Source organism: Coloeus monedula (genome assembly GCF_965178545.1).
Source record: "Coloeus monedula genome assembly, chromosome: 2".
NCBI lineage: Eukaryota > Metazoa > Chordata > Aves > Passeriformes > Corvidae > Coloeus > Coloeus monedula.
Genome location: NC_138782.1, coordinates 79,911,855 through 79,983,943, shown reverse-complemented (window position 1 = coordinate 79,983,943; position 72,089 = coordinate 79,911,855). Strand labels below are relative to the sequence as shown.

At 38.2% G+C, this 72,089-nt stretch overlaps 2 protein-coding genes across 2 annotated transcripts; both read left to right on the top strand.

Annotated features, from left to right (window-relative positions):
* Window positions 1-21,522: 21,522 nt before the first annotated feature.
* Window positions 21,523-42,896, top strand: UFL1 (UFM1 specific ligase 1). Its single transcript, XM_082276841.1, has 19 exons — window positions 21,523-21,628; window positions 22,317-22,462; window positions 23,339-23,367; window positions 24,123-24,220; window positions 25,045-25,159; window positions 25,426-25,556; window positions 26,196-26,254; window positions 29,535-29,681; window positions 30,764-30,939; window positions 31,280-31,459; window positions 31,817-31,937; window positions 34,152-34,274; window positions 35,985-36,105; window positions 36,935-37,098; window positions 38,205-38,335; window positions 38,476-38,556; window positions 39,314-39,399; window positions 39,822-40,002; window positions 40,704-42,896. Exons 1-19 carry the CDS (start codon window positions 21,552-21,554, stop codon window positions 40,914-40,916), a joined length of 2,379 nt encoding a protein of 792 aa, XP_082132967.1. The 5' UTR covers window positions 21,523-21,551; the 3' UTR covers window positions 40,917-42,896.
* Window positions 42,897-45,545: 2,649 nt separating this feature from the next.
* On the top strand, window positions 45,546-67,904 carry FHL5 (four and a half LIM domains 5). The gene is made up of 6 exons (XM_082302818.1): window positions 45,546-46,199; window positions 58,292-58,473; window positions 60,631-60,805; window positions 63,013-63,182; window positions 66,297-66,483; window positions 67,685-67,904. Exons 2-6 carry the CDS (start codon window positions 58,315-58,317, stop codon window positions 67,834-67,836), a joined length of 843 nt encoding a protein of 280 aa, XP_082158944.1. The 5' UTR covers window positions 45,546-46,199; window positions 58,292-58,314; the 3' UTR covers window positions 67,837-67,904.
* The last annotated feature ends 4,185 nt before the right edge of the window (window positions 67,905-72,089 follow it).

Sequence of the window (72,089 nt, the reverse complement as noted above, 5' to 3'; positions counted from 1 at the left end):
TGAAAAAAAAACCAAGACTGTCAAAAGAATTGTTCCCTCCAGACGTGCTCATCCCTGCTGTGGCACTGGGTGTTGAGCTGGGGTTCAGCCAAGGAGAAAGCTCAGCTAAGGAAGAGAGTTAGGGTCAGGAAGAGAGACCTAAAGCTGGAAGTGGGGTGGCATTGCAAAGGGGCTGCCCAGAAAGGTGTAGGTTTCTTTCTGCAGCCTATATCTGTCTTGTGGCAGCCTGTTTGAAGCTCTCCAACTGGATTTCTGTGGTTATTTTTCTTGACTCCTAAGAATCCCAAGTGATAAGGTGACTGTTCCAGCCTCAGTTCCTGCTTCTATCAGAGGCTCCAGATTCTTTAGAGGAAAATTCAAGTCTCAGCTGCTCCTTCTCTTGGAAGATTTTTCAGTGTCCTAAACACAGCTATCCAATAGTTTATTGCAATTTTATTCCTAAATATAATCCCAAACATAAAATAAATCTAGGCAGTTTCTTTCTTCATTTTACCCAGAAAAGAATTTACTCCAAGGGGAAATCAAGCCTACAGGGTTTTTTTTTTTTTATCAGACAGCCCTTCTTCTGCACCACTCAAGCTGTAGCTCTAGGCTTTTCCTCTCAATCATTAGGGCTGTAAAAGGAAGTGAGTGGTGCAAAAATAATTGTTTCCTTAGGAATTTTTCATCTTCACTGCATTTTTTTTATGAGGCTCATTTCAGGGTTTGGGTTAGGGTTATTTTTGACTGAAAGTCCACAGCTAAGTTTGGTCCCATCTGGACAGCAGCTGACAAAGAAACCCATGGGCAGACTCTCCTTGGAAGAACACTGAATCTTTGCATGGAACACTGTTTTTGATTTATGCATCAGTCAAGCATTTATGTTAGTGCCAGAGGAGGTTTAGAGACAAAGTGAAATCTGAAATGAAGTTATAGTGAGGCTGCAATGTATCCTCCATTGTTCAGTAAGAGCTGATACTACAACTGGAGAATTGCATCATATTTATCTAATTGTTTATCGGAATGGAGAGAGTTTCCTCTCCTATGCTCATGCTAGGCTTAGGGAACTCTGTTAATGTTAGGTTTGTTGAGGAGAAGAATTAGCCCAGAACTTCAGGGAGACTAAGTCAGAAAAGGGCTGACAGAGGGAATTGTGAGTTCCAAAATAAGTATTCTTTTGGCCAGTTTTCAGTATAGACAAAGTCCATCTGGTCTTTTGTGCCACTCACATGACATGTAGGATTTGGTGTTAGGGCTTTGGTTACTATTGTGAGAAAGAGAAATAATCAAATGACACTGTGAAGATGTCTTTTACAGTTAAGTAAAGACTTACACATAAATTTTTTTTTAGGAATATTGATTCTTTTTAGTTGGAGTATTAGCCCTGTCAAACTACAGTTATTGCCTAAGGCTAGAGCTGCAAGAAAGAAATTTCAGAACTGCCACTGGCAGGGGGGCTGGTAATGGATAGCCAAAAAACCTGAAATTCTCCCATGAGGAAATTTTTGTCATGACTGGGCTGGCATGCTTTTTTTCTGAGGTTCCCCTTGCAGTAGAATTTTGTTGAAAGAGACAGAGGAATTTGTTTGAACATGTAAGACATTTCCATTTTAACTCGCCTTAAATAACCAACAGAGTAATGGCGGATTCATGTCCTTTACAGGGTACCACGAGTAAGGATTCATTGTGCTAACCACAGACTTGCAGAGTAGGCATATATTCACTTAGGCTAAATGCAAAAATTGTGGTGAGAAAGTTACAAGGTCCTTTGTAAAGGGATGGCCTTTTTCTCCCCCATTTTCCAACATAAAGCAACAAACACCTTAATTTTGTTAGCATTATTTTGACAGTGAAAAACCTCCATGTTCCTGTTTTGTATGATACTGTTTTTTGAGTATGTCGCATTACATGCATGTTCACACACAAGTCTGCTCCAGAGTCCTCTGTCGAGATCTGTAACAGTTTAAAAGCCTTAGAATCATGAGTAGTGGTTAGAAGGGACTGAATTTGTTTTCAGTGACTTTTGAGGAAATAAAAAAATTCTATAGAATTATTCTACATAATTATTTAATTGTATTATTTCACTTACACTCAGCATCACAGTATCTATGTGTTTATGTTTGCTATATGTTAAAGCAAAGCATCAAACCAACAGCTTTATGTAAATCCAATGTAAATCTAGCACACATGACATAGCTTATATTTGAGAGAACATAAATATAACTTTTCTGTTGCTTCTGGCTGCATGGATAATTTTCCATAAACAAATTGTGGATGACTGAACAATGCTAGCCTGAACGTGCCTGTTTAGGAGATTTTTGTAACAAACCCCTTCTTTTTCAGGAAGATGCTTATGCCTTAGGCTCTCTGCAGTAAGAACCAGAATTTAATTTTCATAACTTGAGGGAGCTCAGATTCTGTTTTTCAGTTTAGTTCACGAAGAGGAAGAGAGACCAGCATCTAAATACGACCATAAATATTGTTGCATCCATATCGGGACCTGATTGAGACCTACCTCACCTTCTTGTCTAGGTATGAGCAAATCAGTGTAAGTGAAACAAGGAGTCTCTCTGAAAAGCTCTGACATAAATAAGAATGGTTATGGCAGCAATGGTTATGGGAATAATCCGAACAGTATTGCAGTGACAGCTCATATTTGGTTTGCTTCTTTAGACTGCTTTCCATGAAGCTGACCCAGTTTATATCTATGTTGTTTTTGCTTTATGAGCAGAGCATTCATTAATCAAGTCAGAATTCAGACCACTGTTTTGCCTTCTGCATCAGGCATTACTCAAAATTCTCTTTCACATTCTGCAGTACAATCTTTAGAATTTCAGGGCCATATTTTGAGTAAAGTATAGGAGCTTGTATACAAAATGAGTGCTGTTTTGTGTGATATTTTATTGAGTCTCCCCATTTAACCTATTTTCATTACTATTTAAATATATGCATATACAAAAATCTTAACATCCTTATATTCAGTCCTGCATATATCCAAAGGAAAGCATAATATATATGCACTGCACTCCATGTATAAAATAAGTCCTATAGAACTGCACAGTATCACTGGTCATATCACTAATTATTACAATGAAATTATTACAGAATAAGAAAAGAAGACAAAGCAGCACTCAGCTAGATGATACTAAAAAGTTCTTCAGATTGTTTTCTTGTTGTCTAGAGCATAAGACTGAGGCAAATGTAGATATGTGGTGATGCCTTAAAGATCTAGAAATAAAACAACACACTTTTGAGACAACATTAGTATAGGAGGTAATATAAAAGCTGCTCTTTAATGGAGGCCTCCAGGGAAAGGTATGGAAGAATGTCCACCCCACACAGGGTGAATAAAGTTTTGTAAGTTTAGCAAATTAGTATAATTGACAACAATTCACAATTAGAAGCACAGGTCATGAGGGAATTCCCCCTTCTGCTTAAACCCTTTTATGGAACCCTCCCCTTGGTACTAGCTGTACTTTGTTTATGAGAAAGTGTCTGGGGAGAGTAGGCCATCCTTGCTTCCCAGAGAATTTAGTCTTGGACCCCCAGGGCTTGGAGCCTCTGGAGAATGTATTTTGTCTTTCTGCCTATCAGGGGAGGAAAAGTACAGGAGTTAGCTAGGAACTACACAACAATACAACAATAGTCTACAGAGCTACAAATATATATAAAGAAAATATAAAAGCAAAAATCATTTCAGCATCAGTGGTACCTTCTGTTCTGACTGCACAGGAATTCTGAGGATTCTAGTCTGTAAATGTATGCATACCCAGCCAAGTGCTAATCACAGAAGCAAGAATATCACAAGGAAAGTCTAAACACATGTTAACAGCTGGAAAAAAAGTATCTGCACCATTTTTTTCACGTTCTTGTCTGTTTGCTGTTAATGAGAAGTACAGATACCTTCTGAGACAAATGACATTTTTAAGGATAAATAGGAATTTCAACAGCTGCTATATTTCATCTTTTGTAGGTTATAGAAAGTAACTTTCTATTTACATAGATGTGGATACAGGTGAGGAGGAGTGTTAGCTGAGAGCAAGCAAAGGTTAATTGATTTTGCTTACATATCAAGCTCACCCCCTTCTCAGTGCCCATTCTGGAACACATAGCAAGTTAATTTAATCCTCTGTTTTAATTATGTGTCTGTATGTGTGTTTACACACATAGGTAAGGGCTTGGACAGGTGACCTAGCTACTCATCTTTGGTTCTGTTTTTCCCTGAGTAACAGTAGTGCTATGCTGTACTGTAACTTCAGATCATTACAAAATAAAACTATTTTGGGACTGTGCTCATTGCACTCAGGGATCCAATTGGTCAGGCCTAAGGCGGTATCTGTACAAATGCTCTAAAGAAATGATTTAATCACTATGAAGTGTCACGGGAAACAGCTGAAAAGAGATTTGCCCAGGTAGTGAGAGTGGTCAAGCTCATACTATATCAGGGCACAGGCTTGTCTATGTACTTGCCCTATGGCAATGGGGCTCTAATTAGAGCTGTAGCTGCTGGATTAAAAGAGATGCTGTTATACTTAAACTCCTGTTACAAGCAAAAGGGAACATAACATATAAATGAAGCTAAGAATGTATTTTTATTCCATGTAAAGTTTTACTAGTCTAACAGTCGGAGTTAGATAATTAATTGTCATGGTCCTCAGCACATCAATAAATTTTAATTGCTTTGACCTCCATCAATGCCCATTGGTCCAGGAGATGCAGTTAAGCTCCTTGCCGGAATTATGCTGTAGTATGTTAGTGCTCAGCTAACTTGGTTTTGCTGGTTGCTTTGTGTATCTCAGATCATCCTTAGACTGCAGTAATATTCACCATCCCTATGCTCCTGTTGGAATGAATGCTGTCCCTCTGCACATTGTTATTCCCAGCTTGAGTATTATTTTTTGTGGTGAAAAATACTCCAGTAGCTATGCTCCCAGCCTGGGCTTTTATAACCCTGATAAGGAATCATCTGTTACAGCATAAGCAGCTGATGAAGAGCCAAGACACAGAGGCACACCTTACCTTCTATGGCAGCAGCAAAAATGCACATTTTCTACCCAAACATTGTCCTTTGTGTTTCAAACTGTAATGGCTCAGCACCCCATGCTGCTCTCCATCTGTGCTTCAAGCTACAGTAAAGAACTGAACTATCATGGAAGCTCTGATAACATGCTGGTATGAATTCTTTCAACACCTGTACCTTAAGTACATTACTAAGTAATGTAATAAAGAGCAGGAAGAAAAAAAAATAAGTGCTTTAAGGAAGACTATTCTACAATGGTTATCAACTGATATGTTTGAAATTAGCAGTTTAGCAAAAACATCTAATATTCACTCACAGATGCTGCCACCTAGAGTCTAGCATTATGACACTGAACACAAGGATTACAGAGTAGCTTTCAGGCAGGAATATTCAATTTGTGTGGAGGTGGAGGTGTTGGTTTCTGGGAGAGTATGTAGCAGGAAAAGGTGAAAGAATAGTCAAGCAAGCAGAAGGCAATCTTAAACTTGAATTTTGAAAGTAGCTTCCTTCTGAAATGGTCAAAATCAGATCTTACACTGAAAGGTGGAATGATGGAACTTAGCATGGGAAAACAAATTGGAGCTGCTATCCTATCCATTTATCAGAATACTTAAAAACTAGGTTTATTTCCAGTTCAATTTCCAGGTCTGAAAAATAATGGTCAGCAGAATAAGAGATGTTCTAGTTGAGCAACCTTGCCTTCAATTTTGATGAAAAAGCCTGCCAGTTCTCAAAAAGTCATAAAGAAAGCATATCTAAGCTTCTCTCTCTCTCCATCAGTAAAATATTGCAGAAGACAAAATATCCCCATGAGGCAGCCTAACTGGAAATCCAAGGCAGCCTGGAAAATGAGCTATCCTGCTATGCTTTAGAAATTGCAAATAGCAGCAACCCAGTTTCTCAGCTAACCTGAAGGACCTGGCAGCATTTGCTACAAGATGCCTAATTCCATGCCTGGACTCTCACACTGTGTGTAATTTGTTTAGAAATGAGCTACAAACCTGGATCTCAATTTGCTCAACAGGATATGGTTTGATTAAATGTGTCTGGATGCATTTGTAATGGGATTATAGATTTCAATTAGGAGTAAGCAACAATCATTACAAAGCAATACTTTGTCATGCATACTTTAGCAAGCAGAACTGGGACAAGAAATAGGACTATGATGGAAAAGTCTCTTGTGTCTTTCTCCCCTCCACAACATTGTTACTGCTCCTTCACACTCTAATACCATTTCTTCTCAAGTTCATGTTATGTTTCTTTCCTTTCTTTTTGCTGGCCTGTTATCAAATTGATGGTTTCTAGTTCCACTGATCTCTGAATATGGTCATATTCGCAGTAACAGGCTGATCTGCAATTCTTCTGCCTGCTAGTGAATGACAGTGAATAGATCTTCACTATATTTGATTGCTGATCCAGAAGGCTTAAGCCAATGTTTCCATGCTGTTGGTAAGGGTACAGCTTGACTGAGCTAAATCAGCACTGCCTTACCTTGTGTCTGTGCTGCATGGTGGTGAGCAGGCTTGAGAAGACAGTGTCTGTTCAGTGAGCCCCACGATCCTCCCAGCTGGAGGCAGCTGAAAGAGAGCCAACACCCAACACCTCCTGCTCAATATTTGAGTGAGCCTCACTTACACCTGCTTTGTCAGGCTGCATCTGAAAGAGTCCTACTGCAGAGCCATGCACACAAGGATTCTCTCTTCTCCAGGAAGCACTAGAGCTAAGACTGGTTTGGCCCCTTTGTGTAAAATTAAGGGTTTACAACGTGGTTTGTGGTCAGTTCTCTTCTAATGAGTGGATTCGTACCTCTGCTGCCTACAGTAGAGACTACTGTCATAGAGACATGTAACTAAGTACAACTTACAACCATGCACCTACATTTTCCTTCCACCAAACATGAAGTGGAAGTGCTGTCTACTCTCCAGACTATGTCCTGGAAGACTAAGTCCTAAAGTCCTGTCCAGGAAAAACTATTACCTGATATGGGCTAAAATCATGCTAGAAAGAGAGCTAACAGTGCTGGACTTCACTTGGATCTGGGCCCTGGACTTGAATAGTCTTGTGTCCTCAAAAAGCAGGAACTCAAGACTGTTTGTTAACTATGGTTTAAGTGCCCATATCCTCCTGTGAAAAAATAAGAATGCTGAATGGCAAAAGTGAAAACAAGACAAAGTAGCTTATTCTCCCTGGCTCCCTCTAAGGGCATTGTTACTGAAATAAAAAATATCACTTACAATAGGCAAGAGAGTAAGGTTCTAATGTGTTTTACAAGCATGCCATCAGGAAATCCATTCAGTCCCATACAATATCATAGAATCACAGAATCATAGACTGGTTTGGGTTGAAAGGGGACCTTGAAGATCATCTAGTTACAACCTCCCTGCCATGGGCAGGGACACCTTCAACTAGACCAGGTTGCTCAGAATCCCATCCAATCCAGCCTTGAACACCTCTGGGGATGGGGCATCCACAACTTCCCTAGGCAACCTGTTCCAGTGCTTCATCACCCTCTCAGTAAAGAATTTTTCCCAATATCTAATCTAAACCTACTCTCTTTCAATTTGAAGCTATTCCCCCTTGTCCTGCCACTACATGCCCTTCTAAATCTTGCCCCATCTTTCCTTTCTGTGTAGAGCTACCTTTTCTCCTTATCTATCATTGTGGTGGTTTGTGATGTCTGTTATTACATAGACATCTGGCCTGTTAATGTTATGATCTGACAATCGATTGCACATGCTCAGATTTTATTCCAACCTACAGAACCAGTCTGCATCATTTTGCACTGTACTGGAAACCCCGTTTGCATACACTGCTGGTGCACTGGCACAAACTGTGTGGAAATGACTCACCGGCAATGCAATACTTATAATTTTGCCAAATGGGGCAATGTATTGGCAATTTTGTTGCATCTGCCTTACTATTCAGGCCAACTTTCTCTTCTGCAAGGGAAAGCAAACAGTCTTCCAGACCAGATGAATTTAAAAGGAAATATGACAAATTCTGCCCATTCATTCCATTCACACATTTCTGTTCACTAGTTACTATTTTATTTATATCCTTTAGCATAGTGAAGAGCTGGTGCCTCTTAGTATTAGTGTTCTGGAGAGCTATAACCAACCCATGGAACTGAGGACACTGCTAAAGTCAAACCCCATTTATACAAGAATGGCACAAAAATATGCAGTTGCTTAGCCTGATCACCTAGTTTCTTGTTAATCCTTTATTTGATGGAATTTAATTCTTTGAAATGTACAGAAAAAATAAGTAGAATACAAGCTGGAGTTTAGAGTATAGATAGAGAAATGGAAAACCAACTGAGGAAAGAAGAACGAGAGAAAGTGAGAAACACAGGTAGCAATTCCACAGCCTCACAGCAGACTCACATGAGGAACTATCATTAAGTGTGGCAGAAAGGAGCTGACAATATCCTACAGACATATCTGATTACTTCAGCTAATGAGAGAATGGGAAGACAAATTCCGGATGACTGGCAGTGACCTGAGATTAACTTATCCTGAAAATCAGTCCATAGGGGAAACAAATTTTAAAGTTATAGGTATAAACTGAAAAAAAGCACCCACCTTGATGCCATTTTCCAGGACCACAAAGCACATGATGTTAGAGGTACATTAGACACAACTGTCAAAGGTCATAAGCAAAACAAGTCTTACTTAAATATAGGGTTATTAGACCAGACAATATCACTGAAGATACTTCCTTCAGAAGGTATTTCCCTTATGTCTGAAATTGAAACCTGACCTGCAGATCCTCCATTCTCCCCAACTTCCTAACCCCTGTCTGCTTCCTGCTGGTCACCTATGGAAACCCTCCAGGAGAAGGATGTCAAGAGCTCACAGATCAGGAGCCACACTGAGTATCTAATACGTAGTGTGGCCAATTACTTCAGGGCAAATCAGACAACCAGCAGATTGAAAAAGAATGCCTTAAATGGTCTGTGTGATTCTTCCATTCAATTTCAGCTAAGCTATCTGACTTAGCACTGCTATACCATCAGGGAAAAATGAGAGGCAGCAGAGCCCATATTCACTTTTCATTCTCTCATGAGCCCCACAAACCCATATTTCCTAAGGTTTTAATTTATATTGGAATACTGCTTATAACAGTCCTTTTCTCCAGAGTTGAAACTAATAAACAGGGAAGTACAAATATGGTGGGATTAAGACAGGTATAGGATCAATATGCAAAATCCAAAAGGTAGCTTGCCTGGGAGAATGAAATGCCAGCACTCATGAGCAGTGATAAATTCTTTTCTCAACACAGACAAGAATTAATGCTTTAAATTAGAATACATTTAAGTTTTAGGTGAGGGGTTTAGGAGGACTTTAGGGGCTCAGGTTTTTTGTTTGCTTGTTTAGAGAAAATGGAAAGTATTTCCAAGACTGTATATTGGAAGAAATATTAATTTCCCTTCATCTTACAGGATCAGAGAAAAAAGTGTCAGGTCTGTGTTCTCAGTAACCCTTGTCTGCTTCCACTGAGCAATGCCAGAGCTGCTGTATTCCATGTGGCAGTATAATGAAGTTCATTGGAACCTCAGATGGCTCATATTTATTTCAGCACATAATTTTTAGTGCTGTTCTAGATAACAGTTTTGATCTGTAATTCCCTAGGTGGTTAAAAGCCACCAGTGTTCTCTCTCATATTTTTTACCAGCAGCTTAAATCTACTAAACCAACAGCCACTGTGGGGTGTTTGCTGGATGCACGGCTGGGGTTGTTCAGCAGTCACCCTTTGCAACCTACCCGTGATTCAATGAAGCTAAAAGACATCTGACTTTCAGCTAACAGAGTGAGGCAGAGAGCATTTTTCAAGGGATTGGAAGGCAATCTCAGCAGGACTGCAGGCACACAAATGAAAACATTACTGTGTTTTCTTTGGAAAGACAATGAATACGTTACATAGTGAGGACATTCCATGGGCATACACTCCTCCACCCTACCCACAAAGGAAGGGCTCCACTGCCCAAATGGCTAGAAAAGCAGAGGCAAATACTATTCTGGGCTTCCTGAGCCATAATTATCCCTTCCTTATTAGCCCTCAATAAGTTGACACCTGTAAGACTGTACTTAATGTGGACACACCTGTTCACACGTAAACAACATAAAGGACTGTTTTCTTAGCATGTCCTTATTAAAGCATTTTAATTGCTCTTTACCTAACATATCAGCTACTTGCAAACACTACGAGATTTTAGCACATTTATTCTTTCCTTATATTCATATCTGTTTCGATTTTTTATTCAACTGAGAGCTGAAGAACGGGAGAACAATGTTAGTGCCCTCTGGGCTTGCCATAAGGAGAACTGAGATGATCAGTAAAAAATTCCCAGTAAGCACTCTGTCAAGAACTCAAGTATATAAAAAAGGATGACCAACTTTCTGCTGTAGGTCAGCTGAGACTCTTCAACACTCACAGCTTTACTACTGCTGACTGCAGTCCAAACAGGGAACAAAAAGCCCTTGCATGCAAGCATCTCTTGGCTAACAGTAGACTGCATGATCCATAACAATTCAGTCCCGCTGGGAAGTGTTTAGTGTTAAGCTCAGCTACTCAAACTCATTGGCATTTATTTTACAGGTTTCTTCTGTGCAAAATCCAAGAATAAAATAGTGGGACTTATTTGTAAATCATCCAAGATGTTATCAGCTCAATGGTTATAAACATTACTTTGATTTCTATGCACTCTGCTTTCCAGTCTTTTAAAAGTTACTGCCCCAGCTACCTGCAAGCTGCATTTTTGTCATGAAACCTACACACTCACAGCCCATTGCAGAAAAAACAGAGGTTTATAAAAGCATATTTAATCCATTGGCACAGATATTTTCTTTCATTAGGTATCTCACACTTCATACCACAAGTTTTTTTACTACATGGAACTAGAATGACTCAAGAAAGGTCTAGATCCCTGCTTTCATTAGATAAAACTTGTTGCAAGGACAGGATGAAAGGTTTTAAAAAGTCACAGGTGATTTCTGAGATTGGAAAGCTGCAGCAAATAGATTTAAGTTCATTATATGGCACTTGGATTAAAATATCAGATTCTGACTACACAAATAAGATTCTGTAAATCCATTTCACTTTTTTCTTCATTTTTTAAAACTCCATTCCCACAAGATGATTTTTGCCTCCATATTATGGTGGATTGACCCTGGCTGGATGCTGGGTGCCCATTGAGCAACTCTGTCACCCTGCTCTGCAGGTGGACAGGGTAATTTAACAAAAGGTTCATAGGTCAAGATAAGGACAGGGAGAGATCACTCAGAAATTACCATCATGGGCAAAACAGTGTTGACTTGGGGAAATTAGTTTAATTTATTACCAAACAAATCAGAGTAGGATAATGAGAAATAAAGAGAAATAGTAAAACACCTTCCACCTACACACCCCTTTTTCCTGGTCTTTAATCCCAAGTCCTCTTTCTCCTCTCCCCCAGTGGCTAGGTAGGACAGGAAATAGGGGCTGTGGTCAGTCCATCACAGGTTGTCTCTGCTGCTCCTTCCTCCTCCAGGGAGAATTCCTCACACTCTTTCCCTGCTCCAGCATGGGGTCCCTCCCATGAGAGACAGTCCTTTATGAACTGCCATGAAAACTAGCGTATTACTCCGACTTTAATTCCATGAGTTTAATTTTTATTCTTGATGAATATCAACCTCCATAGCTTCAACCTTCATAGCTCCTGAGAACACATAAGGAGTGAACCAAAAAAGCTGTAAAACAAGAAGGCAAATAGAGAACTCAAAAAATATTCCTTTAACAAAAAATAAATTTTAAAATATAGACAGAAAGGTAAAACTCATCATTTTGGAGTTAAGATCAGGTTCTGCTGAGCATTAGGGACAGCCATTGCTCACCCAGTTACCAAGGTAGTTAAGTGCCAAGTCTCTGTGGCTCCATCTTGCAGCACTCCAGGTTACTGCTCTCCTGAAATGCCAGTTAAAAAGCAAACAGGAGCCAGGCGCAGGCATCTCCCACTCTTGTGCAAGACCCTTCCCCAGCAGGTTCCTTCTTGAAAAACTAAACATGCCCCCCACGAACCTCATGGCCACAGCTCACATAGCTGTGTGTAACACCATTACTGCCACACGCTCGACCTGCCCATGCCAACCTCACAGTAAACTAAAGTAATATCACAAGTAGATATTGGATAGCAATTAAATAGATATTTCTAAATTTTACCTGGGGTGACAGTCTCAGTGAGTGCTGAATAACTAAATGCATCACACATTTTCTTTGTCTAAAATGTAGTTAAGCTGTTCTAAGCAGCTTTGTTATGGATTCTCATGGCTGAGTAATGGGCAAACTTGAACAATTTCCTGTGATACTGTTTTAGAGGCAACACCAAAAGACCACTAGAAACATCTACCATCTGTAAGCTAAATCTGAGTGTTCAGTGTCAGCGCAGTTTTGATGAAAACTCGAGACCTTGTTAGCACATTCACAGCAGTCCACATTCCAATTACAAAAGGGAAGATTAGTATCATCAACTTCAGTCAACTCAAAGTTGACTACTTCAAAATGAGTAACCTTAAGCCCTATATGTACGAAGAGAATGAATGAGGCACCTCCAGAAGGTAATTCATCTCACCCTAAATCTGGTGTTTTAGAAAAGATGAATCACTCCCTGCAGACAATTCATTTCACTGACTCCAAACTCAGTGTTTAAACTTAAACAGCTTCCAAGATTGTAAGTCAGATAGGATAAAGGTTGCATAAAACATCTATTATTTGAACTCTATTATCAGATATCTACATAGGCATTTTCTTTGGGAATATATGTCCAGAAACACCTAGAAAAGCAGGCTTCATAACAACAGGCAGATTCTGAGTGCAAATCTTTCAGAACTTAAAACAGTCATTACATAGCCTGCAGTTACTAATATCTAAAGACATGATATAGTGTAGCACTATATATGAGCCTTCAGTAAAAAAATCCATGACTTTTCAGAATTCTGCTAATAACTTTTCAAATATCCTGTCTGAAATGAACAAACTGAAATTTCCAAGGAGAGGAGCTGTTGACAAGGCTACAGTAGTTAGCAAAACTAAACAAAGCAGAAACTTAATTCAAAGAGCCCAAATTATTTGTGGATTTACTATTTAAAATGTATCATCATGCTTGGAATTCTGCATACACAATATTAGACATGGTAATTCTCCCGTTTTCTTATGCAACAAATGCCAGAAGTATTTATACCGTAAGTATGCGTCATAAGAGAGGGAATAAGCAAAACAAAAAAGCACAGAGGTGTTACAGAAGTAGCGAGGGAGTTGGCTCATGAACACCTCAGACTGAAGTTGTTAACTTCTCATGGTCAATTAACTGGTGTTAGCCTTTCTGCTAAAAGGTTGATCACCCCCAGCCTTTTTTCCTCTGCAGGAACTGGAAATTTCACCTCTGATCACAGTACTTTGGGGCTATCTTAGGAAAGGTTTTTCTTCTCTTTCTAAAATGAAGATAATGGCTGGGATTCCACACGAGGTTAAGAAAGCTGGAAAGTAAGTGCAGACATCCAGTGCATATAAAATGCTTTCAGCTATTCAAAACACCCGCATAGGGCTGGTAAACATGACACAATGCTTGAGGAAGACACATATTTCTACAGGGGTTGTGAGAGAGCAGAAGAAATGTCCTACAAAACATAAATGACACTAGAGATCTACATACATGAGGCTGAATCCTTCCCAAAGGCAGGTGCCTACAATCATGCTGCTTCCTTAGGATCTCATTACAACTAATCAAGATCTAACCAGCATAATCCAAGGAGACTAAAAAGCACCATCTTACTGAGTAGATATTGACAGCTTGATTTCATTGCCCATCAGTAGACACCTAGTATTATTTCTGATGTCATCAGGTGTTCAAGACTCATGGCTCCCAAACATGACAGAGGACTTGGGGAAGACCAGTGTCCTTCTGGAGTGGTGGCTAAAGATCGGCAGAGTAGCTCTTTAATATCTCAAACAGCACTCAATATCTGCACAACCACCTCTCGTAGTTGGTCACCTGAAGCTTCCTCTGGGCTCCACTGACTATATTGACTAGGTGTTCATTTTAGTTGACTAAGCATATGAACCTAATACCATTTGAGGTGTTTAAAATCTTCCATACGACTTTCAGAAATGCGAAGGACTCTTTCAGGCCTTTTGTTATACTTATCAGATCCACACAGGTGACAAGCGTTAATCTCAGACTGAATCCCAAGCAAGATTTCTTATCTATATTTAAAGTTAACTAGAAGGTTGTTAGAAGAGATTAAAAAAAGAAAAGCAAAAACCAAAAAGCATAAAATGCTCAGGAACTTTCAGTTGAGGGCAGTAATCAAGAAGACTATTCTATTACTAGTAAGACCAAAATTATGGGAGCCAATGTTACGCACAGAGTTTCAAACGCACATCAATGTAACTGCTGGCTCCTGCTTAGACAACAGTCTAAAAACTAAAATCTCTAAAACCCATCCTTAAAACTGAGGAATGTTGGTTTGCTACCAATTAGTAGCAAACACCAATTTGTAGCATCACAGCTGTTTAGGTACTCTTCCCAAACTGAGCCTCCATTTTTGTATGTGATATATATGTAACCAACAAAAGGGCAAACTTCTGCCCTAGGAACCTGCAATCTAATAACAAGACAAGACATAGCAGATGGAGACCTGTTGCAATAGAGGAAGCACAGTGAAACCATGACACGTCTTTACGTGTGAAGCGCTCTCTACATACCAGCAATCTGTTAAATTCTGTAAGAAAACAAAACCTCTATGAAAACTTCCTATGTGCCAAACTGATACAAAAGCTTTTTCACTATTTGAAAGTAAATTTTAAAATCCCATCTAAGAAACAGAGTTAAACAGATTATTTTTTTAAATTGTAGATTGTATCTCAATTGTACAAGAAAATCCACTAATCTTGACATCACTTCCCAATCTGTAGTAAAGGGATAAGTAAGATGAATTCATGAACTCTATGATTTTTCTCCCCTTATACTTCTTGGCTTTTAATTCTCCTACTACTCACCAGCAGCCATTTCTCCGTGTCCTTTCATTAGACTGACATTAAAAGATGGTGACCTTTGTATGAAAAAAATGTTGAGACAATGTGCCATGTGGAGACAACAGAAGAGGAAAATCTCTACAAACTAATTTTCTGAGATTTAAAGTCTACATCAGTCCTGAAAAAAAGAAATGCAATAATAAATACATTGTGCAGAATGCCAAAAACTAAGGTATATTTTTTCCCCTAAATATTTGACTCCTTAGTTTCAGTGGTTATCATTGGAGCACTTAGGAAGACTTTTTTACTCAAACTTAATTTCTGCAGGTGCACAGGAAGATCTTTTTCCCCACCTCAAACCTAATACTTGCAGATGCACATTTAGCAGAGATTTTAATTTTTTTTTTCCTGTGTTGTTTCCAGTAGAAGGATGAATTTGCTTCCCAGCATGCATTGGTATTTCATAAAGATCCATCTAAAAGATACTGGATTTTTTTTATCCTAGCACATCTGTGCTATTTACAGTGTGTGCAACACAAAGGCACCCTCAAACAAAACAACACAGAACTGAATTAATTAATATGTTGAGCTAAAATAGAGTTGTTCTGCTTGAGCATGGCTATTATTTCAGAGGTTTGGTGCTGCTCTAAGTTGAAACAAACAGGAAAAGAAATAAAAAATTCACTCTTTGAAGGTTTTCTCTGAAAATATTTCTACTTCTTCGAGTCTTTTTAATTAGTTTTCTAGAAAGATGTTAAAATTAACTTTTTCAAATAATTTTATTTTTCAGTTCACAAAAGAAAAGCTGAAGTGTAGGATTGTTTATTTCACTTACAAATGTAAATGAATTTTGGTAAGAGCAGTCAGGAAATGGATTAGCAAACAGTATGCAAGAACACAATCAGAAGCATTTGGGCTACTGCAACTTGGCAGGTTAGTGATCCACACCCTGGGTATTTCAGGCAACTGAGTCTCATCTCCCTTGGAAAACTCCAGTTGAAAACCAGTTCAGTTGTTTGCCTTGTAACTCAAATCTTGAAGTAGTTACAGAACTTCATTGTCCTGGGTTTTTAAGACAAATTTTGTCTCTTACTTAATTATAGCTTTTCCCTATATATCAGTTTTTTACCTTCTGATTAAAAGCTCAATCATATTTCAGACTTCTCAAATGCAAAGACAGATCCTTCTTGTAAAATAGACCCTCCACTCCCTTGTCCTCATAAACTGAACCTACAGATCTTAAAGGGTTTTTTTTCCTTTTACTTGGACAGTTAGAATTGTACATGATTCTGATAAGCATTGTCGTTCAACACGGCATTAACACTCCCATCTTTACCAGAGATATCTGACCTCAAGCATCCTTGCATCATATTAATCCTTCTCACAAATATTATACACTTTTAGGCCACACTGATTCTGTGGACTAATTCAACTAAAGTGCTATAGTGACACAAACACTAATGCTCATTAAGTCAATCTGGAAATTGGATTAAATCATCTAGACAGACTGATTCCAAAACAGTTTTCCAGATGGAAGAGAGCATGAGGGAAGAACACAGTTACTACTCGTACTTTGAAATGAGGAACACGTGGTCTCCTGTGAAGTGACATGAGTGAAGGCAAAGCAGTGATCTGAAGTTTCTATTCTCATTCAGGGCTGAAAGCAGCCCAAGGAAGATGGGAGAGCCAGAGAAACTGCAGTCAAAAGCCTTCTCTCCTGTAAAGTGATGGAAAACACATGGTTCAAAGGGGCAATTTCAGAGGTCACGAGATGACAGACAGGGAGGCTTGAAACCTGGTTCCTTCCTTTCCACTAAAATTCCCCCTCCTGTGTGAAATACTGAATGCTACGCTTTTATGAAATTCTCTCCCATTTTGCGGCAATGGACTTCCAGCACCTTTAGTACCTGAACCTACGCTGTGCTCTGAGCTGGCACCTCTGCTGATGTTTCAGAGCCTGTCAAGAATATGCAAAATCTCAGTTCCATGGTTTAGGATGAGATCAGCTCAGCTACAACATAATCCTCATACAAAGAAAGCAGCTTATAAAGGTATTTGAAAATATACCACTGGGGGAAAAAGCACTCTGGGAATAAAAAACGTCTGGTTTTCTTCTTATTTGCATATTTGTCCACATTGCATTTTTAAATTATATTAACAATAAATCTGTACTTCCCTTCTATCTTTAAGGGCTTTTATTTTCATTCTCTGGTCTTAAGTGCTACTTAAGTGTTTGTTTGCCAGTGGATTTTGAGAGCTTCTCTTGACAAACCCCTTAAAAGTTTCTCTGTTGCCTTTGGTAGTATAAATGCTTGTTTATTTATGCAGCAACATATATTTTGTATTGTTTGCAATATATCACAAGGGCTTCTAGCACAATGTGAATAAAAATTTTATATACTACTTCAGTGCTCTGTTCCATGATAGCTCAGTATATTAGAGGAAGATATATTTAATGTTTGCAATGTCTCACTATGACATGCTATGCTATTACTGAAAAATTGATCCTCTAGTTAGCATTAATCAAAATATTCAGCTGAATGACAAAACATGGGCATTTACAGTGGCTTTTGTTCTTTTCAATTTTTTCTACAAACATTTAATTTTTAACTGGGCATATGGCTGAAAACTGCAGGAATACATCTCTTCCCTCGAATTATGTTCACAGATCAGGTCAAACAAATGGTTACTCTAAATTTTGCATATTATGTTTAACCATTCCTCAGAAAATATCAAAGGCAGTTTTGTCAAACACAATGTGGGAATTTGCTCATTTGAACACTTCAGTACATTTAGTCTTCTAATCCAAACAGAGAAAACTACCTTTCCAAACAAGGATATAAACTGAACTCAGTTCACTTCAAAGCTTAGAAAACTTTGTTAGCACTATACATATATTAGCATAAAGAGCTACTTAAAATAGTAAAAAAAAGGGTACTTATGTGAATATAATTTTATGAGTAGATGTCTGAACCACATTAACAAAGTGTATGAATGAGGCAGCTGCTGATGCATTTAGTACTCATGAGATTTTCCACATACATACATGTGCTGTTTAATACCCTGCATGTCAAGATTCATTTTGCTCAGGGAAGACTTTATTATTGACATGAATATTCACTGCAAAGAAAGACCAAATGAGTACCATATTTCCCCTACCTCCTGTTAGGTAGGTAATCACACTAATTAATTGAAAGTGTGTTGTTTCCTAACCGAACCAATTAGGCAGAAAAGGCTGCCTGAGGTTAAGCTAAGTACCCTCCCATTAGCACAGCCACAGTGCAAATGACAGGAAAAGAGTACAGTGAAAAGCAAAACATTATGCTATTTATAACTGTGCACTAAAAAGGGACTGTGACAATGAAAAAAGCCAAAGCTACCCATGGCACAAACAGCCAGAGTGAAAACCCTTCTTCTAATGTAAATCCAACAGCCAGTTACCATTTAAAAAAAGCTTGTGCTTTATCCTGCCAGCTCTCTCTGATAAAGGAAGGGGTCATTAGGCACCTGCTCCTTCATCAGAGTAATCCCGATGAGTCACCACATCAAAATTGTTACTAATATTTTGTATACCAGCACAGTAAAAAACAAATGAGATGAGAGGTAACCTTTTTTACTGCTAAAATAAAAGTAAACACATTAATGAGCAAAACCTGACAGCTAAAGCATTCAAATTTACAAGCTTACCTGTTTAGTAGGAATAGATATCCAGCAAGTTATGAAGAGAATATCATGACATATGCAGAATGAAAGAACCATTTAAAATTTTCTAATTTATACTCCATCTCATTCAGTTTACAAATTGTTTTCAGACATCCTATTATACAATTATTTATTCATTTCCACCTGCATAATTTCTAATTTTTCATCCAAAAAGTGGTTACACTGCTATTTCCTGTCTTTATCTTAATAAATTCCTTATATCAAAAACATATAGTCTGCACACAATCCAACCGCCCGGTAAATATCAGGTAAGATTCCATCCCTAGATGAACAAGGTGTGGCACTGCTCTTTCTGAGGGAAAGGAAAATATACTCTGCATATCAGAATTCCCCCAATTCATTTTTTATACCAAGCCAAAAGTTCTGTGATAAACCACACCTCTTAGAAACTTTGTTCTTCTCTGTTTTGCATTATTCATTCTTTCTATGAATTTTCTATATACTCCTAAAAATACTTTATGTAGTCAAAAAAAACACCCACTACATTACTATTATATTGTTACATGAATACTAGAATACAAACTTTCACAATGTACTTTATGTCATACAGACAGCATTGATTCATTTTGACAGGATTAATAACCTCATCATTTGCTTTCGTTGTCCCCAATTAAGACAGGGTAATTGATATTCCCAGAGTGAATCAATGCAATACTGTGCATGGCTTTCATAAGAAATTATTTCCTTTGCTTTGTGTCAATGGAGTATAGCCATCAATCCATATTATAATAATTATGTAAAAGTTTATTTAAACTTTTACTATCATTAAAGCTACAAAAACCTTCGCACTTATTTTATACACCTGCAACAATGAAACAAAAACATTTCTGCTACTGTGATAGCTCTGGAATTGGTGAACTCAGAAAAACTGTAGTAAAATATATGGTATCAACTTCATTTTTCAGCATCAAACCTCTTGCATAAAATAGATGCTAATAACATTAGAGGTCAGTTAACAGCAAGAGGTTTGTGCAAGTATAGTAAAATAAATCAGTTACTCTATTTTTAAAACCAGATTTAACATAATTTATAAGCTGTATAAAGAAAATTGATTTCTGCTGAAAAAATAATCTGAAGTGTTACTAGAATAGCATTAAGGTATAGAAAATATTAATGCATCTGTTGTGCATACATCTCCAAAGAAATGAGTTCTTACAAAGTCTTTGATTGTGGACTCAGAACCTGCAATTTGGAAATATCAAATGCTTATAACTATTGTGTATTAATATGATTCATCTGCTCCTTCTTTGCATACGGGTAGAACATAAGTCTAAGTTTAAAAAAACCCCAAAGCCCAATAACTCAGCTCTACTTACAGATTACTATTTCCAAAAATCTGGAAACTGTGACTTGAATTCAAGTCATACACACACAAGTGAAGGTCCAAGCCATTATACATCACTTTTAGATCTTAACTACAATGCCCCATTTGGCCAGTCCAGTGACTCAGATTTTAGTTGAAAGGGATTCTCTACAGCCTGGTAGAGTACACACATAATTGAAGGACTACAAATCCACTTCGGGTTAGGTAGGAGGAATCCAGTTCTAAGACCCCACTTCTTTTTCCAGATGTTCCCTCTGGTAGCCTATTTCTATATAATCTTCATTAAAACTGCCCCCAAAACTACTATCACTTTTTTTTTCCCCTCTATTCTTCCACTACACTATTCATTACATAGAAGTATGCCTAAATCAAGGATCTGGCTAAGAATCTCCCTTGCTATCCTCTTTGGCTGCGGAGGAGTCCTGCTGTAATTAGTTTAGAGCTTGGTTTACATCTATGTTTTAGGAAGAGCTGCTCTTTGAGGAACCTGTCTCGCTCCCTACAAAGGCTCCAAGACCAGACCTCAACAGCGCACCTCAGATGCCCAAGCAAAATAAATCCTGCCCCTAATTTCTCATCTCGAAGAGAACGACCAGTAAAACTAAAACTATAAATGCTGTTACAGCTTTTGTTCACGCTATTTAAAGTGCACCCAGCACGACACCAATCGTGCCAGAGACATTTTCCTGGGACTTTGGGAAGGCAGAGTCACAGAGTGACAGTCAGGGTCAGTGAAAACACCGGCTGTGCAGGAAGGAGCAAGAAATCTGGCAGGACAAGGAGAGAGCCTCAGCAGCACGGACCATCCTCGGGGTGCTGGGCAGCTCGCAGCGCCGTGCTGCTGTCCCGCCTGCAAGGTGCACTGGTGGCTGAGGCTCCCTCTGCTCGCCCCGGGGCGGGAGCACTCCCTGTGCACTGCTCTCTGCCATTGCCACAGACGAGTCAGCTTCAGGTAAGTGCCAAAAAGGCCTTTAAATCTGTGCAGCTTACCACTGGACAACTAAATAAATTCAGCTTGCCCCTCACTGCGTAATAGCGGTCCCATTATATGGCAGGACTATTGGTCTCACACTCTACCCGTACTCTAAATGTCATTTCAGGTTTCGGTAGCGGCAGCTCTTAGCGCGGCTCACGCTGAAAGCAAGGCTCACAGCCCAGGCCCAGCTGCCACAGCCCCGGCCCGCCCGGAGCAGCCGCTCTCGGGCCGGCGCTGCCGCATCCTGGGGCGCGGGGCACCCGCCCAGCCGCGCCTCCGCTGACAGCACAGGAGAGCTGCTCCCGTGCCCGCCCCGCCGGGATCCAGCTGCTGGAGCCAGGCCCGACTGCAGAAACCGCTTTTTGTTCCTTTTTCCGTAGTTGGCTTTTGTTCCGTTTGTTTGTTTTCAGTGACCGAGCCCGCGCAGGGGCGCCTCCGTGCCGCGGGGCGGCGCTGCGGGCGGAGGCCGGCCCCGCTCTCTGCCCGCCGCCGTCCTGCCGGGGTTGACGTGTCGCGGCGCGATGGCGGCGGCCTGGGAGGAGATCCGGCGGCTGGCGGCCGATTTCCAGCGGGCGCAGTTCGCCGAGGTGGCCCACAGGTGAGCAGGGCGGCGCCGGCCCCGCCACCGAGCCTGCCTGCCGCTCCCCTTCCCCGCGCCGGCCTCCCCCCGCGGCCCCGGCCCGGGCACCCCGCGGGGCCCAGCCAGGTACGGCCCCTCCGCAGGTCCCTGTGTCAGTGCCGGAACCCCCGCGGGCCCATCTGGGACCCCAGAGCGCGGACAGGCCCACGGAACCGACTGAGTGTGTAGTCACACCTAAGTTCGAGATGCTCAAATCGTCACGGCACCAGAGCTCGGTTTCTTCCTTTATGTCTGCTTGACCAATTGAGGTAGTTGCCCGGAATTTGCTGTTGTTAAAAATAAATCCGAAATGCGCAAAAGTAAAATAAAAACGCACAGAAGTATCAAAGACACGGATTCTGTAAGTACAGGCGTTCCTAAATTCACCAGCAGGTGCGTTCTTACGACTGACAGGGCTGACAACTGCTCAGGAGGAGAGCAAAAGTTTTGGAGAGATGACTCGCCTAAGTGAAGCCATATGGATGATTTGGTGGGTGATAAGCAGGATACAGACATTAGTTTCTTTGTCTGAAAAAGTATATTCGCAAAGAACCGCAACTAATCTTCATTGTACTTCCTGTGTTTAGCATATTTGAAACATCAATTTAAAGGTAATTTTAGCATGTACTTCCTTAGAATAACTGCTGACTCCTTCTGCTGTTGATAGATTGTCAGAACGGAACTGTATAGAAATTGTCACAAAGCTGATAGCAGAAAAGCAGCTGGAAGTAGTGCACACACTTGATGGCAAGGAGTATGTCACTCCAGCACAGATTACTAAGGAGATCCACGATGAGCTTCATGTTTGTGGTGGTAAGTGTGGCATTTTCCTTCTTCCTTTGTATTTGGAAGTTAATTTTAAAGGCTACAGAAAGAAATTGAAAGTTTTCAGTACCCTTAATCTTTCAGAAAAAGCTTTCTTCCATTTGCTTCATCTACACCATAATTCATCTACTGCTATTTTATTTTCACTTCAGATCTGTGTCAAGCTTTTAGGTAAGCATATCAAGATATGTTACTTGGTTTATTTTCACACATGCAGAATTTCTGACATAAAAGTTGTATAAAAATCCTTATTAAAGAAATTTGGCATTTTAATATAGTTAAGTACCTGGCCCAGATGTTTGGGCTTGTCTTGGAATTTCAAGGTCATTTTCCTTTCACACCGTTAGTAATAATAATATTTGCAAATTATCGTTGACAGGTGTTTTATTTTACTCATGTAAAGAGCCACCTGTATTGGAAGATGTGACTTAGATATATAAGGAAGCAAGTACTCTTCAGACAGCTTTTTGTTGATGGCTTTAATGAGCAGGCAGTGTATTGTACTTTGAGTTATACTTAAGGATGAGTTTCACAATATCATAAGTTTAGAGAAATTAACTTCTTATTATGTTCATACAGATTAGCCATTTTCTCTCTGCTACCATAGGTATGCCTCAGTTTGTGTTATGCCATTGTGTATCATACCAGTGGGACAGCTTGAACTAAATTAAAATTTGCTGGGTTTTTTGTTAGTAGCATCATGCGAAGGTAGAAAGTTTTAACAATCTCTGGGTACTCATGGACTAGTTTAATTGGTCTACAGAAAAAGTAATTAAATATTGCGTGCACAATGAGCTGTACTATATTCTAAATCTGTTCAAATATGTTTCATGTACTAAAAGTGTATTTTAACTTTTCTTGAAGGTCGAGTTAACATTGTCGACTTACAACAGGTAACTTTAGTAATAAAAACTTTATACTTCTCTATTTTCTTCACCATTTGTATTGTGAGTATGCAGTTCATTAGTTATATTCCAGCTAAGTTATTTTTTTAAAACAGAACAAATTTTATGAAGAGCTGGTAGCTCATGTCAGGGTACTGCAGATTACTTAATGCATCAATTTATTGCTTTGTTGAAAACTCTCTGCTTAGTGATAATCTAGGACTTCTGAAATTGCCATTGATATATACAGTTTTTGTTTATGAACTCTTTCTTTGTAAACTAAGGAGGGCAGACAGAAAAGAAATATGTTACCCATTTAAATTTAAAGCTGCAGGAGCATGCATAATTAGCTTTGCATGCCTCTTTGGATCTTCCCTCTTCCTTCATTATTCTCTTGTCTCCACTAGTCTTTGTCCTCCAGTAGTATTCCTTTGCAGCTAATTTTCCCTTCAGGCTTGAGCAAAATTACTTGGAAACAGAAAACCTTCATGAAAAGCAGTTTTCTATTTTCTGGTATTTTTTTATCACTTTCTGATTTTTTTTTTTTATTATATAGATTTCTTTTAACCTTGCCCCAGTTGCAAAGAGAGTTTTTTTCCCTAAAGCATTGCTGCTTTATTACAAAACACAGATAAGTGTGTGTGTATGCAACAGTAGAAAAAAGTAAAAGCATCTTTCCTCAAGGTATAGAAATGTGTAAGTAACATGTCAATGTTTGAGAATGATTTTCAATTTAAAGTTCTGATAAGAGGTGTTTATTTTAGGTAATAAATGTGGACCTTCTACACATTGAAAACAGAGCTAATGACATAGTTAAATCTGAAAAAGGTATTCAGCTTGTTCTGGGACAGCTTATAAACGAGTGAGTACCTTCAGGAGCAATATGTATAATTCATGCTGTATTTATTTTTAAAATGCAGACTAAATGTAGTGTCCTACCTTTGTTGCTTCTGAAGTGAAATACTTTTTTCTTGGCTGATTTGGTGGTGATCAGAGCTACTTTAGGCAAGTGAAGCCTATCTCAGCAAAGCATCCAGTGAATCCATGGTGTAAAGGCCTTGCTGAACATTTGTGTTCACTGTCCTGCATTCAAGGGCCTTCATTTCTTACCCAGTGTCTTTGTGTACAGCAGCCAGATCTCCTTTGCTCTCTGGCTTTGCTGTCTGCCTCAGCCTCTGACAAACCTTTTCACCTCTTGTTTTACCTCACAAGCCTAAGATGTTTGAGCTAGTTATCTCATGGCTTTCAGCGCACTAATAACCACTGGAGTAATACTCTTATGGGGTTATCCTTTTGATTGATCAACCTTCAGGATCTGGTCTTATCAAAGAACATGAAGTTCCTGGCTCTCTTGAAATTCTTAAGACCTGTCTTGCTTGCTCAAGCCATTTTCTGATTTTCATTGGCATGGTGTTTTCTCTTTCTTAAAATTTTCATACAAGCAGATAAATGGCCCATCTTAGTACTAGCTACCTGGTTCACAGGCTTTTTAAAAAAAAAACAACACCCGTTTTCACTTACACTGTTCTCCTTTATTCATTTAAAATAACTTTCAGTTTATTTTTGCAAAGATGCAACAGAAAGAGGTATATTAAAATAGATCAGTTATTCAGTATGTGATCTTGAGGTTGACTTTGAATGTCACACTTAATGTGCTGTCTTGTCTTTTTCTTGTTTTTACAAAAGGAGTTATCTGGATCAATTAGCAGAAGAAATAAATGATAAACTACAGGAATCTGGGCAGGTGACAATATCGGAACTCTGCAAGGCATACGACCTTCCAGGAGACTTCCTATTACAGGTGATGAAAGCCACCAACCTGGCAAATGCAGAATTGGTTGTTACCACCTTCTTTCTTTATCTTTGCAGCATCCATGGCTGTAAGTCACTGTTTCGTACAAAATTCGTCCAAAATTTCATGCAAAATCAGTGCTAATGTTAAATCTTAGTTTTCATTGTGCATCTGCAAACCATACTTCTGTTTTCTGCCAAGTTCTCTGTTGTTAGATACCCATATATGTTATGGAAGAAGGCATGCTTAGAAAAGCTCAATCCATCTATTTACAGGCATTATCCAGGCGTTTGGGCAGAATTATTCATGGACAACTAGACCAGGAAAACCGTGGGGTGATTTTTACAGAAGCCTTTGTGTCTCGCCATCGAGCACGCATTCGTGGGCTCTTCACTGCAATTACTCGGTAAATTGCAATGGCTGCAACCACACATTAAAATATTTTTGCTATAGGTCTTTATGGGCCAGATTCACTTGTGATGGAAAAAGAAAAGAAAATAAAAACCTATGGATATATTCCCCTAACTGTAGTTCAGTTCCTGGGACCAATACTCAGTTATGTTAGACTCACTTGTTAGAAATGGGGACCCCCTTTTGAAATGAGAACAAGGGACGTATAACAATATACAGTATGCAAAGTACTTTAGTGTTTTGGCTGAAGAAAATGACAATCTGTAGTTCTTTCACTTGTAGAATATATCCTCTTGTCGTTCCACTGCTCCCTAGTCAGTTACTTATTGATGAGGTCGCTACATGTGAATATAGATAAGTTTTTCTTATTAAATCAGTAAATTTCTGTGTCACCTTGTAGAAAAACTTAGCAGAGCAGAAGTTTTCTTACAATTAATTATCATAGCTTTGTCTTACAACTTCACAGTAATTCAAAATTAAAACTTTGTAAGCTATTTTAAACATCAGTGTAGCACCTTGAGGCTAAGATACTACATAATTTTGTTAATCTAGAGTAACCTCTCTTGTTTCTGGATTCTCCACATCACTTTCATGTCATTAATTTATATTGTTTTGTTTTTTCTTTTTTTCCAAGGCCTACACCTGTAAGTAGCTTGATCACTCGGTATGGATTTCAAGAGCACTTACTTTACTGTGAGTTTCATTCAGAATATTTTGTGTGTTTGTTAGGAAATCCATTCTTTGTTGCTAGAAGTATGCTTTCAGAGAAGGGTTTTGGTATATAGCCTTAATTCTGAAATACAGAACAATGTGTTTTTCTTTAGCGTAGAAAGTATTAAACCCTTTATCTGAAGGGATGTTCTCTCCATCCAAAGCAATGAAAATATTTGTTGACAAGATACCTCTGGGGGCAGAATGATGCAAGAAGTACAGTACTTATTTATTCATCTCTTTCATTATTTGCCTTTAGCTACTAGCAGTTTTATCAGTGAAGCACACAAAAGGGAACAGATTTTATGTGGCCAAATGGCATTAACTGCTCAGGATTTTATTTACTGACTTTTTTCTGTGATAATGGAGGCAAAGCGTTTGTTATACTCTTAGTTAAATGACTTCATATGCTGAGGGATAAAACATATCCTTAAATTCTTTGTTTTTATTTTCCACAGTTCCTTTTCTAAATAGAATGCATAAAGATTCCCTATTCAGCTGCTGCAATCTTTAAGCACTACTTGTTTGTTGCTTTGTGTGCCCTCTCCTATCTCTCTAAAATGCTGCTTCAAGCATCGTTAGTCTTCTATGCTGGCTGACCAAGTGCTGCTGGTCTTTAAAATCCTTTAATAGTTTTCTATGTCTACTCATGAACCTTAACGCTTCTCTTGTTTGATTGGGTCTTTTTGCCTTCAGGGCATTGCTCACTTTAGCTCCACTGAGGTATCTCTCTGCTTACTCTCTGGTTCTCTGCCACAAGCTTATTCTAAAAATTAAAATCTTAGTACTTAAATAAAATCATATAAACACTCTGCTTCCATGTAATAAAACTAAAATTTCCACTTTTTTTTTTTTATATGCCATAGATTAAAGGGAAAGTCTGTTCAATTGCATTATAGTAATGTCTCAATACCCAGCAAATTTCAGTATTTGGTGACAGTCTATTTCAGATAAGTCCTTCAAGTACATCATCATGCTTTGATCGTGTACCGTATTAATGTGAATTGAAGTTCAGCTGTTTTCCTAACACCAGTGATCATCACAATATGTATTTCTAGTACTTTCATGGGGGTCTTTAGTGAGTTTGTTCATCTTTTTCTTTAGTTTTTCTTCGTGTGTCTCATTACCTCTGCAGTTTCTTAAGTTTCAAAGAGCTTTTTATCTTTTTGTTTACTGCCAGACCACATTTGATATTATTGTGTCCATTTGCTGAGATGCCATTTCAATTTCGCAAATGATGGAAACTTGAAAAGTGCCTTTTAATGATGTTACGTTTTTGCTTTTTATGTTTGTCACTATTAGCAATGTGTTTAAAAGTGGTCTTTGTCAGTTTTCTGTCTCTTCCAGAAAAAAAAAGTAAGTTCAGTGTAATATTTGTATCATTTACAAACAGCTAATTATTTAATCAACACTTGGGTTTAGACAGGATAAACATTATTCTTTGGTTTTGTCGCATAGATGTGCTGCTATTCATCTTAAGCTTGCATAAAGTCATGATAAAAAGTAGTTTTAGAAATGAGAAACTCTTTCGCTTAAAACACTCATTACAAAGCATAATGAAATCACAGATGTTCTTCATTTCTAAGCATTATGTTACTGGTGTGGGACAGACATAGAGGGACACTTACCGTCTTTGCCAGACTGTGACAGAGACCTAATAGGACACTACAGACTACTTGGTCACCTTTAAAAATAAGTGTGACTTTATGGTAGTTCTACAGAGGTCCTGTTGTTTTAAAACAAAATACTGTCCAGATATAATTGTAGCAGGGTCTGTGAAATCTCTCAGAGTACTCCATTGCCCTGGAGTTTTAGAGCTGACACTTGCTAAATACAGAATTTAATTGATACCTTCATTTTACTTCTTTTCTTCTGACATCTTCATTCCCTAAAGACTTTGGTCCATTAATAGATTTTCAGCCAATTTTGTGGAGCTGTAGTGAAGTCTAATTCTTTTTCCTAAAAACTTTGAATAAAACAAGTTTAAATTTTAACAGAGAACCAATCTATATTTTATGACAATTGCTTAAGTGGAATAGGCACACTGACTCTATTTTCTATGGTAACTAAAATATTAGGAAGTATAAAAATCTAATTTTATTTCCAGAATTGGTCTTATAAGCTCCATTTTATTCAGTGTAACTGAACCATGGCAGAAAATGATTTCTGGCTCTTGTCTTAAATTTCATAAAGATCTATCTTGTTTAAATCAGTTTCTCTTTCTTCTGCATTTTTTCAGTGTAAGTATTGTTCAGCTTTGCTAGTGGCAGTTGTGTTCAATAGCTGCTAGCTTATAGAGGCTCATCTTCACTATGGGCATATCTGACAAAAACTATCATGATTTAATATGCACTGTTTCTTCTGGAACGGGGTTTTCAGGTAAACTTTCCTGCATAAGTGAGCTAAACCTCTGTGTGTTGTACTAAGCATGTTGTAGTGTTGGCTGCTGCTCATATTTAATGAGGAAGAGGCCTTGCTATGTGATACCATTTAATGTTTTGTTCCAGAGTAAAATCTGTCTTTTAATGAAATAGAAAAGAACATAAACTGAGTGTAAAAATAGCCATCTGGCAAAGCTCTAGAATTCAGCAGAGTTGGCAGTTGATGTCATTGATTATTTTAAATACATCTCTTGTATGACAAAAAGGCAGAAGCAGAACATAGGAGGCAAATCAGATATTCCTGTGCAACTTTAATGGATTTTAAAAATCTTATTTAGCACTGAGAAGTGCTTAGTACTTTGGTACTACCAGTTACCGATATGTTCTTTGTCAGCAGTATTTGTACATTCTCAAAGGTTATTATTGACAAATGTGTTATGCAATTTAGATAATGACTTTTCATGTAATTTTAGTGTGTTCAGATCTCTCTTTTTTCCATCTTGGTTGACATGCAAGAGGTGAATTCAAAGAGAAAATTTTTAATAAAATGCTAATATATTCTACTCTTCTGGCTAGAGAAAGATTCTTCTATGTCTGCATTTTTAAATTACAAGCTAAAACTGGCCAGATATATGTTCAATAAAAAACATTTTGATCCTGCCCTTTTAGCTCACTCTTTGGAAACATTGTTTGATTTCCAGAGCTTTCCTGAAGAAATTCTCGTAAATGTTAAAAATAATTGATAGAGCTCGGCACTGTTTCACTAGAAGCATGAATTGGTGGGAAGAAAGAAGAAACAAACCAGGGAAAATAATTACTATCTTTTGATTAATGGATATACTGACTTAGGAAATGTCTCTTCATGTATTTTCCTCTTGTAGCTTTGCTAGAAGAACTTGTTAACGCTGGTCGTCTGAAAGGCACCGTGGTTGGTGGGAGACAGGATAAGGCTGTGTTTGTTCCAGACATCTATTCCAGGACACAGAACAACTGGGTGGATTCCTTTTTCAAGCAGAATGGTTACTTAGGTAATTAATCAATATTCTTACAGATAAAATAGCTTTCTAAAACTAGTTTAGGTAATTGGTCTTATCTTAATATAGTTAGTGCTTAGAGTGAAGCCTCACAAGGATAAGTGGAAATCAATACAGTGGCTGATAGTCCTTTGCTAAAAGACCATCTTGATCATAATGATGTGTGTTACTGTATCACAATGAGCTGTATCTCAGCGGAGGGAGCCGTACTGCTAAGCAGTTACTACTCCTCGAAAACGGGTTACAAATGCTACTTCTATTACTGCTCTGGAAACATTATTCATTGTAGACTTTTCAGCTCATCGTGGCTGGAGTTTCAGGCTGGGTGTCCTGATTACAACCAGACTTTGGCTGCTAATAGTCCAAACGTGCAGTACTCAGGAAGAATTTTTTTCCAAAATGGTGTTTGTAGAACTGGAGTGAGTAGCACTAGTGTCCTGATTTGAATCCAAACAATTCTATCTAACTTCAAGCTGAGTGATGCTGGATGATGGTGTTTTAAAGCACCACGACCTGTGGGAAAATGTGGATCTGAATAAAGAAAGGAATGTACCCTTATGGTCCCAAGGGGTCAGTCCGTAAGTAGCAGTTACTCTTGCAGATTGGAAAGGTTTGCCATAACTTACAGTGATAGTATTAAGTGTTCCTGTAATACTGCTTGACTGATGGAGTATGTGTCAGTCGTTGAATGTTTTCCACACTAGAACGGCTAAATAGTTGAAAACAAAACACTTGGACACTGCATGTATTGTAAATATTGTTCGTGCTATATTAGAATACTTTGGAAAGGTATGACTGCAAATATAAACTTAATGGTATAAGAATCTAAAAAAAATGGTTTTCTAAATTCAGACCAAAGTCATGTCCATGATTTAATTTTCATACTTCTATTAACAACATTTAGATGTAGCTTGTACTGCGCTAAGTTTTAGGTCAGCATTAGCTTAAGGCTGCATTTACTTGTATAAAAACTATGTGTAACTCTTCATTTCCTGCTTTCAACATAAAGTCATCACATAAGATCTTGTCTGTATATGAAGGAACTAAATTTTAACAGACATCTAACTATTTTATAGAATTTGATGCATTGTATAGACTTGGCATCCCTGACCCAGCAGGCTACATTAAAAAGAGATACAAGTCCGCACAACTCTTATTTCTGCGAGCAGCTTGTGTTGGTCAAGAAATTGTGGATCAAGTTGAAGCCTCTGTGGAGGAAGCCATCAGCTCTGGAAACTGGATAGATGTAGCAGTAAGCAATCCTTTCAGTTGTTGCTGGATTTATTTATTTTTTCTTATTTTTGTGTCAAATCATACTTTATTGAAACTACACATATGTATAATGTGTTTGGTCTGTAGCTGTTGAGCTTCAGTTTGAAGAAGTTGCCATGCATTTGCCCAGAGGTAACACATATTTCTAGAGCAGTGTTGATTTGTGATGCTAGAATATTTAAAACAGTGTATACTCTTAAATTACTACCTTTATTTGAAAAGTGCAGTGTTTTCTAAATAGTTATCAGGTGTCAAATGGCACATCTGTATTCTGTTTATCCACATACAAGATTATTGTACGTTGATTTTCTTTACCCTAGACTCTTCTGCCCAGCTCATTGTCAGTGGAAGATGTTGGGATTTTGCTTCAGCAAGTGATGAGATCTTTAAACAAAAGCTCTTCAGGTTTAGTCTTCAGTGACACCATTGCAGTCAGTGAGAAATTTCTAAGCACCTGTGCTGACCTGTTTTCTGATCTGATGCAACAGAAAGCTGAAAAGGTACAGTAGGTTTTTTTATTGGTCAAGATGCAGTGCACGTTGAGTGTTGGGATAAAGCTGATGTGACTTTCTAGTCACTGTTACCACTTCTGTACATCTCATCTGAAATTCAACTGGAGAAAAAGCAAAACAAATTAACAACAGGTTTCTATATTTAATGGGTGTGATTTAATGTACATTCTGGTGCACTCAGGAAGCGCAGTCACACTAACAGTTTTTCTCTTCATGTGTTGCACTTGGAAAACATGTTGATTGATTAGTGCGCATGAAAATGGCAAATGGCTTAAAATGTTTCTGTATGTTTCTTCCATTGCTATGTGTGTCTTTTTGCTATGAAGTGCATGTTCTTCATTTTAGGAAATCAAAAACAACCCTGTTAATTTAATCACTGAAGAAGATTTAAAACAGGCTTCTTGTTTAGAGAACTCATACACTAATAAAAAAGACAAAAAGGATGAACGAAGAAAGAAAGCAACAGGTAAAACATCAATATATAGCTTAAGCAAAAAAAAACCAACAAACTTGTTTTGTCTTGGACATACTCAATATAAAGTTAGTATATTTTGTAATCTATCAAATGCTTCCAGTCCATTGCTTAAGATATTTAAGAAGTAATCCAACCACTTACCTTTATGCTGTGGGTGTGGATACATCTCAGCTATGCCCAGGAGAACTAATTTCAGACTTAGAAATGCAGAGGTAGTACCATAAAGGTCTCTTGAGTTAGTTCAACACAAGGTAACTTTTTAGAAGCAAGGAATTTTTATATTTTATACAGTATGATCACATATTTTATACAGTATGATCACATAAGACTGAATAAAACCAGTATTACCTCAGGGACCTCTGTACCATGTTTTATTACACAGTATAGATAACACTTTTAGTCTCCAATTTTCAGAGATCCAGGAAAATTAATATACTTCTTATTATTAGTCTTGAGATGTTGAGTCCAAAATAACTTTGTCTAAATTGAGAATGATTTTTTGAGGTTTTTTTTGAAGAATACTTGACATCTTTTCTGGGAAAACCATGCCATAGAATTTTCTGTTGTTTGCACATGTAACAGTTACTTGGAGATTAAGTCACCCCAAAACAACAGTTTACTTTGAGGTATATCCTGGATTAAATTAATCTCAAACCTTACTCCATTTGTATGGTGACTGTTTGGAATAGATTTCAACTGAAGGAAGAATAAAAATGTGAGGGTTTAACCCTTTGAAATCCTTCTGACTTTTAAAACAGTATTCAGTCTGAAGACTGCATTTTGAGTCCCAAAAACTTTATGTTGCTCTTGTGTTTCTACAACACAGCTGAGAAATCTGTGTTGAACTCACATGCAGCGTGTTACTGTGCTACTGAAAGTAAGTGAATTAGAGAACAGATGCATCTGACTTAATTCAATATACTCATCTGCAAAATAGAACATTCTACTCTTTAAAAAAAAGCATGAGTAGGCCTGAGTTGACATGGAAATTAAATTTATTCTTGCCAGAAGAGATGGCATATTTTTCTAGGCCATAGCTGAGGTAGAGAAACTTGAACTTTAATTGAACTGTCAGAATGACTTCGGTTTCCAGCCCTCTGAGGAGTGAGACTCTACTGAGCCTGTACTGCGTGTCTAGACAAATTCCTATCCACAGGTAACATGCTAACACCATCAGGAAGCACTACCCTGAAATGTTTTATTACGGACTGTAAATGTACATTATCTAAAAACACCCCAACATAACAGGTTTATGTAACTGTAGTGCAGTCACATTTCAAATAAGCTTGTGAAAAGCCCCAATTTTGCAGTTAGCTTTATAAGTAGTAGCATCTTGTCTTTGTATTTCCTTTTCTTAAACAATAGTAGTTACATAATGTAGTTACTTGAAATCTTGGACCATATTTAAATGGAAAAATGCCTACTTTCTCAAGGCATAGTGCATGTAAGGCACCGTGGTCTTTAAATTTCTTCCAAGTGAAAAAATAACAGAAGAGGCTATGAAAAAGGGAACAATGACCAGAACAGCTTGCCTTGTGGAGAGGGACTGTATAGCAAATTGAGATTCTGTCTGCAGTTGAATGCATTGATTGCAGGACTTCTGAACAAAGTAATTTGTTATGTGTGTGTCAGAACTGGAACATCCCGTTGCTCTGTAGTCATCTAGGAAAAGTCAAAAAAGATTGCATGCTCTAGTTAATTGAATGTGTGCTCCAAGAATATTTTGGATAAATGCTTATAGTGTAGGATTCTTTCTCTGAAAATTAACAAAGTTACATTGTCTAAAATATTTTTGACAAGCTCAGTTATTTAGCATCATTGAATAAAAATGCTAAATGCTTACTAAGATGCTATTTTCAACCAACAGAAAATCCCCCATTACATTCTGATACCTCATCTTTTTTTAGCTGAAGAAAGACGCTGGTCTTCTTTTTTTTTTTTTTTTAATTACATGTGCATTTGATATTAGTGGCCATGTTTATTAATGACTTTAGCTTAAACAAAGCTTTGCCTCAGTTGCTTTTTTTTCTTAAGAATGAAACTTAAAGCCCTAAGATTCTGGAATATGTTTTCTAGGTTGTATTTAGAATCAAGTTGTGGTTTTCAATCCAGCATTAACAAGTAACACAGATAAATTACCATGGTATTGTAAACTTTTTAAGTGCTACAGCTTTCCTGTGTACTAAGCAAGTAATTCCCCACCAGAGGGCAGTGGAAGCGTGAGAGGAGGAGGCGGTGGGAATGCCAGAGAAATAAAGATTAAGAAAACCAAGAAGAAAGGCAGAAAGGATGCTGACAGCGATGAAGAGTCACAAGGGACTGCCACAGGTTTGTCATTTTATTTTAGGCACTATCTATTCATATCTATTCAACATGGTTTTACTAATTGCATTTTTTCTACATGTGTGTTCTTCCCCCACTGTTTAGGTAAAATCAGGTAAAATGCCAAACAAGATAGGAATACTGTTTAGTTAAAATTGTGTCAATGGATGTGATGTTGCTATTTAAATTAAATGGACATTACATGTTCACTGAAAAGTACAGCTTAGTCTTTAAAAAAGAAATATAAGTCAAGGAAATAATACTATTTTATATTTATTCTTTTATTTTATGTAGGAAATGCCTTAGACTTTGGGCATTTACACTTGATTTTGTAACACCTGCTGCATAGTGTATGATAAATGAATGGTCTAAATTAACAAATCGTAGCAATCAGTTTTTCTTCATAGGGATAAAATATACAGTCAAAACTAATGTTTTGATAGTTTTAATATCACTTCTTATTGGTCCCTATTTTTTCTACCTTCACTATTACAAAGAGCATGAATGGCTTGCTAAGAAGCAAAAGCCAACGTTGTTAGATTTAGAGCAAACAGTAGTTGCGAATGAAGCCATTGTGTTCTTTCGTTCCATGGAGAACCAGAAATGTGTGCTTCCATTTATACATAGAGTCCAGACTTTCAATACTGACTGAAAAATACTTTTAAACATGATATTTGAAGTGTGAAGTACAGCATAGTAATTGTGTTTGATACTGCTCTCAGTGTACTGTAATTCACATATAAATGGAATTATTTTTCAGCACTGCTCAGTTACTGAGTAAAACAGTGTTCAATCACTTTTTTTTTTCATGTAGGCTTTCTATTTTACCCTTATTGCTGCTTGTATTGCTGTATTATAATAAATAGCTATAACCGCAATCTGAAGGTAAAATCAGATGAAAGCATTCAAATGTAAATTCGATCCTTTTTAAAACTTGATTTGACCTCACTTTTCACTTGTTTATAATAACCTTGTATGTTCATTACTACTGTGGCACAACGAGGAGCATCATTGGTGTCCGTACATTCAGTTACTTTATGTGCAGAATAAGCCTGTTTTAAGGTGCATCTGGAACATGTCCTTTTCTGCTTCTCTGTCATCATTCTGATCTCATACTTATATGTAAAAACTAAATTCTACAGCACCCGGGAAAACTTCATGTTTTGTGCAAAACCGAAATACAGATGCACTAAATCATATGCATATAAGTTGATTTTATTACTGGAACACCTTGACTGGTTTAATTTATCATGTTTCAGATTTTATACTGTAACCTCAAGTTTAGCATACTGTGTTACATGATTGTGTCCCTTACTAAATGGAGTTTAAAAAAATAAAAGCACCAACCTTGTGAAATCATTCAAGTAGGAACACTATTCAGTTTTAAAATTTATTTGGTCTTAGTGACATTATGTTTCCTGAACTACTGGGCCAAGCAGTCTGAAGAAAACTCTCACCAAAAATGCATATCCTCATGCACTACTTAAGTTGTCTATTACAGAAACTACTAAGTGATCAAAAGAGAAATTTTGTCAGTTTTTCATATGTGTAAAATTCAACTGTCATGTATAATCATCCCTTTTTTTCCACTGTTGATTATGCATTTCTTCTGTGGTGTTCGGACTTTGACGTTTTCCAGTGTCTTATGCCACAGAGTAATCGCAGCAATACTTAATGGAATGTTTTCTCAGTGAGTGTTGTTCATGGCCGCTACAGGTAGGAGTAAGAAGCTGGAGTTCCCTTTCATGTCACAAGAGGAAATTGAGGATGTTTTAAAGACTCGCATGCAGGATTGCCCTGAAGAGCTTATTACAGAAATTGCTGAACATCTAAGAAGGTAATTTCAGTAATTCAGCTGGAGTTAGAAAATCTGTGATTCACTTCAGTTGAACCTATGCTTCAGTCTGTTTTCTTGATAGAAGTGAACCACAATATTCTTTTTCTGTACAGCTCCATGCTACACCTGTCTTACATATTAGAAAGCTGTGCTGACACAGTAATGTGCTTCTGTTTACTATGGTCCTGAAAGCTTATTTTCGGCTTCATGGGTGTATTTTCACTCCCTTACACTGATCCATGCTGGGGTTTCACCAGTCTCATCTTCTAGACAGTCTTTGGTATATGTTCATGTTTCCTGGTGTCTGTGTCTCCGCTGGTACCCATGAGAACTGGGTAGTAAGTTATGTCAGGAAACTGAGCTATGCAAAGATGAGTAACTTCTTTTAAAAGATGTTCCATACCAGAGAGGATGTGAATATGTATGTTCAGAGCAACAGGAACATAATAAGACTGCAATAGCCAAGCTCGAATAAACTTGGAGTGCAGTAGTAACTACATTTTCAGAAATTTGTTAGAGACCCTTGAAAGTTTGTGAATAGTATTGCTTCTGAAAATCCTTTGTCTTTCACCTTGTTCCCACTGAGGATGTTATACACGTACTGTAACATTAGTACATCTGCCATTAAGTAAATTTTAATTTCCTTGTGGGGTTTTTTTTTCTGATTCCCATTATTTGCTTTTTGTTTATCTTGCCATTCTATGACTGGGACATGAATGTTATTTACTACATAATGAGGTAGTTTTCTCTATTGTTGATATCTTTGGAAAAACCTTGTTGAGTTTCACACTTTGCTCAATGTTTCTCCCTTCCTCTTTCCTGTTCTAAGACCTTTGACAAAAACTTACCAGGAAGTTGTGCGTTCTGTTTTTACGTCTTCAACATCTTCCTCTGGAGCTAACAGAAGACAGGCTATGAAGGACTTGCAGGAGGAATTCTCAAATTTGTACAACAACATTCGGTTATTTGAAAAGGGAACAAAGCATTTCACAGGTACAAAATATATGCTTTGAAAAATGAATATGCTCCTTCAAGGGTGTTAAATTTATTCCAGAATCTACATTAAAGATTAGACAGGAGCAAGAGTTTAAAAAGGAAAATCTAAAAAGAAAAAACTTGTGATGTGTTTATTATGCCTAACACTGCCCTTATGCTGAAGTCCATTACTTTGCACAGTTATTGAAATACATTCGCTTTATTTCATATCCATATTCTGTTATATCTTATGTCAAGATAACTCTGTTCTTGTCTTTCTTTCCCAACTATTTGCATTCCTTCCAATTTTTCACTGTCTAGGTGAAAAAAGAAAGAAAAAATTAGTAAGATCACTTTATTCTGTCAGCTGTGCCACTAATGAAAGAATTGAATACCACTTGTTTCTAAGAAACTGCTGTTTAAATCTCATAGGTTTGATACTGAACATAGCTGCTGCTTGAGGAGAGTCTGTGAGAAAGTGGTAGATCAGTTTTGCAGGGGGTTATTTGCAAGGCATGACAGAAAAGTTAGCATTAGGAAAATACTGTAGACATTTCCAAGATTCTCTGCTGTATTCAGCTTTCTTTTAGAATTTTCCCTGTGTAAAACTTCTAGCAGAAGGAAACGCTAGCAAAACAGCCTGATACTCCTATATTTTGGAATATATGGAATTATTTCCCATTAGCCTTTGTTCTTGGACATGTATTCTGTAGCTTTTTTTTTTTTAAATTCCAGTATTTCAGTCTTAAAGTCACATGCCTGTTCTTCTGTTTAACTCCTTGTCCTGCAGAATTTTCCTTTTCATGCTTTTGACTTGATCAATAGCAGTGGTTCAGGAGGATTGACTGTGCAAGGGCTAGTTAGTTTACTGCTTATACAGATACACCCTTGAAATACTAGCAATGCATTAAAATGTTCTTACAGAATGGAAAGCTCACATTTTTCACTGAAGAATGTTCCACAAGAATGTTACAGCAAACAAGGGATGTTAACTTCATGTATCCAGATAACTTTCTCATACTACTCATGGTTAATGGAGTTTCCAGTTTAGAAAGTGCTATGATAACATCATAGGAATCAGATAACTGTAATAAGTGGCTTTAATCACTTACTTCTTTTAACAGATGATACTCAGACTAACCTTGCCAAACACTTGTTGAAGACCCTGTGTACAGACATTACAAATCTGGTTTTCAACTTCCTGGCGTCTGAGTCAATGATGACAACAGAAAATTACTCTACAATCACAAGTGAGGTACAGATATAACAGTTCCTTTCTAATAGTCTCAAGTAGATCAGTAATGTTTGTGCAATAAGTAATTGCTTCAGTTGAAATATGCCTAATCTAAAAAGATAATTAATATTACAGATTATTTCTATTCTTGTCCCATACAGGGCAGAATCAAGATTTTAGGTAAACTGCCAGAAGATAGCAAAGGTCCTTTAACTAAACTGCATACTTCTCTGAATGGCAAGGTAAAGTGAATCCAAGTTCAGATTTTCTGTTCTGCTGATACAATTCTAGTAAATAGCTGGCACACATAGTGTAGTACATAACTGCTGCTGCCATGAAGAATGAAGGTAAAAGAATCTTTTGAATTCGTGTAAGGCAGTGAGAGAGAGTGTGTTTTCATATCTGTGAATTTTCAGAGATGAAAAGCTGATCTTGCATTTTGATACTGATAGTCACCTCTGGCTCTTTGCTGCCTGATGGAATCCAGTGTGCCTTTCATGGGCAGGTGAGAAGAGTGCAAACTGAGGGAGAACCTCCAGTGTAAAGTGGTTGATGTTTCTTGTATTTTTTTCCCAAAGTTCTTGATTGTTCTCCCATGTATTTCTTAACTAGTAAAATTATGGATATTTTGAAAAAAAACGAAACGTTCAGATTATGGCAGTGTAGACACAAGGAGAGTTATTTATTAATTCTTTTACGCAAAAAGCCATAGTGAGGTGTTTCTTAATAAAATATGTGTCTGTAAATAATTCTAGAACATGTATTCATTTTTTAATTTCATTTCCAAGACAAATGAATTGCAATTTGAGTTATTATTAAGTATATTAACCGTTGTAAGATGAACAAAGGTAATTTCTACTAAATACGTTACTTTCTCTTTTTTCTATAGTTTATTTCAAGTGTATTCACAGTCATCTTTTGTGTGATTAATTGTGAACAGTAGTTAAACCTTTTTGTAATCTGCTAACACAGGTTAAATATTTATATTGTTTTTAATAGAGTATAGAAGATTTTCTTTCGTGCCTTGATTCTGCAGTGGATATTTGTGGTATTATGGTGAAAAAAGGAGACAAAAAGAAGGAAAGGTACTTTAATTTTATTTATTCTATGAAATGTAGCTATATTGCTAAATCTGAATGGTTAGTATGGGAGCAGTCACACTGACTGTGTAAGTAAGAGGCAGTCCTCCTTCCGAACTCCTTAACTGAAAAACAGAAAGTCAAGCAGTCCTGAATCCATGGGAGAAGGAAGAGAGGAGAATTCACATTTAGCTAATTTTCTTGACTCACTACTGTCTGCAGTATAGTGTATAAATTCTCTAGGGGTCTTTCAAAATCTGAACTATGCCAGTGATAGCACTTTTTAATTATTCTTGTATTTCTTATAAATAAATGGTCTATTAGAGGAGAAAATTGAAATTAATTGATGTTAGATAAGTTTTTAGCATCTGTGGTCAACTACTGTATCATAGAACCATATTTTTGTTTAATATCTTCTTGTTGCTTAGGCAAGTCCTGTTTCAGCATAGACAAGCTCTGATTGAACAGCTCAAAGTCACAGAAGATCCAGCTCTTGTTCTGCACCTGACATCAGTATTGTTATTTCAGTTTTCAACTCACTGTATGCTTCATGCACCAGGAAGATCAGTACCACAGATCATTAATTTCCTAAGTGGCAAGATCCCAGAGGTATCCTTTTCTAGCTTTTTAAGGGGAAATTACCTTTTTTCTATGACAGAACATGAAAGTTTTGCCTTACACTATTTCTGCTGCATAAACCTGACACTGTTGGGTTTCATATCTAAATATTACTTTATGTACAGAATATACAATTCCTCTGATCTGTATTGTATGTCAAATCTATCATTTCAGGGATCTGTCACCAAAATTTCTTTTACAAAACTAAAAATGAATCTGTCACTATTCCTTTGCCTTTATCCATGGAGACAGCCCTGTCTTGGGCGATGTTACAATTCTTACAACTGAACGTTTTTACAATCTCTTTCCTCTGTGCCAGAGCATCATTTCTTTTTAAACTTTTCTAATGCAGCTTTAAAGAAAGATGTACCTCTTCAAGAGCAAATACACTGAAATTCTGTATTTTATACTGCCAGAGCTAGTGCAGTTTACTAACGGCAGTGCTTTCATGCTTCAGTGATTAATTGTCCTGTTTTTCAGCACGGATGCACGTTCAGTTTTCTGCTGCTTCGACGTTCTCTCAGAATTTAGGTTGTCAAATATTTTGTTGGAAATATATTTCTGTATCACTAACTCTCTTTATCCAAGAATGGGAGAATGCTTTTTAAAAAATTAAATCTTTAATTACAGGTCTGTCTACCTTCTCTGTAACATTGACATTCCCTGGTTTTGTTCCCATTTTTTGCTCTCAGGATCAGCATTTGCTGTTAGTCAAATACCACGGATTAGTGGTGAAACAGTTGATGAGCCAGACTAAGAAAACTGAACACGGAGACAGTGACACAAAAGATAACATGGAAGAGGAGGAAGGAGCAGAAAGCATTCGAAAAGAGCTCCAGGAAATCACTACCTCTATCAAAGATCTTGTTCTCAGACCTAGAAAGTTTTCTGGAACAGAGGAATAAAACTATTATTCAGCGCATCCAACTCCGTGATAGAGTCAGATTTTATTTTCTTTTATGCTGAAAAAAAGAGACTACAGAAAGTGCTTGACAAACTTTAAAATTTGGCTTGTAGTAATTTGCAAATCACAGCCAGGGAACACAGTTGCTGGGTGATGGTGGCAAATGGAGTTTTGTTACTACTACAGTGTACTTTTAACACACATTAATGTAGATGTGGCAGAACACAGTTGTGGACACTTTGGTTATGAAATCAGTGGGTTTTAACTGGCATCCTCATATGAGGCCTCAAGAAATTACTCTTCAAATAACAGTGTATTTTGTTCCACACACACACAGGCTGATAGTTTTACTTCCCTGATTTGGATTTGTAGTGAGGTAAGGATTGCATATAAGTGTCTATAAGCCTGTCTATCTTAATTTCAAATACTGATTTTTAAACATACTCTGATACCTAATAGCATACCAGCAAAGGCCATCTTTACTCTGGTATCATTAGTGGATGTTTTCAGTTTCTGTTCACTGGACTCACACATTTTGAGTACAAGTGGATGTTGATAAACTTTAAGGGAAGTGATCCACTACTAATGTGAGTTTCAAAATGTACTGAAAGTTCATGAACATCAGCACACTCATACTACTGATGGATTCTGCTAATGTCTGAAATAGCTGTCCGTTTAAAACTTGTAATTCAGACAGACGAGGTGACACTTTTGCATTGGCATTTTGGGAGCAGATAAATACTGTTACACTTGCCATATTGTACATGCCAGGTGTTCATTCAGCAGACTTCTTGAGTGCTTAGTCCAGTTCCCATAGCAGGTAGAAGCATTTGTTTACACTCTGTCAGCTCTTGAGAGAACTTACGGTGTTCTTTATCCTGAGTTTCTTGAAAAGAATTTAGTTCATGATCTCTCTACATAAACTTCATAGACAGAAATGTTGCTTCCCTCAAGTTTTTTGCCAGCGTTATTTTTACATGAGCAGTACTATATGTCTTCAGGAAAGTGCAAAAATGTGAAAAATGGAATTTGGCCACTATTAATGGCATAATTCTTGTATGGCAAATATACTACTTACTTATTTTTAAGAGAAGGTAATTTTCAAACTGGAAATATGTACGTTCTGTTACTTCAGTAATACCCATTGATTTCACGTGTGTAATTTCAGGGGTTTGCATAACATCAAGGTTGAGTAATAAAAGTTGAAACAGTGTTCCTTTCACGAAAAATGTCATTCACCCATTCTTGCCAAAATTGATGCTGAAAGAGAGCAAATTCTGCTCCATTCAAATATTTCTGTTTTGCAACAATTCACATATCCTGTGAGCTTAATCATGAACGTACCCAAGCCTGAAATTGCAACAAGTGAAAGTTGAAGAGGCCAGGTATGGAACCCCAGTAACGGAGTAACAAATGTTAAGGTAATTTTGGTGATGTAAGCAATAGAATTTTACACACATTTAAAGGGCAATAATGCCAGTGCTGATCTTTTATTGGCCATAAGGCAAAACAATTCAGAGTTGCAAGGCAGAAGCAAAGGTAGTTGTTTCTCTTTCCTTGGCTGGAGGTTATAACAGCTGACAGTAAAAGGCAGTGAGGAATAAAAGATGGAAAATATTCAGGTTGTTGAACTTTGTTGAAGAAATAGTTCGTATACAGGGAATAGGGTTGATTTTGTGTTATTTGGCCAGAATAATTAATAAGTTCCTATAATGAATGTAAACAATTTTATATGACATTATTTTGTAAATAATATGCCGTATGAAATTCTTTATGCAAATAAGAAATTATTTTAATAACATTAAATGATGAAGTATTTAAAGAGCATTCTGTTGACTTCACCAGTGTTTGATCATCTTGCAACTTGCAGCTGTCAAACAGCAATTGGTAATACGCACTGTTAGGCTTAACACACCATTCTGAGTGTCCCTGTATTTTTGTTTGATACAGTTTTGTGGTATAATTATGAACTTACTACAGAATTTATCATGTGTTCAGCTTGCTATATTACAGCCTATTTTATAAGAAGGATTAAAAAAATAAATTCCTTGAAGTAGATAGAGTGGAAGCACTGCAGTTCAGAGATATCTTCTGGCTACTAACAGAATTCAAGGAGATGTGGTTGGAAAAACTCTCCCAGGTATTTTTTGTTGATTTGGAAATTCAGTCTTTGGTTTATGATACAGAAGTTTATCTTTCAAAAGAGAAAGAAAAGGAATTTTGCTAATTGACAGGTTTTTTCCTCTCCCTAGGAGGAATGCATGTGGGAGGAAGTGTAATCCTGTCTTACAAATCAGAGGTGCAGTTCACAAATCAAAAATGCCCTTTGGAATATCTAGGGAAATGAAAGGCACTACAAAGTATACAAATGAACACTTTTACTCTGGTTTCAAGTGTTAATTGTTAACCTCTCATGGCCTTCACTTACAGTGTCTAAACACCCCCATTCTATTTAGACTCATAAACTGACCTGTATAGATGCATGTATGTATCTATACACGAGCACTGACAAATGTTCTTTTCATAACCTTGTTTGCTGCTGCTCTCAGATGGGAATGGGTGCATTAGCCATAGGTAGAGTAATACCTGTCTCAGCAACAGCCTTGCCTTCCCTTCATTTTAAGTGGCAAAAGATGACTTTTGTAGTTGGTTATTTGCAGATCTGCTGGAAATAAGCAAATTGTTGCTCTGTTAGAACTTTGAACTCTTGTTTCACAGCTGCTTAGAAAAATTTGGTACAGGTTTCTAAATAATATCACTGGGTTTTGTTGTCTGCATGAATCCAAGAGCTTGTTCAGATAAAACTACAGTAGTTCTGTTCTCTCTGTAGGCTCACAAGTAAGGCTACTCAAGCAGGGGTTTGTTCCTTGAATGTTTTTCCTAGTAAGTAACAGTAGGCCAAGAAAATGGAAAATTCTACAAATCTGGGTAGATTGGGGTTTCTTGTTTAAGAGGAAGTTTAGTACCCTTGGAGATGACAGAAGAGTGACTGTAGTGGGTCAGACTGAAGGTCAGTGTAGCCGAGTATTGTGTCTCCAGCAGAGGCCAAAAGTGGACACTTAGAGAGGAATATAAGAACAAGGCATGTAGTATTTCTCCTTTGAGTGCTTTCTGAGCCTCCAAATCCATGCTGCCCAAACTTTTTGAACAACAATTATACTTTATTATAGATACTCTCCGCTAGCCCAAATAAAATATTCAGTAAATGCCAAATGTATTTTGTCAGGAAAACAAGTTCTTTCTTTAGGAATTGCTAAGGAGTGCCATCTCTGAGGTTTTGTTTTTAAAAAAATGAATATTCTAAATTGGAAAGAGTAACTTGAGTAGTTTAAAGAGAACCACCATTTGCTTGATGAATTTCCCAAACCCTCAACATGAAGAGGAAGGTAGGTCAAGACAGGTCATATCGGGGGACAGCTAAAATAAAGCTTCCTGCTTTATGTTTCAGGAAGTTCTGGAAGAAATGCGAGAGCTGCAAGATAAATCATCAAACTGATTGTCTGAAGAAACAACAGAACTTTTGTTGACCTCCTCATTTGTACTTAATTTGTACTTGTTGGGAAAAACCCTGATTCTGTTTTATATGTTTCTCTGGGCCTGTCTTCTGCTGATGCAGAATTATCCCTGTCTACTGTTGAGACAAATTTGAGTCTTTGAAGCATAAGGAAAGTGATGTGCTGTAGGACGTGTCTGAACTTCTCATCCTTCATGGAAAGACCATATTGTATTAGAAGTATTTCTAAGTGTCCTTAGCTCTTTCAACAGATCTGCTTGGGAAATACTTCTGTCTTGATCTGATTTATGAACTTGAAAATGTACTTGGTTAAGAACTATGCTATCAGTTTTTTCTTTCTGGAAGTAAAGACAAGAGAAAACTATTCCCCATTCTCATTCTAGACTCAAATTCACACCTAACTCATACTCTCTCCTCAATCTGCTAAAATCACAGGCTTGAAATGAAAGGTGCTTGGTATAAATAAAGCTTATAACACAAATAAAAATAGGAGGGAAAAGATCAATCTTGTTTAAGTAATGATTAAGTGTCTGGAGAAGTTTTACAAGACCACAAGCAGAGATAATCAGTTCTTGGCAATAGTAGTCAGAGAATCTGTCTTAACTGTGAGACGCTATCTAGACACAGATAACCTCCAGCACATGTCCAGATTTGGCAATTTTACCAAAGTACTCAGATAACGTAATACATATTTAAACCATTCAGACATTTCCTTCTTTCGTCTATCTGTGATACAAAACAGCTCCCACCCACGTGATGTTATAGACCTAGTGATTCAGATCTATTGGCTCTTGGTTGTGGAAAAATCTGCCTGGAGGTCAGTCGTGGTTCATACCACAAGCAGCCATCCTTTCTCCACTCTGCCTAACTGCAGTCTGCTTTTTAAAATGAACACAAAATCCTTACTTTCAGCTGCATTTGATTAAGGGTCTGCATAGAGTCTTATGCAAAGTGTAAGGACTTCTGAATGTGTTGTGCATACAGGAGCCTGTCTGTGAAAGCTGGCCCCAGCTGGGTCCAAGCAGAAGGTAGAGGTGGCTGTGTTTCAAAGGCCGGAACAGGGAAATACTGAGAGAGACCCTAGAGGAGTCCATTGCTGCCACTCTGATGATGGTAATCCTGTGAGAACACCTTCCCACCTGCTAAGAGCAGCAAATTGTCACAGCCCAGAAACTGCTTAAGAAGCATCAGAACTTCTGCTGTATCCCTGAACATCTTTCATTAAACTGGAGGAGGTTTTTCCCTGCCCTCCCATTTCCTGTACACAATAATCAGACTTTTAGTAGTTGCAATTCTTCTTTTTCTTTTCTGATCTACAAGCCCAAATGAGGTCTTTTGAATTCATTATGCATGAACCAGTATGTATCTGAGGATGAAAAGTGTTCCATCTTACTTTCTTTTTTACTTTGCACTGAACAGTTTTGTTTTTTAACAGAAATGCCTTTTTCCTTTTGAAAACTCTCAGAAATATGTTCCTTTAACAACCTCCTACATTGTATGTATTTGCAATTTGTAAACACAGTATGTCAAAGAATGATTTGATTCAGTGGTGAGGCAGCCAGATATTTGCATGTCATGAGGTCTAAGGGAAACAAACTGACCCTCAGCCTTCCCTGATCCAGGCAGATTCTGATGGGACCCTCAAATAGCTCTGGCAAAGTGTTCTGTTTCTTTTAGACTTCATGACTGCTTGTTTCTGTGAAGACGCATAATTATTTCTTCCTTTATTTTGCTGCACAAGTTACCAAGAGAAGCAGCTTAAAACCAAATGTGAGTATTGAGGCTCTTTTCTGTTATTCCTTTATCTGATAATCTTTAAACGTGTTCGTATAGAAGGTACTTAATTTAATATTTTGAGCAAGTATGCAGGAAGTTTTTCCTCACACAAAACTGCTAAGTAAATTAGATGCAGAATTCCAAATATATAATACTTTTATAATTTTTTGTTCCTAAAGAGATACCACACTTAATAATTTAAAATATTTTTTTATTCATTCTTTTCTTTTCATTGAATTGGCTCACCTACTAATTTGCAGAAAGATTGTTTGAGGTTTCGTTTGTAAAGAGATAAGGATGAGTTTTGTTTACTCCAAAGAACCATCCAACAAAATATGCATATGCTGTTTCCCATGACATTTTTATCTCCTAGCAAGCTTTCATAGCTATTTGCTTTTGCAAGAAGAATTTCTAGATAGTACCTTTTCTGTAAAGTCACTTGTTTGTAGCATAAGTAATTTTAACAGCTAATGTGGATTGTTCTTGATTTTGGAAGTAAAACCAGTTTCCAAGCTGATTTTTATGAAAAGTCAAAATATTGCTGTAAACAACAAATATCATCTCCAGATTCTCCGTCCATAAGACACTTTGTGTTATCTTTCAGCTATCATATTTTTAGGATCATAATTTTGTTTAGAATTTACATTTAGAAATCAAGTTTCAGATGCCTTTTTTTAATTTGTGTTAATTTTTTTCTTCTCTTTGTGCAACAACTTGTTATTTCTACAGTAACAGAAGAAACTGTCGTGTATTTATTACATTAACATTATATCAGATTGCTGATGTAATTTCCCCATGTAATTTTACTGCAGGATCAGGAGTCACTTTGACTCAAAGGTGTTTCATTGGTAGAAACTTGAGATGATACTAACTAACTTGCAGGGTAAGAGAAAAATGAATTCACAAGCTGCTTGAAATAGATTCTGATGTATGGTGTCTCCAAGTTATTTGCAAGCAGTCATAATTTATAAAGCACATATTTTTTGGCTGACATGGTAAGACATATGTTCCGTCGGTTCTGTACCAGTAATCCCAGCTTTCTTCATTTATTTTCCCTACTGGAGTTTTATTTCTTGAAAGAGCAGTTAAAAACTTTTAGTATTGCCTAACCATGGGCAGACAGAAAGAAATATTTTAACCAGCATGCTTCCAACCATCAAGCCCAAAATCAGAGGGTGAAATTCCAAACCTGTTGGAAGGAGCAGCCCTCCTGCCGACTCAAGCTCTAGGTGCCATCAAGGCTTTTAGATTGCCTGGGGAGTAAATCTGAGCTGAGTTTTTCTGCACACTTCCCTGCCAATTTAGTATAAAATGATGCTCATAAATTAATCATTTCTAGTTCAACTGCTCTATTAAAATCTCTAGAGCCCTAAGTTTGGGAGTTGGTGCAGTGAAATGCTGCTGGTGCTCCACTTGGGCTTCTGGGAACGGGGCATGTAGCTCTTATGAGAAAGGAGGCTGTGAGCTCCTTGTTTCATACATTTGTGTTTTCCTGTAAAATGGCAGAGGGATCAAATAAGGACAGTTTTGTGGAAATATGCAAACATGACTCCAAGAAAACAAGTTAATAAAACCCCATGACATAAAATTCTGTAGCAGAGATAAAGTGAAGGACAAGATTTGCAAAGGGAAGCTATGCTGCCTTAGTTCCTTCATAATGATGGCTAAATTTAATTTCTGCTAGATCACCCTGGAGAGGAATTTATATCTGTTCTTTAGCAAAAAAAGTGCCTTGCTCATTAGCCTGAGCAGGTTTAGGTTAATTTCTCTGAGTATTCCCATTCTCTGTTGCCATGTGGTACAATCGTCCTTTATTGTTCCCCTTTCTTAGACTAAGAGTTTTCTTTGATTCTACTTCATCCATGCTAGTATGCTACTTTTCTTCCCAGCTATGGCTGCCTTTGAATCTGAATTTGTTCAAGGTCCATGTAAAAGGACTGGTTAATTCTTACACAGCACAGTGTGGGTAATGGATCTGAACGGGCTGTCCTAGCTGGTTGCTGCCCTCACACTTAAGAGGCTTTATCAGTCAGAAAAATACTAATCTTCCTGTAATGTATCTTTGTACATAGGTAGCAGAATTGATAGCAAGAATGCCCAAGTGCTAGAGCATGGTGTAGTTGTTGACAGAACATTTTGCTTAAGAATATTCATCATAACTTCTGAGTCATAAAGGACAATTGCAAAGTAAGCAACTGGAACATTTTATTACTTTGGCTAAATTTGGAAGTGCTTTCTACCTCTAGCACTGGGAGTTGACCAGTTGGCAACGTTGGTACAGTGCTTTTAACAAGCCTGGGCCAGTGCTGTGGATACAGCCTGATGAGAAGACCCATCGAATGGACCTTGAGGAAGTCAATTACTTTCCTTTGACAAGTATTGATTTTTTCTGTTGACAAGTATCTCACAAATGTGTTTTAGGATTACTTTATTACTGTTGTTAGAAAAGCACTCTGGAACCTTTGAAAGGAAGGCTGTAAAATACCTCAGAGATTTAGGTTTTCATTCTATCTATCAGAAGCCCGTAATAGTATTAGGCTTAAACATGCTTATTGAGCTCAGTCTTGCTCAAGAGAGCTCTTCAAGTTTCAAATTCAGCCATATCATGATTCATTTGTGTATTAAAACATGCAAAACTGTGGCATAATTAGATTTCTAAAAGTCTAATTTGCGTGGGGAAAAGTGTTTAGAGTAAAAACTATTTCATGCTGGTCTTCTAATTGTCAATGTTTAGTTTGATGCTTCAAAATTGAAGAGCATTGAGAAATATTTCAAATTAAAAGCTCAAAACAGTTTGGGTTTCTTGGATTTTTTAAAATACAGTAGCAGAATTCTTAATTTGTTTAATTACTTGCTTGGACTTTTTACTGAAAACTTTTAATAAACTTTACATAAATTAGCAAGAAAGCCTTGGATTGTATTTGTTCCTTGGTGCAGTTTCTGCTGCTGTGTTCCACTCTCCCCCTCCTTAGACCAACCTTTTTCATCACAGCTGGTCAGAGTTATGGTCTCTGAGCACCATCCTCTACCAAAACCAGTCAGTTCCATTCTAGGTTTGCAAAGATGGTTGTTGCTACAATATTCACATCATCACTTGAATAAATCCACGTCACCAGACTTTACTGGTATCAGTGGACTCATTGTTCCACAATATCCTTGAGTTAAATTACATGTTCCTAAAATGTTCTTAAATGTTAGAAAGGAATTTCTTCATTCTTACCAAATTTCATCCAGCATTCTAAGATTTAGTGATGAGTTTTATTTTTCTGAATCAAATACTGACTGTCTTGGGTGTTCAGATAAACTTCAGCCTTAATTTTTCATCAATCAGAAAAGGTCAACCCTACACTGGAACCAATTTTCAGATATTGTATATTTATAATCATAGAAATAAATTCATTCGCAAAGTCATAGTGCCAAAAAAAAAAAAAAAAAGAAAGAGACTTTTTCGTATCACAGCATTACAAAAATCCCAGAAGGGCAGTTACTGAAGGGTCAGTAACCTCACATCGCAATAAAGAAAGACAGAATACCGTGGTCTGCTAATTTTAAATCATGACCACTTTTAGACTATTTTAAATAGAAAGAAAATGTTTAATGTGTGGTGCAGAGACTTTCGGGCTTAAGGGAAATGTTAGGATACCCAGTCACATAATTATTCCACAGATTTCATCTCCCAAGTAGGCAGAACAGCTAATGTAAGAGTCATGAAGACTTCAAGTAGGTGGCAGATGTCACTGGCAGGAACCCAGGGCTGAATTTCTGTTAGGACTGGTCAATGTTGCTGCCACAGGATGTGAGGATTCAAGTTAAAACTGAGTCAATGCCATGTTATCCCCTATCTTGTTTGACAGCACATTATCTACTCAACTGCTCAAGACTCAAGAGGTCTTTAATTAACATTTTTTGCCTGCTTAATGGATGAAGCACAAAGCCACATATTTAAAGAAAACAGCAAAAAAAGGAAAACCACCAGCATTTTTTTTCTATATTTGTCCTAGTGACACTGTTATTTTTCCTCCCTGGTAAAGGACAAAGAGCCAAAGACCTCCACTCCCTGCTCTTTCTATCAACCCCACTGCTAAAAGGGTTCTCTTAAAAAGGTTCACTGCCTTCAAAATTCCTTTCATGAGATCTCTTCTAAAACTGTTTTCACACTGTGAGTTCATATAGCCTTTGGCTGGGCTAGAACAGTATGTGCTGGATAACTATCAACAGTGAATATGGGACATGATATTAAAGAATGTGTATATCTGAATGTTTGGGGGTTTTTTTCTCCAGCCCAAAAGCCAGCAGCCTGTCCTTAATGCACCTACATAGTTAAACTAATAAGGTTTTCCTGTCCACAATCTGTTTAAAGCACCCAGGGCAGAAAATAAAAGCAAGAAAACCCCTGCTGTAATTCCATAGCATTGGTGATATGCATACACGGCCGAATTGTACTGTTTTGTAACTGCAGCCTTGGTGCAGATGCTGGGACTTCATAAGCAAATTGTGCGTAGCACTCCCCAATAGGTAAGAGCACACCAACCCTAAAATCCAGAATTAAACCCTAATCCAGAAAATATTAAATCACCTAATTTGACATCCTTGAATTGAGAGCAATTATTCACCTACATGAATTTGAATACAGATACCAGTGTTCTAAGTGATCTGTTCTAAGAGAAGACATAGCAGGTGGCCAGGTAACACTTAGAGGGAAGCAGAAGGAAGTCAAATAAATCTGTTGAAGAATACCCACAGTATATTTTCATGTTGCTTTTTTTGTTGTGAGCTCTCCTAGAAACCTTTCTAAATGCCACCTGTCTCAGTTATATCATATAACCAGTTAAGTACTGTAAAAATGATAGAATACTAAGAGTGAAACTTCTTTCAGATTTTCTTCACCAGATTAGATGCTTCATGGTCTGTCTACCTAGCAGATGCAATATATGAATATGTATGTTAATATGCTTCTGTTGTTATAATTGTATCTCTGTGTTCCAAAAACAGTGCAACTGCAGAGGATCATTAATGCTAAATACCATACCCATACCTACTGTGTTAATTGTAATCAAAAATCCAGAGTCCATCGGTAGAGATCAAGCTGTTTCTAGCTCTGCTCAATGTTTCTGCTGACTCCTTCTCTCCTTGTTGCCCAGAGAACTTGTGGATGTTCCATCCCTGAAAGTGCTTAAGGCCAGGCTGGATGGGGCTCTGAGCAGCCTGCTCTAGTGGGAGGTGTCCCTGTCCGTGGCAGGGGGGTTGGAAGTAGATGATCTTTAAGGTCCTGTCCAACCCAAACCATTCCAACCCAAACCATACTTGATCCTGCCTCTTGGAATTGCCCACCTTGAAATCTGTTTTCCCTTGGGAAGGATTGGAGACTGACACAGCAGTGGTTACTCCAAAGATCTCACATATAAGGCAAAGACATTTGCAGTGCTACATTTGCAGTGGGCAGCATTTCTTAGACTGTACAGCAGTGGCTTTACAAACAATGATTCCTGTTGGTGCAATGAGCAGCCCTGGACCTGTCTGCAGAGCCACATCATCCCTGTTTTCAGACATGAGCTTGATAAGAAGGTGGCAGTCAAGCCTGATGGAGCACTGCAAGCGGCAAAACTGGCCCACAGAACAGTTGGCCTACAAATCAAAATACCTGGGAACAATGATAATTGAAGTAGGGATCTTACATACAGGTACTACTGACAGTAGCCTTTGCTTTTATTAAGCTGTAATGCCATCTGACTCATCACAACCTCTTAACAAGGCTGAGATAGAAAATTTTAGGTTTGGTTCATTTTGATAAGGTGTCATACTTTTATTAAAAGAGTGCTGTGGTTCCGTTTATATTTTTCCTCAGAAAACTAGGTCAGGTTGGCATAGCACAGCTGGAGAGAAGAGGAAAAGCCACTGCAGCAGATGCTTTATTATCACTTGGGGGATTTACGTTTGGGTTTGAGGGGAGCAAGTTTGTTTTTTTTTTAAAATAGGGTAATGAAAATTCTTTCCAATTTTAGCTTGTTGCTAACAATGCTGCTGCTGATGATCTTTTTTTTTTTTGCTCATTTTGTTTCTTAAAGCAGTTCTAATTAGGTCACAGGCTTTAAAATAACCCATCTAGAAAAAGTTGTGCTGTACAGTCACTTGTAGTTTTTTGGGTTTTTTTAAAAAAGGATTGTAATTCATGTGATGCACTCATTCTCACACAACAGAGTACTCTTCATCCACCTTGCTGTTCCTGAAATAAAATGTAAGGATAGGGAAATCTCGTCTCTACAGCTGAAGCATCTGCAAAAACAAGAAATTGCATATTTTTTCATTAAAACCTTAAAGATTACAGTCAGCATCAGCATTCCCTATTGAAGTTCTGTTACTTCCTGTTAGTGGCAAGATGGTTTGTTTCATGACCTGTTAGCACTTCACTCACAGGTATCATTTCTTATTGCTGCTGTTTTTCCCGGGAAAGCTTTCAGTCCCAAAGGCAGGCTTGTGTCACTTTCAGGGAGGTGTGTTCCTGCCCAGTGGTGTCAGTGAATGGCTGAGATGCTACTGTTTCCTTGGGGGACTTCTTCCCGGCTGTGCAGGCATTTTGTGCAGATGCTGTTCTAGCAGAGATGGTTCCAAAGCATCCTCTGATGCTGCTCCCTACTAGCATCTGAAGGGGCCTACTGGGAAGCTGAAGAGGGACTCTTCATCATGTACTGTAGTGATAGGACAAGGAGTAATGGGTACAAACTGAAAGATGGGAAATTCATGTCAGACATTAGGAAGAAATTCCTGACTGTGAGGGTGGTGAGGTACTGGAATAGGTTGAAGAGAGAAATTATGGATGGCCCATGTCTGGAAGTTTTCACAGCCAGATTGGATGGGGCATTGAACAACCTGGTCTAGTGGGACATGCCCCTGCCCATGGCATTGGAGTTGGAACCAGATGATCTTTAAGGTCCCTTCCAACCCTTAGAATTCTATGACTCTATGATTTGCACAATAGGGATGAACTCACTGGTGGAAGTGTCAGATCAGGACTTCAGTGCATGTCTTCATTTGTAACTTCCATTTTCTGTTTATTTAAATGCTTTTTGAAGTATCATTCATGATTCCTTAATCATGGATTGTAGATGAGTGTGGAGGCAGGAAAGTGGACTGGACAAAATAGGTGTAAAGAATAATGGAGAAGACTTTGCATTCACTGCTGTGACTGTGATCAGTTCTCATCTTGACTAGTTCACCCCAGATATTTAATGTTTCTTTTTCTCTTCCAATTGTATTGAAGAACCTAATTGCTTATATACTTTTAAAAATCACACTTTTATATTATCTTTGAAAGTATCTTTCAAATTCTGTGCTCCAAAGTTATGGATAGCAAAGCTCTAGAGCACACCTTCAGCTTCAAGAATGTGAACATTTCAGCTGACAGCAATTGCATTACTCACATGTTTAGACTAAGTGCATGTCCAGCTTTGATGGGGTCTCACAACAAGGCATCTACAGGAGACCTGTGTTGTTGTTATGAGAATGGCCCCACTCCTGTTCTAACGCCCATAAGAGAATACTGAGGTTTTCTGGAGACTTTTACCCTCCCTCTTTTGTCTTTCAGCAGTGATAAACTTTTCTGTGGTCCATCAAAGAATCACCTTGCAACTCCCCTTGCTGAACCTCATGAGCCCCCTCTCACCCCACTTCTCCAGTTCCAGTGAGGTCCCTCTGGATAACAGCACACCCATGTGGTGTATCATCCTCTCCTGCTGGTGTGGTGTCATCTGCCAGTTTGCTGTGGGTGCCACTCTGACCCATCTAACTCACCAGTCAATTTCAGTATTCTTCATCATATGAGCCTTTTGTAACAGATGCAATCCTCAAACCTGTTTTATGGTTCAGTTTGGGAAGTACAACTAAGAATACTGACAGGATTTTACATTAAAAGTTACAAAAATGCACAGCTGAATTATTTCATCACTTCATTTTATTCCATACATTTGACAGTAGTCAGAAAGGAATGAGCTCCATAATGACACAGGAGGAAACTCTGGCTCTACCAGACTATGTGAAAACTTGTAAAAAATGTGGGTAAGAATTATTTAAAAAAAAGAAAAAAAGGGAAGAATTTAGATGACTACACCATTTGAATTTGCATGGTGTAAACAAAGCAGACAGTAATACCGATTAAGGAAAAAATTACAGAATTCCTGAGATGCTTTCTCCCCTAGTTAAGCCACAACTCTTGTCCTTTTTGCTTGTAGTCATGGGGTGTGTGAACACAGTACAATTCAGTATGAATTACCAGATCAACCTCTAAAATACCTGCTTTGCCATGACACCTCAACAGTATGACTTGTGTACCATGGAGCAGGATAGTCGGATTGTTACAGCTGTATCCCAGTTGGCATCCGTCCTGGCTGCTGAAAGGAGAATTTCATCAGTGAGAGCTCTGCATTCACTCAGGTGCTTCCAGGACCTGATGCTGTGTTGCTGCACTGTGCCACAGAGATTAGACAGTTCAAAGTTAACATCTGTGTCTTCTTTTCTGTAGGTACTTGGTTTGACTTGGTCTGTAATATATACCCCTAGTTCCTATTGCTTCTCTAGCCATTTTTAAAAAAGCAAACAGAACCCTTAATATATGTAAATGCATGAGACAAAAATAGAAATAGGGAAAATGAAGTCAGCAAATTCATGCAAATATGCCAAATCACATTAGAAGGTAAAAACATATACTTACTTGAAAATGAACAAGAGGCTAGGGAAGCTTGCAGGGGTGTCCTACTCGTAATAGATCAAATTGTTTTTCTTATCCTTCAGTGTTGTTCCAAGGAACTTTTTTCCCACCATTTTTCTTTCTTTATGTCTCTCTGAGAAAGAGCCTTGTTCCAATAACTGTATGTTCTTAAAGAAAAAGATTATGAAGTTCAAAGGCAGGTATGTTTAGATTGGGAAATAGTCCATTAGAATTGCCATGAAGTGAAAGACAGAATATTTTTACCTGTATGCACATATCTGCATCCGTATGTATATATTAATTCCTTTTTGAGTAGTATGAATGTTTCTGGGCTTTTTATTCTTATATTATGTGAGGGAGATTAACATATATTTATAGAAAACATCAAGATAAATAATTTAGATATATTAACCTTGTGGCTGTGCTTTTTAGCTCCAGAGAGAAAACAAGTCCATGAAATTGCTGCATTCTCAAATCTGACCCCAGGGACTCCAGTTACAATATTCTCACATCCTTGGCAACATCTCTCTGCACCTCCTTGGAATATTCTTAACACTACAAATGATACCACGTATCCCTGCCTACTAGGTACATAAAAATCAACAGTATTTAGCTTCCAATTTAAAATGTTCCAATTTAAATAGTAAAATCTTCTTTTCCCAAGGAATGGCAGTCTTCCCCTGTGCCTAGGACTCAAGTTAGCAGTTGGAATGCTCAAGTCAGCGTTTCATTCCATGAGAGTGAATAACACCAGATCTCCAGAGATTTCTTAACTGACCTTCAAAACACAAAGTCTCGCTTCCAGCAAACTTAAAGTAAACATATTTCTCTAGAGATTAGGATCAAAGCACAAGAAAAACATTCTACTTAACTGTGTGGTGCTCGTACCAGTACTTATTTATTGGAGCAAGGATAAGTGGGGATGGGAGAGATGAGATTCACCTTTTTTGTTGCATTTTCTAATTGTAAAAGTAGTTCTCAAAGGTTACCAAGACCTTTGCCTAAAGATTTGCAAAAATCTTCATTATTTTGCATACCATTGCTGCTTCATTCCCAAATATGGTCCTTAATGATGATTCATGGTCAAACTCTGAAGAATTTCTGAAGAAAACCCTTGGGCAACTTGAGCATTTTACTTGAGGAGCAGCCCAAAGACACCCTCAGGCTTTGACTCTGTTCTTGGGGCCGCTTTTTTAAAGTTCTCAAGCAACAACTCTCATCTGTAGAACAGGATTAATAGCACTTCACTCCCATACCCATATAGGGCTTCAGGAGTATAATTACGTTGCGAATTCAGAAGTTCTGAACTATTACAGTAGTGAGTCTTGTTTGTGCACACAACCTGGGCTTCCTGGAACAGACTGACTTCCTAGGGAAAAAAAAGCAATAATCAAGAGAACCACATTGTAAAGAAAATTCTTGGTATGCAGAGTTTTTGATAAACTAAAAACTTGATTGACATTCATTAGAACGAAAAATCAGAGATGTTTCTACTGGTATAGGAAACTATTTGTTGGTGAGCTTTGTGCAACAAAAAAGCACTGTAAGTAACAAAACTCTTCATGCATGCCCTGTTTGGATTTTGCTGTTGCCACTTTTAGGCTGAGATGAAACTCTTTCAGGAAGCAGGAGTACTGATCCAGCAAGGAGGAGATTAGAAAGGTGGTTCACTCAGGGTTATCCTTCGAGGCAGTTCACACCTTTAATTCCCACTGAAAAAAAAGAAAAGAAAATTCCTCTGAAAGCCAGTTTCACGCCTGTCCTGTGACCTTGAATATAGAGCACAGTTAACCACAAACACTCCTTGATTGTGTCCTTAGACACCAGTTTTTACTTCTTCCCTGATATAGAACAAAATGCGCAAAACTTAACCTTGACTTTGGTCGTGACTGTGATTGTGCAGTAAATGCACTGAGCTCTGCCTGGTTTTTATATGTCATGTTCTGTAAATGTGCAAGCTGATGGATGTAATTTTCTCATATAAGTGGGTTTATTTGTTACACGTTCAAATCTCTGTTAGATCTTAAGGAAATGGAAGTCCAGGCTTAAGCCCTGTTATATTAATTTTCCAAGGATATCACATAAAACTCATCATGGGTAAGCACTCCCTCGAATCTTGTCATCTGTATGCACTTCCTTACTCTCAGGCACTGCATTGGTTAAGATAAACTAATTTGCCCTGTTATCCAAAGTGAAAAAATTTCAGCTGCCCAAAGTCACTGACATGTAAATATTTTAGGAGACCTTCCCCGGTTGTTTTCAACTCCTCTGAGTTCAATGAAGAGTGCAATCCAATGAGTCCAGCAGATGTTTTTGGGGTTGCTTCACTGCGAACTTTCTGGTTTCTGCTTCCTTCATTTCCAAGAATCAAGACCCAGTTTTAGCAAAGTGGTGATGATCCAATCAGCAACAAGAAGACTGAAATGAGTCTTCATCTCCAAAATCCTTAAAACATTCAGTATTGCAGATCTATAAGCAGCTGAGGTTTGGATGCTTGTCCAAGCGTCTTTAGCCTGAAAAACTGAAGGATGGGAAATTCATACAACTGGCTCTCAATAGATTTGTGGTATTTCCTGCACTTGTCTGGCACGGAAATATAAACTATCTCACATTATTTTGGTACTGCCAACATGGAATCCGGCAATAAAGAAATATGTGAGAATAAACAATCTTTTCCAATAACAACAAGGGAAACTTTCTTTGAGTTATGATTTTGTTTGACTTATGATTTTGTTTATTTTTCTTTATACTTTACTCTTTTGCTATCCAGGGGTATTTGTGTGACTTTACGTTGCCACCAAATATTAGCACCACAGTTGGGATAATGTAAAAACCAGTCATATATCCTGGAGTCCCTTGTCTTCCTTCTGTTTGTTCAGGTAGATGTGGGGGTATTTTGAAAAGAAAGGAAAAAGCAGAAAGACAGGAGTATCAAGAGAAAGCCAGGAACATGCCATAAAGTGCCTGCCTCTTCTCTTTGGCCTTTTAACTCTGCAGTTGGTTTCATTTTTGAATTATTGCTTCTATCTCCATTACGTTATTTCTGGGTGATCCATGTCTCAGAATCCAGTACATAATGCTCATAATGCCAGCAGTTGTGCATAGAGAATGTGAAGATGGCCTCATTTTCAGGTGTCTGACCTGAAACGGTGTTAGAATGAGCTGAAGCAGCCCTCTTGCTCCCCATCATGTAGGTAATACAGTACTCAGTATATGTTGTTAAAGGCCACCCTTTTATTGTAGAACAACCCAGCATTGAGAAATCCAGGGCACTGCAAATGACCAGGAAATGCCTGTCTAACTTTCACAGGTAATGCAGCATTACTTATTATTTGAGCAAGCAAATGGTCATGCACTGAATTACCTGATTTTTCCATCTTTGCAGATCACCTGGAGGGCCCCAGCAGGATGACCAGCAGTCACACAGACTGTCATTTCTGCCTTCAGTCTCTCCGTGGCAGGAAATATGCACTAAGAGAAGAAAATGCTTACTGTGTTCCATGTTATGACAGCCTGTATGCCAACCCCTGCGAAGAGTGCAAGCAACCCATTGAGTGTAACTCCAAGGTAAAGATACAGCTTGCACTTTTTGTTCTTTGTTAAATTATACACAAATCCAATTTCTTTAATGGCAGATTCCATATCCACCCCTCTGTGTATCCCTGTATTGCTGAAGAGACCTAAGCACGGCTGTTGTACATCCACACATACAGCAGAGTGAAACAGTGCTATTTTCCTGGAATAGGAAAGCTCTGGGACCAAAGAGGAGGGAATCTGCACATGCATATACCCCAAGCATACAGCAAGGCTGTGGTGTGTGGACATCAGCTAGGCTCCATCCTTCACCTCCAGTCACTCACTGGCTGTAGAGGCTGCACAATGTTGGAGGGGTGATAGGGTGGCTGGTGTAATTCAGTGTATCAGGTTGGATGACACCTTGGAATTTCTGAGAGATGTTCATCGAAAAATAACACACAGATGTCAAGCTGAGAAGACAACATGTTTATAATTTGCATATTCTCTCTTTTGGAAATAAAGTATTTTTTAATTCCTACTTAATGCCATGCTTACCTTGCTCATCTCAGAGATGGCATATTAATGGCAGTTTTTCTGACCTTGTCTTTCCTTTCACCTCTCCATTTTTTACAATATTAATTAATAATTCAAATTCCTCTGTGGTCTGACAGAGTTGCTAATACCCCATACTTCAATTTAGAGCACATACACTTGACTTTGAATTTTAAGTTCAGTTGAAACCCATCAAAAAGCATTTGTTTTGCCAAGCTCAGTGTGCAGTGCTCACCTTCTCCCCATGCTCTCTTTGCCTATGTTCCTTAGAAATAAAAGGACAGGAAGTTATTAAAATAAACCTCTTGGAAGGCTTCCCCAGCCCAGCACTTCAAAGCACATTGTCTGAGTACAGGAATCATCCAAGGAAAACACTGATTTGGATGAAGACACTCCTCAAACTCTCATTAGCATTATACTCACAGCAACATTGAACATGTACCACCAGTCAGATTCACCAGGAGAACAAATGCTTTGAGTTCACTTCATTTCACTTTTAAAATCAAAAATTAAATAAGTGACAGGATTACCATTGTTGAAGATTGTAAACAAAAAGCCATGTCTTTGGACTGAGTGGAAGGAAGAAATGGGAGAAAAAAGCAGAGGTGATAAGAAAGGAGTGCACCCAGATAGACACATCTAGAAAAGTGGCACACAGAGATCTACAGCTGATTGCCTCACCTCTGCCAGGGGCTAGAGCTTGGTTTTCTTCCTCTCCACCTCACCCAATCTTTGCTTCAGGCTGCTGTGGGCTGACAGCCTGGTTCCTGCAAGGTTCAGAATGCCAACCAATGGAAATTAAAATGGTAAGTGCTCAGCAGCTCTCAAAATGAAGCATGGTATTTCTTTCTTTTTTAGCACTTTAAAAGGTGGAGACTTGATAAAGGAGAACAATGCAATTTGATTTGTGCCCTTTTGTGCTTCTTATAAAAGAGACCTGGAAGGCTCTGGTTGATTTTTTAAGGTGGGACGGTTTTTTGGAGGTGCATTTTTCCCTTGCTTTTTTAACTGTGGAAAAATTAAATCTGCTCTTTGGTCATTTTTGAATTCTTAGCCAGGATCTCATACACATACTGTTAGTTCTTTCATCCGCTAAGCCCGCTGAGTCTTAAACAAACATTATTTCTACCAAGTTTTCGGGGGGATTTATATCAGATGTAAACAAAAGCAATTATTTTTTTCATCTTCCTAATAATCATTTTGTCCTCAATGAGATTTTAATTGCTTGTTTTCTGCAATAACTTAGCATTATGTCATGCCAGCTGGAAGAAGTAGTAACATTGAAAATACATAAGGTTCACTTCAAATTCTATAGAGTAAGGGCTTCCTCTACAGTGGTCTGCGTACATTAAAAACATTGATCCCTTCTTTCCTCTCGAAAGACAACTGTAATATATGACATGATTCTTCCAATGAAAACATACCTCTATGTTACATAAGGAAGGCCCACTGTATTTGCCAAAACACCTCCTAAAGGCCTCTGGAAGAGATCTACACAACAGTGTGACACTGAGTGCCTACACCTTTCCTGAGCACACCTCTGGTTGGACCCACCACTGCAATGCTCTCCATTTTTCATTTTGATTCTCGAAGGACCTGAAGGATTAAAACACCGTAAAGAAATGTTTACATTAACATGATCCTTCTTTCTTCAAGGATCTGGCCTACAAAGGCCGCCACTGGCATGAGGGGTGCTTCAGGTGTGCCAAGTGCAATCGCTCACTTGTGGAGAAACCATTTGCTGCCAAGGATGAGGTCTTGCTGTGTACTGAATGCTACTCTGATGAGTATTCATCCAAGTGTTTTCACTGCCAGAAGACCATTATGCCAGGTAAGACAACAGGGATCCTTTGGTGAAAAATGGAACTACATTTTTAATTATGACCAGCTCCTAGAATAACCAAGCTACAAGGTCCTTGACTTTCAGAACATCTTTGAGGTGACTACTCTTTGCTAGTGTGTAGCACTCTCCCAGCAGTAAGGAGAGGGCAGGCACACTTCTGATCTATCATCACTGACAGGTCTTATGAATCCTTATAAAAATATTAAGAGTTCAATGCATGGTAAAGTGTGTTCATGTGACGTCCTTGATTCTGTTGCAGTTCTTAGGAAGCATATCCCGCTGTGAGCATAGGTAGACAAACTGAGCTATTGTGAACAGGAGTGCCAGATTAGACAAGTCATCTGCATGACTTCCACACTGACCAGACCCAGTGCTTGTGTTCTTTATAGTATTGCTTTCACTCAGAAATATTTCTTATTTAAATTTACAAAACATGACAATTTGCCTTCAAATCATTAGCAGCATTTTTACTAAAATGAATAAAAGTCCATTTTACAATATTTTCCATGTTTACAATAGGTTTACCTCCTGCCTTTAGCAACCTTTATAATTCTGCTCTTTCCACTAAACTGCTTCTCAGCTGTTCAGGACATGCTCTAGACTTTTCATTGCCACCACATCAGTGAAGCTCATACAGCAGAGTGATTACCCAAAAGCTGCCTCTTCATAGCCACAGCACCACTTGTGGCAAAAGGAAGCTGCTTGCTTAGGAAAGTAGGTCCCTAACTTTTGGAACAGAGAATATCAGTAAATTCGGCAGTAACATTGGAATTTATTTTTCAGTATATCTTAATGCCAAACAGTAAGGTCCAGGCTGTGCAAAATTATTGTCTTACTATTGATACTAGATTACTCATGTTGCATTCAACCTGTAATGATTTGTATTTTTACAGTTTGTTTCCTTTTCATTACAAGTAAAATCTGCATTAGTGGAAAAAAATATTGTAAAAATATAGTTGTGTCCATTTTAAGGATTATAAACTGCTTAAAAGTTGTCAGATAGGCACACCTTACCAGATGTGATCAAGAAAGTACCAGAATACACTCAGGTTTGCATTATTACCTTCTGGTGTATATCCATGCTGCATGTTTTGTGACAGAGTCTAAATCCTTGCAGCAAGTGCCTGAAGGTGTGAGAAACAGTGCAACAGTGGCATGGGAATGCCAGCCAGTCTCTGTATCATTAACTTCCTTCTCATCAGCTTGCTAGCTCTGTGTTGACAAGACCCAGTTGTGAAAGACATTGAAGTTAGCCTTCTGATCACTGGGAAGAAGCTGCAAACTTTTCGTGTCTGAATACAGCCAGTAGTTTCTCCACTGGCCCCACAGTTCAGGAAACAGGTACAGTGGGATTAATCAGTTGTAGCAGCCACCCTCTTCTTCATGTGGAAAGGATGGTAAAGCACCTTGCACCTCTCTGTGCAGTCTGATGCTACCTACAGGTAGGAAGTTATGATGGAGATCCACTGGAAAAATTGTTCTCAGACATATGTGCATATCTTAGACTTTTGCTTTTACATCAAGATAGAACACCTGTACACAGAGATAAAAGCTCTGAAACTCCTCTGACAAACATTTAACTGAGAAACTTTCTGTCCTTGTGCTGTATCAAAAGCATCTAGTTAAACATGATAAAAAGAATTGTTGATCTAGGTCAGAAATAATGAGCTATAAGAGAAAGGCAGTGTAATGTGCTGTATCACAGAAAAAACATTTAGAAAGTTGCCAATTAAAGCTGATTAAGATAAATAATGCATTTATAAGTGAATGGGGCCTTAATTTAAGGAAGACAGAAGACAGAACAATAATAAATGTACTAAACCTCCAACAAATTAATCTCTAATTTATAAAAGTGCTGTGTACCTGAACATTATCACTGAGTTGGCTGGCTGGAGAGAAACTGAGCAACTGGAGCATAATCACAAAGAAGAAACTCGAAAAGATTCATATAAGAACAGACTCTAAAAATCACAGCTTAGGCAATTCAGCACATCTTTTGCCAGATGGTTATATGGCACTGAATGTGTTCTTGAAATTTCAAGTGCATCCTTAGAAGCTCTATTAAATTGAAGATAAGTGTTTTCTTGGGTAATCCAATACTGAGATAGAAGGTTCAAAACAAGAGCATTCCCAGCATTTAAAACTTATATTACAACGCCATATCTGAGGGGATTGTTCACTTTGGTTTTTTTCAGGTTCACGTAAAATGGAATTTAAGGGAAGTTCCTGGCATGAATCCTGTTTCGTTTGCCAGTATTGTCAACAACCATTGGGAACAAAACCATTAATCACCAAAGACAATGAGAATTACTGTGTGCCCTGTTTTGAGAAGCAATTTGCTCACCATTGCTATGCTTGCAAAAAGGTAATTAAACATACAATGCAAAAATTGCCCTAATGAGACAATATTGCTCATGAGGGAAAGGCCTGGATCATGTGAAATGTCTGCCAGAGTAAGAGCAGAGTCTTCCTTTTGACATTAGGCGCTGAAAGCAAACTGGAACAGTGTTTGCTGTCCACTCTCGTTAATATTAATCTAAGACTGATTATATCTGAAATACACTTATTTACCAAAACAAGTGCTTTGGGCTTCTTTAGTTATTGATTGTGGTTTTTAGCAAAGGTTAAATGGAAAGTTATGTAAAACCCTTCTTTCCTGAAAATCTCTGATTCTGCCTTGGTAGACACGGCTCTTTTTCCATAATTTTTCAGATACATTCATATGCATAATTAGCCGCCTAAACTGAGCAAATAATCCACAATCTTGGCTAATTTTTCTTGAAATGTATCAGGCACTTGGTATATTAATTAACATTCAATTGTGATAACACTAGTCAAGAGTCCCACTGCTTCAATACATGACTGTACCAGAAAGCTTGGTTTGATTTCTTTTTTCCCCCAAGTACAGATAAATCAGTTCTTCCGTCCCTCAATTTCTCATGTTCTAAAATTGCCTCTGGTTGATGAAAATGCACAAAGCATCATACTATTCTAGTGTGATACTGTACTCTAGGGAAATGTTTTAAGCTGTTTTTTATGGCAGAATTTTACTTTTTGTTTAATACCTGCATCATTCTGAAAGGAGTTTTTTTTTGTCTCTTCATCAAATAACTTATAATCTTCTGTAGTTATTTAATGTTTACCTGTAAACCTCTACCTCTAGCAAAAAGTTTTAATATAAGGAAAATATGTTGCCTATTTTGTTCTTCAGTAGTTAAACTTTAGAAAGTACTTTTATATATTCCCATGTCTCTACATCTAGCCTTTTATTTGTATTAAATGAGCACATGGCAATTATAGTAATTATGCTCAATGGTTATTAGAGGCTGTAGTGGTTTGGTTCAAAATATCCATTACTTACTTATTTCCCTTTTGTGAAATAAGAATTAGGAGAAAGCAAAGCAGGCACAAAACTTAAAAGAATATAAAGAAGTTTATTAACAGACCTAGAAGAAAAAAAGTCAGACTAAACGTTCAGAACATTTTACCTCCCCCCACCTTTCTCCCTTCTCCCACTGACAGTGTAAAAAGACAACCCTTGAGATGTTCAGTCAGTTTACCACTTCCGTAATAACTTTTTTTCAGTTCACTTAGGGAGAGGAGTCTCTCTTGCTCATGCTATGGAGACATCTCCACAAGAAGTTCTCTCATGGCTTCAATGTCACAGTGAGACAGCCGCCTGGGTTGGTTCTCTGCTCTCATCATGTGAGAGTCCTTTCCCCCGACCTACAGCTTTCCCCACAACTGCTTTCGGGGGTCCAATCTTGAGCTACTGGGGTACCATTTTAAGGATGCGCTCTTCAGAAGCAAAGGTTCTCTTCACCTATCTCTGGGAGCATCTTCATCTCTAGGAATACAGGCCCTCCTCCTCCCCTGGGAGTAAGAGTCCTCATCACTTTCATCTCTAGGAACAGAGGTCTTCTCCTTCCCTGGGAGCAAGGGTCCTCATCAAATTACAGCTGCTGTCATTTGCTTATTTCAGCACAAGTACTTTTGCTCCCAATTACAGCTACAGTCATTTGCTTATTTCAGCACAGATACTTTGCCAGGCAGCGGGGCAGCGGCCCCAGACGAGGCGGGGAGGCTGCGGATGGAACAGGGCTGCGCCATGGCCGACCCGGCCGGGTTGAGCAAGGCCTGGCCCTGCTGGGCCGCCTGCAGGCCCCCCCCAGTTACCTGTCCAAAATCTGGAAGGCAAGGGGGCTTTCCCAGGCTCTGTTAGTTCTTAAATGTGGATCACAGAGGTGTGTCAAGCTTCTTAAGGGGCTTAAAAAGTTGCCAATATTCAAACTAGCCAGTTGATAGGTTCTGTCAGGTCATAGAGGAAGCTGTAAGCACCTCTTTGCAAGAGAATCACTTCCGTGGCTGATGGAGCCCTCTTTACTAAAAACCCAGACTATACTAAACCATGACAGAGGCATTGATGTTAGCAGCACCTACATTAAATAATCAGGATTTGCTTCTTAAAAATTCTAGGAATGCAGAGTCCCTCTATATTATAGCTAAAACCCTTATATTTCTGAAACTTGCATCAATTCCCATACATGAGAATTGAGCCCAAAGTGATTAAATTGGCAAACTGAATCTTGAGTTTTGTGCCAGCAATTTTTAGATTTTAATGAAAAAGCAAACATAACTACAAAGTAGTCCAAAACCGGAAAGTTACAGGGATCAGGAATTATTTAAATCTCTTTATTGCTTGACACGACCCGGTACTATTCTTTATTTTCCTGAAACTGTATTCCCTGGGGAAATTTGATGATACCACTATTTTTACTTAAGTTTGTCCAACTTTTTCTCCTGCTGTTCTGACAGCATTAGTTCATTCATTCATTCATTCATTCATTCCCTGTCATGTGAAACCAGCTCTCTACCACACGTAAGAGAGCCATAGAAAAACTGGAAATTTCCCTTTTCAGAAATAACCAATGCAGAGCTGTGAGTGTATTGCTGGCAAGGAGAAGTTGATGACACTGATAAATAGGATTTTTTTTCTTCTTCGGACCATGTAGATCTCCTTTCTGTTTTACTTCTGTTTCTTTACTGCCTTTCTTCCTATTTAAAATACTGTTGCTGTTGAGAGACAGCAAAATACTGGTTGGAGATTAACTTTTATCTCAACATCAGCTCTCTCACTCACTGCTTATCATTGAGAATTTCTCTTCTGAGAGCATGCCTGATTCTAAACATTTATCTACCATATAATACAAAAATTTCATTAAAAGATAACATGTTTATTACAAATTATGAGGTTTTACTGTGATAGAAAATTGAGAATAACAAACCAGCAGCATGTTGGACCCAGCTCCAGGTAGTTAAATGGATAATCCAGATGAAAAAAAGTTGATGTGACCACACTCTCTTCTCTTGTGCACATGGGAAGAGAGAAAGCAAGTGGAAGTACTTATGAAGGATTGGACAATCCTTCGTGATTCACACCTTTGTTCTTTTGCTCTGTCCTTGTTTGTCAATACATTAGGTTATAACTTCTGGAGGAGTGATCTACCATGACCAGTCTTGGCACAAAGAGTGCTTTGTGTGTGCTGGGTGTAAAACCCAGCTGTCTGGACAAAGATTCATTTCCAAAGATGACTATCCATACTGTGTAGACTGTTTCAGCAGATTTTATGCTAAGAAGTGTGCTACTTGCAAGAAACCTATTACAGGTGAGTCTCATCTTCTAGAGAAGGCCAGACAGCAATGAATCATCATTCTCCTCTCAGAGAAGATTTTCACTTTAGAAAAAAACTTTTCAAATACTCCAATGAAAGACTTAAGGACTTAACTACCAGAGAGACTCTCTGTGTGTCACTTGTCCTGTATGTTGCTAGACCATACTGATCATACATGCTCCTAACGGATGAGGAGTTGTTTTATGTGCCCAAAGGAGTTCCTCCATTGTTGGATTTAGACCTTTCTGTAGTAAAATTCCTCCTTAAGAATATAAAAAATGGCATTTTTTTGTTCTTCCCATGACAGTAAACACAAGTCCCTCTGTGATATCGTCAAGTTTTTTTAAATGCAAATGTGATCAAACTGAACATAGATTAACTGCCTGCTGGTAAGGCACACCTGTCAAATTAAAAAGCTTGCCAAATGCAACATAGCTCTATTGAATGCATCCTTGTATACTTATATGTGACTTCTAATTAGACATGTATGTCACTGATCTATGATAGTTGAAGTTTTCTGAGAGCATTTGTTGGTGTTCTGCATTTTAATCCTATTATGTGTGGAGTCAACTGTTGAAAAGTACTGCCTGATTCTTACAGGTCCATGCTGCATATATCAGTGGACAAAGAAATTGATGAATACCCAATCACATGCGCATGATTTAAAAAAAAACAAACTACAAAACAACAAAAAAACAACACCAAAACTATCCAAATCCCCCCAAACCTCAAGATTTTATTTCAGATTCTTCTGGTAGGAATCCCATGATCTAGTAATTTCCAAAAGAATCCATTTGAAGAAACTTAGGTGGAAATTATTAAATTTCATTCTGTGTTGTATAGAAACTATATGTTCCAACATATTGCAAACAAATATCATGACAGTTTCTTGGGAAGATCAGTAAACCTGAATGGACATTCTGATAAACCCACTGTGTTCAGATCTCAATGGGATATGCGAGCAAGCGTCTGGTGTCTTTGCTTGAAATATTTCTCACTGCATTAATTTTAAAGTTATTTTTCAATTCAGCCAACAAAGAATATCTCCGAATCCAAATATGGATTTTTGTTCATTTGTTTGTTTGCTGTATGAACAATGACCTGATCACACACCAAAAAGTCATCTGTTGCATTACTGAACAATGTCCAGAAATACCAGATTCAGATCTTCTTTTTTTTTCACACTCTCTTTCAGCTCTCGGAGGTGCCAAATACATCTCATTTGAGGAACGTCAGTGGCATGGGGAATGCTTTAACTGTGCAAAATGTTTTGTCTCCCTGGTGGGCCAGGAATTCCTCACTCGGCAGGATGACATCCTTTGCTATGAATGTGGCTCTGCTTCATAGTTTCGAGGAAAGCTGTGCAGCTGCTTTATTCTCACTCTGTAACTGTGTAGTTCACTGCTCTGCTGTAAGAAAACCATATAAAAGATATTACAATTTTTTAGTCATTCAAGTAACTTTCCTTCAGCAGTTTAACTCTGTCATAGTTCTCAGCTGCTTATAAGCAAAAATTAAACAACCACCCCATTCTGGTTAATAAAATGATGCAGAAAAGGTTTGTTTATATTTTAAGTCTAACTCCAAAATGTTTTCCTTGTAACACACTGCACTCTGCAGTTAGAAGCTTAAAAATTCATCTTTTGTCATCTCTGAACCAAGGAGGATTGTGAAAAGTCTGTTTGGCATATGAATAATGATGAGGCATTAGCACTGATTCACAGAGGCAGACCTTGGCATGGAAAGCTGTGCACAAGCATTTTTCTATTGGATCATAACATTCAAGAACACCTTGTAAATATTATATTCTTCCATACTTCGGGCAAAAAAAAGATGCTGAAAAAACAGGTAGAAATTGTGAGTAGGAAGTGCTTTCACACTGAGGAGCACAGAGACAGAGAGCCCCATTCCAAGGGCCAATTAAAGGGAAAAAGGTCACTTTCCTCTCCTTACTGGGATTGCTACCCAAAGAAGTCATCCAAAATACTATGGCACAGGTTCTTTCCCAAAACTGGCTAACTGTACTTAATTTTTTAGGTATAGCTGCTGTAGAACATAAATAAACCCATATTTTCAGCTACCGCAACACGTAAGGATTGCCCAAGATTGAATAGTGCTGATATACATTTTCCCATAACTAATATGCCTTAAGACTGTTTCCATTGTCTTTGCTATACCTTCAAATACAGGCCTAAAATATATTTTTTAATATTTGATGCAAGAGCCAACTCATACTGGTCCCTTTAACCTTGTACTTTCCTCCATTGAAAACCGCTTTGCCAGCAATCGAAGCCCTGTTAAGGGCCTCACCTGCTTGGTCTTTGATTCACAGATCATCCCTCTGCTTGTAAATTCCTGCTTGTGGACTGTAGGCTGTAAACTCACCAGAACCAATTCCTGATTCATTTCACCATTAGCCACACGGGTTTTTTAACAGTATGTCAAGAATTAGTAATGTTGTCATTGCAATCTAGGCAGCTTTTGCTTGCAGTACAAGCTCTTAGTTTCTAGGTAGCCGGAATTTATATCTGCTTGCTGACCTCCAGCACCTATATGTCTACTATTAAAGGTCATCTAGAGCTGAGTTACAAACATCTATCTTCTTCCTTCTTGCACACTGTGTCTTACAGTGGCCTGGTTCATGTACTGGGCCATTGCGGATGGAGCAGTGATGTTAGGAATGGCAGGTTCTGCTCTGTTCAACAGAGTTTGAGTCCTCATCTTGCATGTCTTTAAGTCATTCTTTAGACTCTGACCTTGAGTGCATAGAGTTATTTGGCTGACTTGAGTAGCCTTTATTCATACTGAAGACAGCCATTGCTTTAGGCAGGAAAGCAAAAAAAAAAAAAAAGAATATGTGTGCATGGCTAAGCCAGGGCAAAAGTGCAGTGGCGTAAAATCAATACGGATAATGACTGACCAATGAGTACATAGAAGTCTGTTGTCCAGTCAATAAAATATTGATCTTTTGCTCTATGTGGTGTTAATTTTTGGTTTTCATTTTCTTCTTTCATGGCAGCTTTTATTGCAGTCTAGAGTTTGATTAGTTTATGTTTTTCATTTTATCCCAGCTGCTTTCTTTTCTATTTACACATCTCCCATGGCTGAGACAGGTTCTTGATAAAGCTTAGATTCCCATAAATAGAAATATATTTCATTGTCTTATACATATAAATGTATAAATATATATATATAAACACACAGACATAGTGGTTCACAGTTATGTATGATGTTTTAAAAATTTGCACTGAGCTATCAGAAATTAGTAAATGCTAATGCTCTTAAATTTTTTTATTAAAATGATGAATCACCATATTCAAGCTTGCCTGTGGGGTGTATCTTTTGCTTGTTTGTGTGAAATAACATTTCACGCAAGCAAACAAACACATTGCAAGAATGTGGTTTGAGCCCTTTATTCAGACTCCTCTGAAGAATCTTCCAGCTTAATTACAAATTGACGCAGGAATTACCAGACCGCCTCCTAAGACATGACAGAGTCACAGGTCAAGACACACTGATCATTATATTCCCAGTCTTCCAGCCTTAACATTTATGAAAATGAAATTCTTCTCTGACTCATCAACTAATTATATTTTTAGAAATACCAGCTGAATTATTTATTTCTTCTGCAGTAAATACACTAGAGTCAAATCTGAAACTGTGCATTTTCACTTCAGAATAATTGTAAGAAATATATGTGATTTCTACAAATTGTCTGAATAAAAGTTATATTAGATACCAAATTGCTATTTCCTAGTCTCTGTCACCAGCTACCAATGCCTGAACATAAGTACAGCGACACTCCTGTGGTGGGCTGATCCTGGCTGGACACTAGCTGCCCACAAAAGCACCTCTATCACTCCCCTCTGAAGGACAGGGGACACTTCAAAAGGCTTGTGGGTGTAAATAAGGGGAGAGAGACATCACTCAGCAATTACTGTGACAGGGAAAACAGTCTTGACTTAGGGAAAAATAATTTATTACCAATCAAATCAGAGTGAATAATAAATAAAAAAAAATTTTAAAAGCGTGTTTTCCCCACCTGTTCTTCCTTCTTGGGCTTAACTTTACTCCTGAATTCTCTACCTGCTTCCCCCACAGTGGTGTAGGAGGACAGGAAATGGGGGCTGTGGTCAGTTCATCACACATTGTCTCTGTTGTTCCTTCCTCCTCAGCAGGAGGACTCCTCACACTCTTCCCCTGCTCCAGCATGAGGTCCCTCCCACAGGAGGCAGTCCTCCATGAACTTCTCCAATTTGAGTGCCTCCCACAGGCTATAATTTTTCAAAAACTGCTCCTGTGTGGGATCCCTTACATGGAGTGCATACCTTCAGGAAGAAGCTGCTCCAGTGGGTCCCCCCACAGGGCTGCAAGTGCTGCCAGCAAACCTGCTCCAGTGTGGGCTCCTCTCTCCACACGTTTACAAGTCCTGCCGGGAGCCTGCTCCAGCGCACGCTCTCCACAGGGTCACAGTCTCCCTTGGGCACCATGTCTCTGGCATGAGGTTCTACAGGGGCAGACAGGAGATAGCAGCTCCACCATGAACCTCCATGTGTCGCAAGGGGAATCTGCTCTGGCCCTGGAACACCTCCTCCCCCTCCATCTTCATTAACCTTGGTGTCTGCAGAGCTGTTTCTCTCACATGTTCTCACTCCTCTTTGGCTGCTGTTTCCACAGCCATTCTCCTTCCTCCCCTACCCACCCTTCTCAAATCTGTTATCACAGAGGCTCTACCACCATTGCTGGTAGGCTCAGCTCTGGCCAGCAGAGGGTCCATCCTGGAGCCAGCTGGCATTGGCTCTGTCAGACACAGGGGAAGCTTCTGGCAGCTTCTCACAGAAGGCCCTCCTGGAGCCCCTTGCTACCAAATCACAAACCCAAGGGAACTCTACACAGTTTGGATCCTCTATTCTTTTTGTAGATGAAACCAACTTGAATAGGTGCAGAGAAGGGTGGCAGGAGGAGTGTGTCTCTGGGGAGGACTGTAGATCACGAAGGGGATAGATGGCTACTGTAAGCAAAGAGACTACATTTGGTCTAAGAACAAAGGCAACTAAACTCCTCAGCACTGGAAACCGGAGATCAGAAGGCGACAGCTGCTACTGAGCAGTGCTGCTCCAGGAGAACCTCTTCCCAGAACAGAGGGAAACAGCCATGTGAGCACTTTTAAAGTGATGCCTGATCTGTGCATTAATTGTCATATAGAACATGATTGCCTGGTAAAGAAAAACAATCGGAAAATATTAACCTGATGATCAGCTTCAGTCTGTGTTGCTAACATTGGATTTGCTGCAGAATGACCAGGATATGGACTCCGGCACAATTCAATTTTTCTTTAATAAACTTCAGAGGATAGAAAATTTGAGAGATTTATTTTTAGGTAAATTTTTTATTGTCATGTGTTTTTCTTTAACATTGTACTGTTTAATTTTAAAATATATCTAGTTCTTCCCTTTGTATGTAACAGCCCAGGTCTAAGATAATCACATTGCTTTTGTTACAATCAAGCTAAATTGCCCTGAGGTCAAGTGATGTCTCTAATGCCCTGGTCACATCTCTGCTGTACTCATAGTTATCCCAGGGGACCAGGAGGGAGGCTG

Bases quoted from the DNA above. Each gene is read 5' to 3' on its own strand.
- FHL5 (XM_082302818.1), top strand. From the start codon at position 58,315: ATGACCAGCAGTCACACAGACTGTCATTTCTGCCTTCAGTCTCTCCGT. The intron at 58,474-60,630 runs GTAAAGATACAG...TCTTTCTTCAAG, and splicing joins CCATTGAGTGTAACTCCAAG to GATCTGGCCTACAAAGGCCG. The intron at 63,183-66,296 runs GTAATTAAACAT...TCAATACATTAG, and splicing joins ATTGCTATGCTTGCAAAAAG to GTTATAACTTCTGGAGGAGT.
- UFL1 (XM_082276841.1), top strand. From the start codon at position 21,552: ATGGCGGCGGCCTGGGAGGAGATCCGGCGGCTGGCGGCCGATTTCCAG. The intron at 25,557-26,195 runs GTAAATTGCAAT...TTTTTTTCCAAG, and splicing joins CTCTTCACTGCAATTACTCG to GCCTACACCTGTAAGTAGCT. The intron at 40,003-40,703 runs GTATCCTTTTCT...TTTTGCTCTCAG, and splicing joins TAAGTGGCAAGATCCCAGAG to GATCAGCATTTGCTGTTAGT.